General features: G+C 46.7%; 3 protein-coding genes, 1 long non-coding RNA gene and 2 pseudogenes across 8 annotated transcripts; 5 read left to right on the forward strand and 1 right to left on the reverse strand.

Moving 5' to 3' along the window:
* Positions 1-4,333: 4,333 nt before the first annotated feature.
* On the reverse strand, positions 4,334-6,685 carry LOC148003175 (ADP/ATP translocase 2 pseudogene; annotated as a pseudogene). Its single transcript, XR_015632252.1, has one exon. The product of XR_015632252.1 is annotated as an ADP/ATP translocase 2 pseudogene (transcript).
* Positions 6,686-7,552: 867 nt separating this feature from the next.
* On the forward strand, positions 7,553-13,093 carry LOC148003176 (uncharacterized). The gene is made up of 2 exons (XR_015632254.1): positions 7,553-7,810; positions 13,064-13,093. It is a non-coding gene; the product is annotated as an uncharacterized LOC148003176 (long non-coding RNA).
* Positions 13,094-15,879: 2,786 nt separating this feature from the next.
* On the forward strand, positions 15,880-20,660 carry Igsf7l1 (immunoglobulin superfamily, member 7 like 1). 3 transcript variants are annotated; one of them, XM_087573769.1, is made up of 4 exons: positions 15,880-16,027; positions 16,393-16,737; positions 18,527-18,647; positions 20,431-20,660. In XM_087573769.1, exons 1-4 carry the CDS (start codon positions 15,967-15,969, stop codon positions 20,543-20,545), a joined length of 642 nt encoding a protein of 213 aa, XP_087429895.1. In that variant the 5' UTR covers positions 15,880-15,966; the 3' UTR covers positions 20,546-20,660.
* A 5,507-nt stretch (positions 20,661-26,167) lies between these two features.
* On the forward strand, positions 26,168-29,486 carry LOC148003177 (CMRF35-like molecule 3). Its single transcript, XM_087575060.1, has 2 exons — positions 26,168-26,283; positions 29,056-29,486. The coding sequence occupies exons 1-2, from the start codon at positions 26,244-26,246 to the stop codon at positions 29,463-29,465; spliced, it is 450 nt and encodes a 149-aa protein (XP_087431186.1). The 5' UTR covers positions 26,168-26,243; the 3' UTR covers positions 29,466-29,486.
* A 7,293-nt stretch (positions 29,487-36,779) lies between these two features.
* Positions 36,780-41,264, forward strand: CD300c-ps2 (CD300c molecule, pseudogene 2; annotated as a pseudogene). The gene is made up of 3 exons (XR_015632253.1): positions 36,780-36,936; positions 37,389-37,733; positions 41,088-41,264. The product of XR_015632253.1 is annotated as a CD300c molecule, pseudogene 2, transcript variant X2 (transcript).
* A 13,324-nt stretch (positions 41,265-54,588) lies between these two features.
* Cd300c (CD300c molecule) lies at positions 54,589-59,437 on the forward strand. The gene is made up of 4 exons (XM_087575058.1): positions 54,589-54,736; positions 55,203-55,547; positions 57,531-57,645; positions 58,938-59,437. The coding sequence occupies exons 1-4, from the start codon at positions 54,676-54,678 to the stop codon at positions 59,035-59,037; spliced, it is 621 nt and encodes a 206-aa protein (XP_087431184.1). The 5' UTR covers positions 54,589-54,675; the 3' UTR covers positions 59,038-59,437.
* The last annotated feature ends 11,484 nt before the right edge of the window (positions 59,438-70,921 follow it).

Below are 70,921 nucleotides of genomic sequence, written 5' to 3' on the forward strand. Positions count from 1 at the left end.
TTGATTAAACCCTCTGGGCCTATGTAGTTACCTTATTTTCATGGAGACCTCCAGGTTTTTACCCTACCTGACTGCTTGTTGTGGTTCTCTTAGTGGGGTGTCATGGTCACATGCTCCAGGACAGGAAACTGATCGGGTCTAGTTGGAACCCCCCCAGTGTTCTCAATTATGAGATTTATTGCGGTTCTGAACTTGCTACAGCCTGATCAGTTCTTCTTTCTGGTGACACTGTCTACTGCCCCATATTCTGTCTCGAAAAACTAAATTCAAAATTAAATTAAAAATTAATTTTAAATAGAGCATGCAATGAGAAGTTTGTGCCTGCATTTTAAAGGCAAAACATAGTGAGCAGTGAAGAGGATGTGGGGGAGGGACCGAGATACAGGCTGAGGCTGGATCATGAGGTCAAGAGGCTGGGTGGGTCACAGATAGTGATAAGCTAATCTTTGTTTGAGTCTAGGGATGAGATAAGCTGGTCTCTCTATCTGTCTGTCTGCCTGTCTGTCTGTCTGTCTGGTTCATTTACCCTTCTTTCTGTCTGTCCTAGTCTGTATTTTTGTTGCTGTGATAAAGCCCTGACCAAAGCCAATGTCCTGGGAGGAGAGGTTTTATTTGGCTGATGCTTCTATGGCACAGTCCATTTTGAAGGAAGTGCTCAGGAGCTCAGCAGGAACCTGGGGCAGGAACTGAAGCAGAGCCCATGGAGGGACGCTGATCACTGACTTGCTCTCCCTGGTTTGTTCAGCCTGCTTTCTTATAGAAGCCAGGACCACCTGTCCAGGGATGGCATCACAGCCATCCATCAATTAACAATCAAGAACAGATCCTTAAGAATGTGCCCACCATGTCAGCCTGATAGAAGAAAGTGCTCAATAAGGGTTCTTCCATGGTTCTCTAGTTTGTACTTAGTTGACAAAGTTACAGGTGCGCTATAACCTATCAGCCCACTGACAACCTGTGTGTCTGTTTATTATTTTTCTTTTCCTTTTTGTTTTTGTTGTTTTTTTTTCTTTTCAACATAGGGTATCTTTCATAACTTGCAGTCTAGACCAGGCTGGCCTCAAACTCACAGAGATTTGCCTCTGCCTCCACAGTGTTTTGTAAAATCGGGAACCAGCAATCCCAGCTTTCCTTCCTCTTTCCAGAGACTGCCGGTCAGCTTTTTTTCTCATCACTCTGATTAATATCAAGACAAAAGCCGCTTAAGGAGGGAGAGGTTTATCAAAATAAACCTCATGGTAATAAAGCTCATGGTTAGAAGGGATTCAGTCCACTGTGGTGGAAAGGCAGGAAATGGGCTGTGAGGTGACTGCCCACATGGCCTCCACGGTAGAAAGCAGAGAGGGATAAGAGCTGGTGTTCCCTTCCTTCCTCCCTTCCTTCCCTTTACCCAGTCCTCCATTCAGCCCAAAGTAGGCATCTGCTTTCTGCACTCCCTCCTCTCTCTAAGAGGGACCTTCCTCCATCTTGCTCCTGAGAGAGGCCCTGATGGCAACAGAAGACCATGAGAGACACAAGGAGGTGCCCCATGACAGAGAAGTCCTACTAGGCACCTCCCAGATGCGTCTGTCCCTGTGGAGTTGCAGCAATCAGCACTGGATATGTGTAGAAACTTCTGGTAACTGAGGGCTGTTCCTCTTTTTGGATTTCTTGCTTCTCATCCCAGGGCAGAGCTTGGCAAGAGACTCCAGAAGACCATTGTCCTCGGAGTTTCCTCTTTTCCCCATAGCAACTGCACGTGTTTCTGGGGTTCTGTTTGTTTCTGTGGCCTGACAGGGGTGGGTGAGTGTGAAGTGGCCCCACCCCTGGGGAGAGTTCTTGTTGGCAACTTCCTACTCTCCTCTCTCACTCTTGCAGTAATGACTGTCTTAGATGTGCAGGAAAAGTCAGCTCTTGGGAGTGCACAGAACAGGAAGACAGCAGAAGCCTGGAACCCCGACTTTGTGGAGTATGTACCTCAGCAGACACTGGTGACACAGAAATAAGTTGCTAATTTTTACAGTCTCTGGCGCATTTCTAGGAACATCAGCACCCATGTCTCCCCACCTTCCCACTCCTCTTCGCCTTCCAAGAGAGGCATATGGAGCAACTCTCAATTCAGTCCTGCACCCTAACAAGAAAGAGAGAGATTCCCAGACCTAAGGCCCCTGGAGCACACCCTCCCAGAACTCACTTGGAGCAGGCTGGCCTACACTGGCTTATAGATACACAAATAGGCACGGCTCCCCATGCAAATATATCATTACAATTCCAACCTTTCAGGATCAAGTGTAGTCATTGACATGTGTGTGCACTACCATATACATGTGAATACTCCTAACATGTGCTAAATATGCCACACATGTGTATGCACCACACAGCATACATGTAACACAGGCAAGTGCTGCATAGTGAACATACCACATGTGATACATACATCTATATGCATCATTTGTGTGTATACCATATCTCATATACCTAACATAGGATACATACTGTACATGCTACAGACATAGTACATATATACTGTACACATCAGATGTAATTATGAACTCCACACTATACACAGCTGTACATGCCACATGAAATACGTCAGCCATCGTTATGCTTCAGAGACACAGTCAGGGTTCAATAATAAGGGTGGAAGTGGCAGTCCTGGCTGTAACAACATTATGTCTTGGTCACACACACACACACACACACACACACACACACACACACACTTAGGTACACACCTCACCCAAAGACACACATACATGAAGATACACAAATCACATATACTGCATTTAGTCACCCAGCCCCAGGTCCCCTGTTTCCATGGACACCTCGCTCCCTGTCCCCTCACTCACTTACCCTTCAAGCTCAAGTCCTGGGTCTGACAAAGGCAGTGTCCCTGCTCAGCCTCCTGTAACACACAGGTCTCTTTAGTTCCTGACTCCAGGGAGCCTCTTCAAGCCTGGCCCTCCTGTGAGGCTAGAACTGGGGACTCCTGGTCTGCAAGGTCCTTCTGTCTGCTCTGTCATGGCCCTGTGCAAGGCCCCATGGAAATTCCTGGGCACATAGTGTCAGTATGAAGAGGAACACAAGACATGACCAATTCTGCTGTGTTCGCCATCTTGGGAGGTCCCTGGAGGTTTAGCACACGCCAAGGTAGGAAGAGGACCCTGACCAAGCATCCATCAGGATTGTCTCAAAAACCTCTCATTCACAGGAAACTCAGGCAGATTTCACTCCAGATGACACAGGCACAAGTGCTGTGGGATTCATTAAAATGGACTTAGAAGAGACCAAAAAGACCTCTGTACAATCCCGCCTTGTCCTGTCCGTCCCATCACAAGTCTGTGATTCCAGCAGACAGAGAACTGTCAAAACATGGGACTCTTATTCACAGCCCTGGGCAAAGACATGAAATAAACCAGCCTAGCAAGAATACAGGGGCAGCCAATGGCAATGACCAGTGTGTGTTGTGCAGTGTGTGCCTGAATGTGACGGTGTGTGCAGATGAACAGAGACAACTCTGTCCTTCAGGAGCTGTGAGTGTACCCCGACTGTGCCAGGACCAGACACTTCTAGCCGAGGGGTAGAATCCAGGCCTGAGCTCCTTATCCCTCCATGTCCTGATGAAGGCCATGTCCTCTCTGAAGGGGCCTGAGTCCTGCTGGGACCTCTTGCCATCCTCTTTGAGGGAAGAGGACTAAGAGCATCTGCTTCCTTCCATGAAGGACTTCCCAGGCCTGGACCTGAGTGCTCACCTTCTTGCCATGAAGGGTTTGGGGATTTTTGTTGTTGTCCTGTTCTGTGTTCTTCTTTCTGTTCTTCTGTCATATCTTTGCGTGTTTGAGGGGGCAAAGAGAACCCTCCTGGGGGCACACATGTGCCATGAGACATGTGCATGCCATGGACACACAGAGAGAAGCCTTCAATGCCCCTCCTCACCTCTCACCTTATTTGAAACTGAGTCTCTCTTGTTCTCTACTGCAGACATCAGGCTAAAGGTCTCAGGAGCTTCCCCAATCCCCTCATCTCTGAGTCCTGTCTCACCTAAGAGTGCAGAGATTACAGATGAGTGGGAGCATTCAGCTTTCTGTGACTTCTGGGGATCTGAACCCAAGTCATCACTTTGCACTGCAAGCACCTTACCTACTGAGCCATCTCCCCACACCCATGGAACTCCATGGAATTCCAAGTCACTAAGGGGTCTTGGGGTTCTAGATGGCATTGTGGGACATAAAAAGTAGCCCTGATGCAATAGGACTTTCTGTTAAAATGCTGTGTTTATAAATCTCTTACTGACTTTATATAACTTTTTTGTATATTTTTATTTCTTCAATTTTTCATTATCAGGAGTGGCTGAAATAAAACATATAATTGAGTCCCATCATTATTGTCATTATGGAAATGGCCATAAGAGAAAACTGGTCAGATGAATATTATTGCTTCCCACTTTTCAACTGGTAAATAGTTGCCATTGATAAAACAGACAAGCCCAGAGAATCTGTCCAGAATGTTCAAGAATATGGTCTGTTATACAACATGCCTGTTCTCGGGGAGAACACTTAGGACATACTTATGTGTCCTTCTTGATCTCATCATACAAGACAAGCACAAAGGCACCACCCATGCCTCTGAGAACGTTGGACCATGCACCCTTGAAAAAGGCCTTGCCTCCTTCGTCTGGAGCAATCTTCCGCCAGCAGTCAAGCGTGCCTGTATGCACGATATCAGTTCCTTTGTGTCCAGACTGCATCATCATATGACGAGGAACCGTGTCAAAAGGATAGGAAGTCAGGCCAGCAACAGAAGTGACAGACTGTGCAATCATCCAGCTGATGAAGATGTGAGTATTCTTGGGATCTGGGAGCATTCCCTTTGCGGTGTCTTAGATACCGAAATAGGCAGCTTGGTAGATGATAATGCCCTGTATTGACACATTAAAGCCTTGGTACAGGCCCTTAATCCCATCAGATTTGTACATCTTAACCAGGTAGTCACCAAGGCCTTTGAATTCCCTTTCAGCTCCAGCTTTGCCCACATCAGCTGCTAGACGGGAACGGGCAAAATCAAGAGGGTACACAAAGCGTAAGGATGTGGCCCCAGCAGCACCACCTGATGCCAGGTTCCCTGCAAAGTACCTCCAAAACTGGGTCCTCTTGTCCACACCACCCAAAAAGATCTGCTTGTATTTATCTTTGAAGACAAAGTTGAGAGCCTGGGTGGGAAAGTATCTGATGACATTGGCCAGGTTGCCACGCCAGAAGGACAGGACTCCCTGTTCCTTGGGGATACGAACCACACAGTCCATGATGCCCTTGTATCGCTTATCTGCCGTGATTTGCTTGCTGGCATGCTGTACCTGCAGCAGCAGCTTGACCCGCTCGATGGGTGCTACCACCATCTTGAAGATGGCTGCGGCCACTCCACCAGCCAAGAAGACCTTGGCGAAGGACACAGCGGCATCTGTCATGTTGAAAGCACAAAAGAAGAGGCAGGCGAGTGCAGGATAGGACTGGGTTGACAACCGGCTTTGACTCCCTGACTCTGGGCGACTTTATATAACTTTTAATGCATGTTTCTGGTCTTCCCAAAGCTTATCTGACCAGGACAGCTCCTGGCAGAGTGACCTAACATGAGCATGAGGTACAATGGGAGCACAGCTACCGACCATCACCAATAATTCTGAGTCCCTTGTCCTTATTGATGTGTTCGTCCAAAGGGACTGTGGCATTGTGCTGTGTCGGGTATGTTGATGTGGCACCTGGAGCAGGTTCTGTGACATTGTCTGGAAAGTGACTCTCCATTCCCACGTCCCTCAAGTCTGGACCAGAGGGTACGGACTGATCTCTCGGCTGAGTTAGTTATGAGTCATGTGCTCTGCTATGAGTCAAGTCCTGTTCTGAGGAAATCCCAGAGGTCATCTGTAAGACAGACCTGTGTCTGAACCCCACATTCTCTGATCTCCATTAGCCGCTGTTGAGCCAGGGGATGTAGTGCACTTGTGCCCCTCAGTTCAGATCAGTATTGAGAATTCTCCCAATGTCGGACTGTTCCTTTCCTCAGACAGAGATACCCTCGAACAGAGGATGCCTCTTCTGGGGGAAGCAAGAAGTTGGGGTTAATTATGACTGATGCTTCTTCCTCCTCAGGCCCTGACACACTCTATCCAGGCCCATGACATTTTGACCTGGTTCAAATATGAAAACAATTACAAGTCCAGAACAACCCATTTGGTCCTTTTGTTCAGCCTTGTGTTTCCTAGAGCTAGATCTCACCTGCTGGTAGAAAGGGAGCCTTCAGCCCAGTGCCCATCTTCTTTGAGGCTCCAGGGCATCATGATGAATTTGCATTCTGTGTTAGTAGGAAGAACATCTTTGTTCGGTGTTGATAGGGACTAGAAGTGAGTGGGATAAGAGTGGATACACAGAGTAGAGTCTCAACCCAGGGCCCTGTAAGTGTAAATGTCCCCCACAAATGTCACCACAGCCTGCACATATTTCTATAGATCAGAGGGGTATAAGTGCCTGTGTGGTCAGGTGGGTGAGTGGACTTCAGTACTCACTCTTGTTCCTTCTTCCCCAAAAAGAAAGAGAAGTAGACGGCCAGCACTGGGAAACTTAGTCATCAGAAAGTAGACATCTTGGGGTTGGGGATTTAGCTCAGTGGTAGAGCGCTTGCCTAGGAAGCGCAAGGCCCTGGGTTCGATCCCCAGCTCCGGAAAAAAAAGAACCAAAAAAAAAAAAAAAAGAAAGTAGACATCTGAGGTCATCCTTACATTCTTCCACACAACACCTACCTGAAATCATGTCCATGTCTAGACATGGGGCCAGGAGACACAGGAAGAGCGAGCTGTCATGCATAGTGACACCCATCTACTTCCGGTACTGAAGGGAAGGGAGATTTCTGCGAGTTCAAGGTTAGCTTGAGCTAAATAGTGCATTGCAGCCCAGGTGGGTGGCCGTGTGAGACACTTTCTCAAATCATCAGGGCCAAAGATGTGTCTTAGTCGGCACAGTGCTTGCCTAGCATGTGTGTAGCCCTGAGCTCCATCTTGAGCACACCATGATTGGGCTGTGGTGACACACACCTAAAATTTCTGGACTCAGGATGTGGGGGAAGGAAGATGAGTTCAAGGACATCCTTAGCTAAATAGAGTCTAGCCTGGGCTAGAGATGCTGCCACAGACAAACAACAAACCAAACAGAATCAGAAGGAAGAGATGATGGGAGGGGAGAAAGCTGTGACCTACAGGTCCGTACCCTTTGTGGGGACTCAGACACACAGATAAACTCTCAGGGATCAGCTCATAGCATGAGCTTGACTGTAGGGAGCGGTGCGACAGCTGTATGATAATGAGGTGAATCTGGCGCCCTCCTAACAACAGTACTGAGCATGCGTGGAGTTTTGCACCTGACGTCAGTCTGGCTGGGGCGGTACTATGCTAAATGGGAGTTCATGCCTCGCCAATCTCTGGAGGACAAGTAGCTGGGATGCAGTGGGGTGACTCGTGCCCCACCAATCCCTGAAAGAAGATTAGCATACTGTTGTGTATATAAGCCGAGCGGCTTTGCCGCTCGGCGCGGTAACACTTAAAGCTGTAACACTTGGAGCTGTAACACTTGGAGCTGTAACACTTAGGGCTGGCTGCCGCCGCCTCCCTGTATCAACAAAGAAGGTCTCCTGCAGTAAAGGCTGTTGAGAAGAATCCAACCGTGTTGCGTCTTCCTTGCCGGACGAGGTGGGCGCGACAAAGTGGTGGCCCGTACGGGGACGAGGACATCCTCGTGGATCTCAGAACTCTTCAGCTTCAGGAGGAGCGACGTCGGAAAAGTTCCCGGTAAGGGACCATAAAGTTCTCTGGAGGTGAGCAGAGACGATGGAAGCCTTGGGTTAGAGGCTAAAAGGTCTGCGGTCTGCAGCGATGTTGTTTCAAGTTGATCCTTTGTGGGCAGGTTTTATAATTTTGTTTCTTTTCGTCTTTGTGTTGTGTGTTTGCTTTCTTTTGAATTGCCACCGTCCCGGACGGGAGTGCACTTGCTTGGAGTAGCCAACAGGTGCCAGGCTACGGAGTTGGGTATAAACAAACAGGCCAGCTTGCTAAAAAACCGCTTGCAAATAAGTTCATTGAGTATGGGAAGCTCACATTCCAGCCCACTCCTGACAGCTCTCCAGGAGCTCCTTAATCGGCGTAAGCTCAAAGTTGAAAGGAAAATCCTGTCAAGTTTTCTTGATGAATGCGATCGTTGTGCTCCGTGGTTTATAGTGTCAGGATCTCTTACCTTGCGAGCATGGGACAAATTGGGAAGGGATCTAGATAAAGAAGCCACAGAGGGCAAGCTTAGACCCGGATCAAAGCCTCTTTGGCGAATAGTCCGTGCTTGTTTAGAGGATAAGCGATGTGAGGAAGTCGTTAGAACAGGTCAGAGAATCCTTGCAGAGCATCAAGAAAGTATGTCAGAGGGAGAAAAGGTCCCAAAGAAAGAAAGGAAAAGAAAAGGAGACAAAAGGAACAGAGAAAAGGCAGAGATAAAAAAAGGAGATAATCAGGACCAGGAAATAGATAAGATATATCCCTCCTTAAAAGCCTTGACTTTAGAAATGTCAGATGAGTCAGAGCTTAGTGAGGATGGTGAGGCTGACCTTGAAGAAGAGGCTGCTCAGTATGAGGGGGAGAGATGTGATCCGGACTGGCCACACGCTAACACCACGTGGCAAGGAGGCAGACAATTAGGCAAAAAGGTAGTTATACCAACCGCACCTCCGTACAACCCTCAACATAAAAGCATGGCGAGGCCTGCAAAAGGTACTTCCTTTTGCCCAGAGGTATGGAGAGAAATGGGATTAAGTTTCCCAGTATTTTTGGACGCCAATGGGCAACGATATCATGAACCCGTTGACTTTAAGACTATAAAGCAATTGGCAGAATCGGTTAGAACTTATGGGGTCAGTGCAGCTTTTGTTGTGGCTCAAGTTGAGGCTCTTGCTAGGTATTGCCTCACCCCTGGGGATTGGGGGAGTCTGGCTAAGGCCTGCCTCTCCTCAGGTCAATACTTGGATTGGAAATCTTATCTTTTTGAACATGCTAATGCTCAGGCCGCCATTAATCTGGCCTCAGGAGCAGACCCTCAGAGACATTGGGATGCTGACATGCTATTGGGTCTAGGGAGATTCGCTCTGGACCAGACCGGTTATCCAGAGCAAGTTTATAGCCAAATTAATGGGGTAGCCATCAAGGCATGGAAAGCACTGCCTAATAGGGGCGCAGTCTCCGGGAACCTTACCAAGGTTCTGCAAGGACCTACAGAGCCGTTTTCAGACTTTGTGGCCCGCATGGTAGAGGCCGCTACCAAGATCTTTGGAGACCCTGATACAGCCATGCCACTCATTAAACAGCTGGTATATGAGCAATGTACAAAAGAATGTAGGAATGCCATAACACCATACAAACATAAAGGTTTAGAGATTTGGATGAAAGTCTGCAGGGAACTGGGAGGACCATTGACTAATGCTGGTCTAGCGGCAGCTGTGGTACAATTAGGGAAAACCACTACCACGGATACCTGTTTCCAATGTGGCCGTAAAGGGCATTATCGAAAACAGTGCCCTGAAAGGAGTAAGGGGAAAATTAGCAATAGATCCAAGCAGCCTGGACTATGTCCACGATGTAAGAAGGGAAACCATTGGGCAAATGAGTGTCGATCTGTGAAAGACTTGGATGGCCGACCCCTAGTGACAGGATATGGTGGTACACAGCCAAAAAACGGACAACGGGGCCCACGTCCCCAGGGCCCTCAAATATATGGGGCTCTGCAGGGCGACAGACAAGGACAGGACAATCAGAGGCCTTGGCCTTTCCTTCGCCACCCGAAGGACCGAGGAGAGCCGTTAAAGGCTCCGCAGGACTGGACCTCCACTCCACCACCAGACTCGTACTGACCCCCCAAATGGGAGTGCAGCCTGTAGATACAGATTTTAGAGGACCCCTCCCTAAAGATACAGTTGGGCTTTTGTTGGGATGCTCCTCCTCTGCCCTGGACGGTTTGCAGATTGTGCCCGGAGTAATTGATCCTGATTATTTAGGTACAGTAAAAGTGCTGGTAGCCTCCCCCCAGGGTGTCACTGCCATTTCCCCTGGAGACAGAATCGCTCAAATGCTGCTTCTGCCCAGCTTACATAAGCGCTTTCCTGCTGAAAATAGGATTAGAAGGGATAGGGGCTTGGGATCTACAGGTTCCCGATTTGCCTTTATCTCATTGGAACTGAGTGATCGTCCAATGTTAACATTGACTGTGGAGGGACGTTCATTCCTTGGTCTATTGGATACTGGAGCAGATCGTAGTATTATCTCTGCTCATGACTGGCCACCCAGATGGCCTACACAAACATCGTCTCAGGCCCTACGTGGTTTAGGGTACGAAATGGCTCCTTTAATGAGCTCAAAAGAATTGACGTGGAGAGATACAGAAGGGAGATCAGGAAAGATCACTCCTTATGTTATAGACATTCCAGTAACGCTGTGGGGCAGAGATGTTTTGGTAGAGCTGGACATGAGACTGACAAATGATTACTCCCCACAAGTCCAGGATATGATGGCAAAAATGGGTTATGTGCCTAGAAAGGGTCTGGGAAAGAACTTACAAGGACGAGTTGACCCAGTACTGTCAGAACAAAAACATGACAGGACGGGTCTGGGTTTTTCCTAGGGGCCGTTGAGGGGGGAATACCCATTACATGGAAAACAGAGGAGCCTTTATGGGTTCCTCAATGGCCTCTATCCTCTGAAAAATTAATTGCTGCTGCCGAATTAGTATTCGAACAATTACAATTAGGACATATTCAACCATCCAGATCACCTTGGAATACGCCCATATTTGTTATTAAGAAAAAGTCAGGAAAATGGCGGTTATTACATGATCTAAGAGCTATTAATTCTCAAATGCAAATAATGGGTCCCCTACAGAAAGGTATACCATTACTCTCCAGCATTCCTGCTGAATGGCCTATTATTATTATTGATATTAAAGACTGCTTTTTTTCTATCCCTCTTGCTCCGCAAGATAGCGTGCGATTTGCATTTACTTTGCCATCTATGAATAATGAGGAACCTGATAAGCGCTATCAGTGGGTGGTCTTACCTCAAGGTATGGCAAATAGTCCTACTATGTGTCAACTTTATGTAGGACAGGCCCTACGGCCTGTACGTGACCAATTCCCAAAATTAAGAATGATTCATTTCATGGATGATATCTTGCTTTCTGCTAAAGATCATGGCACCCTGGAAGTAGCTTATGCGAAAGTGGTTAAGGCGCTTGAAAGCAACCAATTGTGCATAGCACCTGAAAAGGTTCAAATGGGCCAAATGGGAGAATACTTAGGAACAAAAATCACTCCTCATAGTATTTCTCCTCAAAAAATTGAATTACGAAAAGACCATTTAAAAACATTGAATGACTTTCAAAAATTACTAGGAAGCATAAATTGGATTCGACCCTATATTAAAATGCCCAATGTAGATTTACAACCACTTTATGAGGTCCTGAAAGGGGATTCTCAGCTTACTTCACCCCGTGTTTTAACCAAGGAAGCACGATTATCCTTGAGGAAAGTAGAAGAAAGACTAGAAAAGGCAATACTAAAAAGGTATAAGGAAGAGGAAGATCTGCTTTTGTGTATACTGAGAACTTTTCGTCAACCTACAGGAGTATTATGGCAACAAGGTCCACTTCTTTGGATTTATCCCCATATTTCTCCTAATAAAACCCTTGAATATTACCCTTCTGCTGTTGCACAGCTAGCTATATTAGGCGTTAAATCTTGCATTCAGCATTTTGGTATTTCACCAAAGAAAATTATTATACCATATACAACTGCTCAGGTAGAAACATTGTGTGCATTGATAGATCCAGTGATCTTTCCAAAGGTCACTGCCTCAGAGCCTTTGTCTGGAGCGTTAGATATTTATACAGATGGCTCCAAAACCGGTGTAGGTGCCTATATGGTTGATTCTCAAGAACCAGTATTAATTCAATATAGTCCAGGTACCCCCCAAATTACAGAATGTAAAATTGTATTGGAAGTTTTCAAAAGATTTCATGATTCTTTTAATTTAATTTCTGACTCTGCTTATGTGGTTAATGCGGTGCGCTCACTTGAAATTGCAGGGCCAATTCGGTCGACTAGTACTGTATGTCAAATTCTTTTAGAATTACAAAATTTGATTTGGGCCAGAAAAAATAAATTTTTCATACAACATATTCGAGCCCATACTACTTTGCCTGGTCCCATGACCAGTAATAACGCCCTGGTGGATGCTAGTACTCGTAGAGAGTTTATTTTTCATGCTGCTCCGGTTGACCTTGCTAGAGAATTTCATCAAAAGTTTCATGTACCTGCCTTTACTCTTCAACAAAAATTTAAAATCTCTAGAGCTGCAGCTCGTGATGTGGTGTTAAGTTGCCAGAATTGTGTTCAATTTCACCACCCTCCTCATGTAGGGATTAACCCTCGTGGTCTGATCCCGCTAAAACTTTGGCAGATGGATGTCACACACATATCTCAATTTGGAAATTTAAAATATGCTCATGTTTCTGTTGATACATGTTCTGGTATTATACATGCTACTCTGATGACTGGTGAAAAGGCTCGTAATGCCATTAGCCATTGCTTAGAGGCATGGGCAGCCTGGGGAAAGCCTGATAGTCTCAAGACGGACAACGGGCCTGCCTACACTGCAAAGTCCTTTCAGGCATTTTGCCAGACAATGCAGGTCAAACATACTACAGGATTGCCATACAATCCCCAAGGTCAAGGAATTGTGGAAAGAGTACATCGTACCTTAAAAGAGCTGATAAAAAAACAAAAAGAGGGAATTGCCAGCAGCCGAACACCAAAAGAACAACTTTCTTTAGCTCTTTTTACTCTAAATTTCTTAGTTTTGGATGCGCATGGCCGCTGTGCTGCGGATCGCCATGCTGCTACTACACCTATAACTAATGCAGAAGTAAAGTGGAAGGATGTCTTAACTGATAAATGGTGTGGCCCAGATCCCGTGATCTCGAGATCTAGGGGAGCTGTTTGTGTTTTTCCGCAGAATCAAGAAAATCCAATTTGGGTACCTGAGCGCTTGACTCGAAAATTGCCTTCTGCTCTTCCTGAAGATGAGACTACGAACCCTACTATTGCTACTGGGAATGATAATACAGGTTAATTCGATCACCCTGTGGGCTATTGCCAGATCCTGGCCAGTACCCATGCCAGTCCATAGCAATTCTACTGTTTTACCAACCTTTTTCTCTACCTCCTGTTTGCGTGATGTTCCTTGTATAGTGCCAACTGGAGAAATGCCCCAACGGTATGCCGCCACTAACGTTTCTCTGTTGCATACCTTATGTTTTACCATTAAAGACTCTTCCCTGCCCTGTATTTGGTTACGTAGAGCCACGTTAGCTAATTGGTTGAATCCTATAAGTGACAGCACAATGAACACCGGGATCATCCTGGCTGCCTTGAGTCAAATTGCCCAGGGAGTCTCTTCACCCAGCGAGGACATGTCAGTCGATAGTTCTGCTGATCTGAACATTACAACACTAATTGTGATGCATAATTGTAGTGTTCCATCACGCCCAGGGCAAGGTAACTATGCACAGAATAGCTCTACCCGTCGTAGAGTCTTACCCGCTTGCCCCCCGAATCAAGAGTTTCCACCTAATTTTACCCCATGTCAGAGTCCATTCCATAGAACAAAACAATTCCTACCGGGATTTGAATTTTCCCCTCCTCTTGGCCATGTACAGTATGACTGGGGGGAGAATAAGACTGGCAAGCATAATCTCTGGCCTTGGTTTCAATGGGTGCTGTCCAATGAGCAAGGGGCATATACATCCCTGACCCCTTTTGCTAGGTTGATGGGTGAGAACTTCACGCTGTATAATGTTTCGGCTACAAGAAAAAAGGATACCAGGTTGACCCATATTCAATATAATAACCTCTTGGAACATAATACTGCCACTAGTACTTCAGTATGTGTTAGATCACCCTTTTTCTTTCTGATAAGCTCTAATGTCAGCAATGGTGTTTTAAATTGTAATAGCTCTGATGTAGTCTGCTATTTAGCTGAATGCTGGGATGGCAACAATGACACCGCAGTGATGGTCAAGATTCCCTCCTTTGTGCCAATCCCAGTAGAGGCAAACCCAGATAGTTTTCCTATTCTCAATTTGCTGAGAACCAAAAGAGATTTTGGAATTACGGCAGCCATAATTTCAGCCATCGTGCTGTCTGCTGCCGCAGCTACCACAGCTGCAATTGCTATGACCAATCAAATACAGACGGCTGAGACTGTCAATCAGATTGTAGAAAGAACTGCAATGGCGCTAGAGATACAAGAAGAATTTAATACTCATTTGGCATCTGGCCTTCTATTAGCCAATCAAAGGATAGATTTAGTTCAAGAACAAATTGAAGCACTGTATCATATGACACAGCTGTCTTGCGTTTCCTCCCTAAGAGGTTTATGCATTACTCCTTTGCAAGCCAACTTTTCTCAGCATTCTCAACAGAGCAAAGAAATCTCAAATTATCTGAAAGGAAACTGGTCCATGAAAGCAGAGCAACTATCCAGACAATTGCTGATGCAGATTGCTGTCCTCAACAGCACTAGGCTGGACCCCATCACAATTGAAGACTTTACCTCATGGATTACCAATGCTTTCTCCTTTTTTAAGGAGTGGGCGGGCATGTTTGCCTGGGGAGCTATTGTCCTCCTGGGATGCGGAGTATGTCTCTGGCTTATTGGCCGTTTAAAAAGAGAACATGCCAGACACAAAGCGGTTGTTTACCAGGCTATGACCGCCATTGACAATGGTGCTTCTCCCAATGTATGGCTGGCCTCTTTGAAAGATTAAGAGTTCGCCCTAGATCATTTTTGTCACAGTCATGTGGGGTCATTGTATCCAGGGACGGGCAACTTTCCTCGAGCTCGGACCAACCTAAGACACGGGGCCCGGTGGCGATAGGGTGACCCAACGACGGGTAAGGCCGAGTCATCGTCAGGAACGACCTAAGACAGGAGCAATGACAAGATTGACGTGACACCCAGATCTAGACCAGTCATTTTATTAAACAAAAAAGGGGGAGATGTAGGGAGCGGTGCGACAGCTGTATGATAATGAGGTGAATCTGGCGCCCTCCTAACAACAGTACTGAGCATGCGTGGAGTTTTGCACCTGACGTCAGTCTGGCTGGGGCGGTACTATGCTAAATGGGAGTTCATGCCTCGCCAATCTCTGGAGGACAAGTAGCTGGGATGCAGTGGGGTGACTCGTGCCCCACCAATCCCTGAAAGAAGATTAGCATACTGTTGTGTATATAAGCCGAGCGGCTTTGCCGCTCGGCGCGGTAACACTTAAAGCTGTAACACTTGGAGCTGTAACACTTGGAGCTGTAACACTTAGGGCTGGCTGCCGCCGCCTCCCTGTATCAACAAAGAAGGTCTCCTGCAGTAAAGGCTGTTGAGAAGAATCCAACCGTGTTGCGTCTTCCTTGCCGGACGAGGTGGGCGCGACACTTGACCAGCAGTGTGAACCTGGAAATAGTGCTAAAGACCTCATAAACTAAGAGCACCCTATAATCTGAATATTGAAAGGAGGTGGTTCCTCTGTGAAGTGGTTTGTCAGAGAGGGTGGGCCAACTGACTGAAAAAGGAAATGTTCCCCAGGCCTCTTGGGCAGTAGGTAGAAGCCCTCAGGGACAGAGGGCATCCTCAAACCACATCCATGGGTGTCCCTACTTGCTGGGCGTGGTAGGAACCCCAGACTCTGAGGACTAGAGCCCTCCCTATAACTTTCATCTAGAGCCTCACATGGGAGCAAGGAACCAGGAAGCTGAGGAGAAAAAGGAGAACTAGGCAAGAGGACATTCTACTGTGTAGAAGGAGACTGCTCCTTTGTCCCTCTAGGCTCTGGCATGGGTGCAGGTGACAAATGAGCTGAAGAAATGATCCCCAGAGGAATAGGATTGTGGCTGCCTTCAGCTCTGCTCCTCTCTCGGGTCCCAGGTGAGCACGAGGCGGGTGTGTCAGGTCCATCGTTGAAAATGGAAGCTCCTGCTGTTAGCCTGAGAGGGCCATGGGAAGTGCATGGAGCAGACAACACAGGCAGACTGGCCTAGAGAGAAGGCAGGAGGGTGAGACAGAATCAGGAACCACACAGAGGGCTACCTGTGACCGTCACTGCCATAACCATGTAATCTCTACTTATCTTACAATCTCTGTGTAACCTCAGTGCTGACTCCTGCTCTGACAAAGCCTCTCTCCTTTCTCACTGTTGCCTCAAGATCTGAGGGTTTTCTAAGAGCTGACTCAGGGGAGGCCGTCCTCCTCATCCAGCTATGAGATGCAGAATGGAGATTTGTGTTTTCCAGGCTGTTTCCTTCTGCGTGGCCCCAGCAGTGTGACAGGCACTGTGGGGGAGTCCCTGAGCGTGACTTGTCAGTATGAGGAGAGATTCAAGATGAATAAGAAATACTGGTGCAGAGGGTCACATGTTCTACTTTGCAAAGATATTGTCAAGACCGGAGGCTCAGAAGAAGCTAGAAATGGCCGAGTGTCCATCAGGGATGATCCAGACAACCTGACCTTCACAGTGACCTTGGAGAGCCTCACCCTGGAGGATGCAGGCACCTACATGTGTGGGGTGGATATACCATTTACTAATCACCCCTTGGGGATTGATGAGTTCTTCAAGGTTGAATTGTCTGTGGTCCCAGGTAAGCCTCCTTCATGCCAGGGCAGCCTGAGTCCAGGCCTGTCATTTCCTCATAGAAGAAGGAAGCCATGATCCTTAGCATGATGAACTGGGAGAGTGAGGGATCCAGGATAGGGAGAGTGTGTCCACACATGCTTCTGTTAGAATATGTTTGGTACGAGTGACAGTGAGTGTGTGTATACCAGTACATGTGTGTGCATGCACACAGACAGAAACAATGGGGAACCTGTGTTCTACAAGATATTTTATTATTTTATTTATTTATTTCCTTTTTTATATATTGTTTATTTGTCTGTGTATAGGAGCTGGTCCATGGTGTGTGTGAGTTAAAGGAGAACTTCTGGGTGTTAGTTCTCTATTTCCACCTTGTGGGTCAAACTCATTCATCAAGCTTGGCAAGCAAGGGCCTTTACCCAGTGAACCATCTCATCAACCCGTGTTGGGGATTCTCTGTGTCCACTGTGGGACAGTTTCAGGTGTAAATGTTTCTAGAGACAGGCTCTGAATCGTTGGCTCTTTGTGACTTCCAGTTCTGTTAAGAGAGGAGTCCTCTGTCCCAGATCTCATACGATCCTGTCCCTAATCTCCATGAGGGAACAGTACCTCTGCACATCAGCTCCCTTCTCTCAAAGGTGGATCTAACCTGGGACTGAGTGGATACTTCCTTTCCATGGAGGTTCTTGGGGTACCAGCTCCATCACTGGTTCTGGGACTTCTGGGACATTTCTCAGCGTCCTGAGATACTCCCCAAACAACCCCAAGCTCCCCCTTGTCTCCATTTCCCGGCAACAATTTACTGCTGGGAGAACTCAGAGGATTCCTCCAGGTTCCCCTTGCAGGATGGAAAACGCTTTCAGCTACTTTGGTGGCCAATATTCTCCATGTCTATAGTTCATTCTCAGATTATGGGACCTCCCTTGTACTTAGAACCCTTAAGAGCAGGGGTGGTGAGGGACTGAAGTAGGGGTCAAATGCCTCTGATAAGCCCAGTTTTTATCATCACATCTTCTTCTTCCTGTTCTTGTTGTTCTTCATCTTTCTCCTTCTTTTCTCCTTCTTCTCCTTCCCCATCTTCATCATCATCATAGTTTTTTGAGAGAGGATCTTGAGTATCCAGGTAAACCCCAATCTCACTGTGTTCTCAGGACTCATCTTGAATGCCTGCTGTCCTTGTCTCTGCCGCTCCTGCGCTCAGATTGCAAGCAGACATCACCACACCCAGCTCCTGGTTCTCAATTTTGATTTTCCCCCTTATGTTTCCCTGCAACCTCCTCTGTGGATCCACACTGAAGTCTGGGAAGGCAAATCCCAATGACACAGCTGTCTCTCTGCAGTAGAGGCCACTCTCCCCAGGGCCCTGCAAGCACCTGCCTCTCTAGAACTTTCCATCTGCTCATTCCTCAGAGAACACTGCCCAGTGGCCTTTCTGGCTGACACAGAGAATGAGTGGGCCAGGCAGACAAGGAGATTCACTACCCTGTTTGTCCCCAGAAGGATGGCAGACAAGGAGGCAAACACTGTGGTTGAGATTGAATGGAACCTGACACACTCTCCTCTGTAAGAAGACTGTCTCCATGTTTACAAGTGCAGGCCAGACACTGTGCACCCTGAGATGGGCTGGGAAGGGAATCCCTGACCAGGCATTGGTGTGGCCATGGGGCTGATAGCCTGTCAGACGGCTGTCCACATGCCCCAGGAAGCCATGTGAAGCAGAGTGACAGAGCTTCCTGTGGGTAGGAGACAGTGTGGAGGTCATAGGAATTGTCTTGTGTTCTCATCCTTTGCTCCAGTCACAGGTTCAAGCCTTTGGAGCATTACAACAGTCCCTGAGACCATCAGATCCTCACTGGTGCATACTCAGCCCAGTGTGACCACAGAAGACACAATTCCTGCTCCTAGCCCACAGCCTCGGTGAGGAACCTACATCCATGAGATTTTTGGATTGGGGAGGAGGGGTCATACTGAGAGAGCAGAGGTAGAAGGGTTTGGATCTCCCTCTTGTATACCTCTCCTGCATTCCCAATCTCAGGCTAACTTGGAGGGTCTTGTGAGTACAAGTTGCTCATCTAAAAATAAGGACACAGAAGTGACACTCAGATACAGACCCACTTGTTGGCGGTAAATATTTAAAAACTTGCTAAACCTTTTATCCCACGGTAGCCCCGGCACCTGTGGGGCCGAATGGAACTAACCCTAATTTACCTCTGGTTAGTATCTCTCCTGGCAGCTCTCTGCTGGCTGATAACTTTCTGGTAAAATCAGGGTTCTAGAAGTCCAGCATGGACTGGCCTGTCATGGTTCCCTGCCATTGACCCTGCTCAGACTCCCAACAACCCAGTGAAATCACGACTCAGTAAAGTGTATTTTATCAATCTGATTTATATGTTATACTCTCAATCCACAATCCGTCAACACAATAAACTCACAAGCCGATAATCGATTACCTCTGATAAGGCTATAAACCGCTTACCTACATAGGATAAATTTTCCTACAGAAATCCATCCCAGCTACTTTAACAATTCAAGATCACCCATATCTGGCTCACCCTTTTCCGCCTCCATCATGATTCTCCTCCTTCCCCTTCTCTCTCACCTTACAAAATCTTTGTCACCACCTTAGTTTTTTACTGTCCAATCATGGCTTTGACCTAATTTGTTCCAGCCCTCACCTGCATACAGACATCAACCTACACCCACTGAACTGGAGTTACTTTCCTGCCAAGCGGGTCCTACCTAAACACATCCAGAGCCTGGAGAAATGGCTCGGGGGAGATGGTTCTGCCCCTCTGAGTACATCTGAGTTTAAGCCATATCACCTACAGGGAAAGTCAGGCATTTCATTTCATACCTGAAGGACCAGAGCTGCTGAGGTAGAGACAGAAGGATGCCTGAGACTCACTGGCAAGACACCCTACTTGGCGAGATTCAGGCTAGTGAGAGATCCTGTCAGAAAACAAGACAGATGGGCCAGGTGAGGTGGCTCCCACCTTTAATCCCAGCACTTGGGAGGCAGAGGCAGGTCAAGCTCTATGACTTTAGGACCAGCCTGGATTACACAGTGGATTCCATTCTAGCCTGGACTACGTAGTGAGACCTGTCTCAGGACCAACGCAGAGTAGTGGTTCATGAGGAATGACCAAGTTTATTCTCTGACCTCTGCATTTATGCACATGCATGTTTACCTGCATATATACACACGAACACACACTTACACACACACACACACACACACACACACACACACACACACACAAGTATCTATGTAAAATGAATAAGCAGGGGATGTGGAAGCAAAGTCACCCAATACTTGTGAGGCAAAAACAGGTGGATGTCTATGAGTTGAAGGACATCTTCGTTCAGCTAGGACTACATAGTATGAATGAATGAATGAATGAATGAATGAATGACACCCAGGAGAAAGTGGGAGAAGTCCAGTTAGAAGAGATCTGGGTGTGGGTTGGGGAGGAGGTGTCTGCATGGTTAAAGGCCCTGAGGTTAGAGGCCCATGGGTTTGGTCTGGAGTTCACAGCTACTTCTTGGGCTATGGATTAATCACACTGGCCTTTCAGGCAGTCCTGTCCTTGTCCCTGCATAGATCTCTGCAGACACAGACCTAGGGTGGACACAGGCACTAGCACAGGGCAGCAGTGTCGCCTTCTGGGAAGGGAGCTCATTGTGACTTTGTCCCTTCCAGGTCTCTTCTGGGCAGCCTCTACCTCTGCATCCTGGTGTTTCTGGAGTTGCCCCTGTTCCTGTGCATGCTCTGTGCTGTCCTGTGGGTGAACAGGCCTCAGAGGTGCTGTGGGTGACATAGCATTGGGCCCTGTCATGAGTACCAGTGAAGTCTGTTGATATGGAGGCCCTGTCCCTGGATGCATCACCTCTGGTGGCCAAGGACAACCAATAAAGCTGTGTTCTTGAGAATGCTCTGAGACTTTTTGAAGATTCTCTGCACATGTCAAACACATAAAAGAATGTGTCCAATAAATACCAGCTGGGGAATTGGCTCAGCAGGTAACAACACTGGCTGCTTTTCCAGAGGTCCTGAGTTCAATTCCAATAACTACATCGGTGGCTCACAACCATCTCTAATGAGTTCAGATGCCCTCTTCTGCTGTGCAGGTGCACATTCACATAGAATATTCATACATTGAGTAAATTTATTAAAAGTAATTGCAGAATTAAAACACAGCACCTTTACTTGTTCTTTGGTGTGCTCACACTTGTGTACAACATGACTCTATCATGTCTACCTGCGTCCCCACCCTCCCACTCCCTCAGGCCTGTGTTCCCTCCTGCCCTTCATGTCCTCTCCCCCTTCTCCCATTTCTCTTTTTCATTTTGTATCTCACCGAGAACAGTTAGCGCCTCCTGACTGGATGCTAGCTGACCTTGCTGACTTGGTCTTGGGCATGTGACCATGGCGGCAGTGACCTCAGGATCAGGAGACAGAGCCACATTCAGAACTCAGCATTTCAGGGCACTCTCCTCCTCTACCTCTGCCTATGGAACTCAGGGCTGAGCACTCGATGGTCACTTACACCACAGCAGAAGGAACCATCGCCAACCCAAGGCCAGGGCAGCGCTCATTCAAGGATAGAGACGTAGACACTTAGAGGACAATGTGACAGCTTGTCAAATAGATACGTACACCTTCCATGAGAAATACCCAATGCACTGTGTCCTCCAGATTCACTAATAGAATGTGGTCTATACAGATGACCTTACTGTCTGATGTCACATCCCTGCTTCCCAGCCACCCTGCTGACATCCTGAATCTAACACTTATATCTGCTTGGCTTAAGGCTTTGCTGCATACATGCTCATGGGCTGCCAAGGGTGTATTGTTTAGCTTCTCTGTCATCTCTGTGTCTGATTGTTATGTAAATGAAGCTATACTTCTTCTTTTTTTTTTTACATAGAATCTTTCTATGGATGCCTGGTCCAGAATTCACTATATAGACCATTTGGCCTTAAACTCAGAAATTCACCAGCACTGTTATACCAGGACCAATGTTATATTTTCCCCCCAGTTTTCTGAAGTAAACCCAAAGCCTGACTCACAGAACAAGCACTTTACCACAGAGATGCACCCCATCCACCCCTCCTGTCTGTTTGTCTCTCTGTCTGCCTCTTGTTTTTCCTCCATCCTTTCTCCTTCCTTTTTTGGCATTTACAGGGTTTCACTATATAGCCCAGTCTACTTTCCAAACCCTGATCCTCCTGCCTCTGCCTCCCTAGTTCTGGGGTTACAGCCATGTGCTACCATGCCCAGTCACCTGGTTCATTTCTAAGTCTTGTGGCTTTAGCAGTTTACATTGTGTCTTTAAGGTTTCTACATCTGATATGTGGATGCTCTAACATGCACCCTGCCTGTGCTGCCCTGTGGTTGGCTATGTAGGCACTCAAGACATCATTTTTCCCTTCTGTGGTTAAACACTTTATAGCCTCCTTTGCTTCTCTCTCCTTCCCTCCTTGTCATCATCTTCTCCTCCCTCCCCCTTCCTGCTGTTGTTATGAAATAAAACACAAGCACTCATCACCAAGACCTGCTTTTTCTGTGAGTTCTGCTGATCTGCCTCAGGTCCTCATGCTGGTTCATTGAGCCCTTTATTGACTGAATTACCTCCACTGTCAGATATAGATATAGATATAGATATAGATATGGATATAGGTATGGATATGGACAGGATATGGATATGGATATAGATAGAAGGATATATATTTTGATGAATAGCTTTTAATTGCAATGTAGCAAATTAGTCAATATTTTCTTTGTGGCTTAGGCCTCTGGCTCTGAATTAACAAATTGTCATACTAAGATAAGCACATGCTTGCAATCCCAGCACACTTGACATAGAGCCAGGAGAATCTGGAGTTTCATCCTCAGCTACATGGTAAATTCTTGGTCACCTTAGACAACATACGACTGTGGAGAGATGGTTTGGCAGTCACAAGCACTGGCTGTTCCTCCAGGTTTGCACCCCAGTAGCCTCTAACTCCATTTCTAAGGGATCCAACTTCCTCTTCGGCCCTGTCTGAGCACTGCCAGGTACAGTGATATGGACAGGGGCACAAACCCTCATGCAAATAAAAAGAAACAAAAATATTTTCAACAAAATAACCTAAGAAGATGAAGAGGAGGGGAAGACTAGTAATAACAGGGAGAGGAGAAGGTGACACCCTAAAATTTAAATTGCTTTCCTGTATTTTAAACGTGTTTGTGTCTAACTCCTTACATTTTATTTTTCATGATTATTGAGTGCATGTGTGATGTGTGTGCGTGTGCATGCCACAGCCATGGCAGACCTTCGTGGAATCAATTCCCTCCTTCCATAGTCACATGAGGTCCCAGCGCTGAATTCAGGTCACCAGACTTGCGGAGCGTCGTCACCTACTGAGCCAGCGTGGGTCACACTGAACACCGTGGTCTTGTAGGTAGAGCTCTACTCTTAAGTCTTGGTGTCTCTGCTCTTTTCTTAGGTGAGGATGAGTCTTCATCAACACTGGTCAGGTCCTCTGCTGCTCCCATCTTGGGAAAGACAATCGAGTTCCTAAAAGGAAAATCAAATTTGGGCTAGAGAGATGGCTCCACTGAGAGCAGCGGCTGCTCTGTCAGAGATGCTGAGTTCACTGCTTAGCACCCAGCCTGGGTGTCTCACAGCCCAGCTCAAGGGATTAATGCCTCCTTCTGGCCACTGTAAGTCCTGATCTTATAAGGTGCACAGACAGACAGCAGGCAGGCATACAGACACACACACACGCACGCATGCACGCACGCACACACATGAAAAACAGCACAAAGTTTTATAAAAGGAAAGGTATATTGAAAAGCCCATGTTGGGACTTTGAGTGCGAGCCCATGTCTCAGGCAGGGATTCTGTTGCTGTGAAGAATCACCAACCACAACCAAAAGCAACTTGGGGAAGAAAAGGTTTATTCTGTTGTCTCTTCCATATCTCAGTCCAGCATCAAAAGCAGTCAAATCAGAAGACACACAGGGCAGGAACCCCGAGACAGGAGCTGATGCAGAGGCCATGGAGGGCAGCCACTTACTGTTCTGCTCCTCATGGCTTGCTCAGCCTGCTTTCTTATAGAACCCAGTGCCACCAGCCCAGAAATGAAACAGGAAGTCTGTCTCTGTGTGGAGTCCTGGTGGCTTGCTGTCCTGGAACTCACAAGATCCCCCTGCCTCTGCCTCCCTAGTGTGGGCATCAAATGTCTGTACCACTCTGCCTGCATGGAGCTGTTTCTCAGCTGAGGTTTCCTTCCCTCAGGTGACTCTAGCTCGGGCCAATTGGACATTAAACCCAGGCAGCACAGAGCGTCCAATGCACCGTTAGGATAATTTCCTTATCTAGGAGCATGGTCTGTAAGCACAATGACTTGGGACTTTGAAAATATCTTCTAAGGGTCAGTGGGATGGATCAGCCTGGTGGTGAAAGCATGGTCACCTGATGTCAGTGCCCAGGACTTAGGATGGAAGGAGAGAACCAACTCCCATGAGTTGTCCTCTGACTCCCATGTGCACGCTGCACTGCACCCCACACTCACAAACACATCCCACATCACACGCACAATAAATAATATTTAAAGTAAAGAATAAAATGTTCTTCAATAAATGATTTCCTCTTTGAAACTTGTTTGTATGTTTGTTAAAGATGATTTTGAATACAATATACATTTATTTTTATTTTTTAAAACATTAATTTTATTTTAATTGTGTTTGTGGGGGGGTGTCTGTGTGTGTGTGTGTGTGTGTGTGTGTGTGTGTGTGTGTGTGTGTCACACATACACATGCAGGGGTGAGTGCAGTGCCCAGGTAACCAAATGAGGTGATGGAGCTCCCAGAGCTGAAGTCACAGATGATGCTGAGCCATCTCCTGTGGTTATTTGGAGCCAAACTTGGGTCCTCTGAAAGAGCAGAAAGCACTCAGTCACTGAGCTGTCTCTCCAGTCCTTGTCCTTTATTTTAGTTAGTGTGTGTGTGTGTGTGTGTGTGTGTGTGTGTGTGTGTGTATGTATGTATGTATGTGACTGTATGTGAGTATGTGCATGTAAATGCAGTTCTTCATGAGGTCAGAGGTGACTCTTACCCATAAACCACCTCTCTACCTCCTTATGCTTATTTAACTATGATATAAGACTTAAGCCTGCATTTTTTTTCTTTTAGTGGTATGTGTGTGTGAGATCAGAGCTTCTGAAATCCCTAGATCTACAGGTGATTTCTGTGCTACCTCGTGTGTGTGCTGGGACTAGAACTTGGGTCTTCTGGAAGAAGAAGCAAACGCTCTTAACCACTGAACTGTCCCTCCAGCCCCTTATATGTACTTTAAATGGCGTCCTTAGACTGGAGTTGTGGCTCAATGGCATCATGCTTGTCTACCATGCACAGAACCCTGGGTTTGACGCCAGTACCACACAAAAAGGAAAAGATTATCAGTAAATGGAATTTTGTGTGGTGGGAATTTGTACATGTATGAGGATGGAGGTTTTGTGTGTGTGTTAATGTGTGTGTGTGTGTGTGTGTGTGTGTGTGTGTGTGTGTCTAAACTTCCTCCCATAAAAACCTTGATACCAGAGACACACCATACCTACATCTATCCACACTTGCAACTCTTCCTCTGGATTTAAGCCAACTGCAGATTCCCACAACTTGGGAGGCTGACAAGGGACGGGGAGAGCTTGAAGCCAGTCTGGGCTGCACAGCAAACCTCTGCCTTCCAGGAACAGAGCAAGGGTTTGTGGATTCAGCTTGGTGGGTAGAGGACTTGCCTAGCTTTGTGGTGCTTTCACTCTCCAGATTCTCATAAAACCGAGCATGCTGGGGAATGCCTTTAACCACAGCATTTGATGTTGGAAAAAGGAAGATCAGAAGTTCAAGGCCAGCTTGAACTACAGGAAACCTCAACTTAAAGCCATATCCTCCCTCTTGCTCTGAGCAAATGCCTGTGGCCCGAGTAGCCACTGTACTAGATGCCCCTGGCCAGAGAGATCCCTGCTCTGAGGTCTCTAGCAGTGCTGCCCCAGGCTGAGCCTTAGCAACATCCTTTGCCATCCTGGGCTTCACCTAGGCTACTGCCATGGGCTTATCCTAGGCTGCCTTGTGCTCCCTTGCTACTGCAGCCACCCTGTCTTTGGTTGCTCTCCTCTCCCATAATCCCCTGCAACTTAGTAACCTCCTGGGTGAGGGGTTTGCTGGATTCCATCTTTTGTCTCTCTGCATCTCTCCTTGTGAACCCTACCTGCCTTTCACGCTGAGGTCCAGCATTGCGTCCATTCAGTAGAGGAAGTCCCTGTTCACCTGGCTGGACCTCCCATGCCGTGACTTGGTCTTCTCAAAGACTGACATCATCTTTCTTCCTGTGTGCAAATTTGAGACGTTCTGTGAAGGAAGTTGATGAGAGAAGTGGACGAGAGAGACCTAAAGGAAACTCAAGCTGAGCTTCAAGTCCTTGCAGGCTGCTGGCATCTGTCACCTCCAAGGACAGGAGAGGGGACCACACCATGTGGCAGTTCTCTGCTCTGATCTTCCTCTTCCTCCCAGGTAAGTAGCAGGGGCTATAGAAGCTCCCATGTCTGTGGTGAGGGTGACACACATGTTGTGCCCGGGTTTAGGGAAAACCGGCTGATTCACTCACCAGCTGCTAACTCCCAGGGATTCTGTGGGTATTGAAGAAAAACCAAAATCAAATTAAAAAAAAAAACAAAAAAACAAAAACAAAAATCACACCTGCCATAGTGTGTTTCTCAACCCTAGCTCCTCCATAAAACCCGATGAATGAGTGGACGAACTAATTCTCTTAGAAAGTTATGTGTAGTTTTATGTTTGGCATAAGCAGCTTAGGATGACCCTGAACTTGTGACCTTCCAGGTTCCACCCTCAGAGCCTTGGGATTTCACGGGTGCAGCTCCATCTCCAGTTACATTGTGATTTATAATTGACACAGTAATCAATACGTACAGGGGCTGGCTGGGGTGGTGAATGCCTTTCATGCCAGCACTCAGAAAGCAGAGGTACACGGACATCGGAGTTCAAGGCCAGCCTGGTCCACAATTTGAGGAAAATACCTGATGGGGTGCAGTGGGCATTTGCACATTGGTACAGGATGTAAGGATCAGAGCAGGGGCTGGGCTTTCATCAAAGCCACTTGTCACTTCTGTGAAATCTTCTCTAGGAGGTAATTTGAAATATTCAATTGTCAACCATAGTTTTTATCTGTTTCATACAACTCTAGAAGTTGTCATTCTCATTAAATGGCAGACACCTCTGTCCCAACACCTCTCCCTCTATGCAGTCAGCCCTCTCCCTTCTTCCCTAATACCCTGCCCAGGCTGATAACCACTGTTCTGTTCTCTGCTTCTTTGAGGTTAACTTTTGTTTCTTTGAGGAAAAAATGTGTCTGTGTGGTGTATGGATGTGTAAATGTTTGTGTGTCTGCCTTTCTGTGTGTGCATACATGTGCTTTCAGGTGCACACATGGGTGCACACACACATGTGGAGGCCACAGATTGGTTCTTAGCAACTTCATCACTCTCCACCTTGTTTGTTTAGACATGGCGTCCCAGTGTGCCTGGACCTCACAGGTTCAGTCTGTCTGGCCAGTGATCTGCACAACCCTCCTGCCTTTAGGGTTACAAATACCCCCAACCCACCTCACCTGGCTATCCAACTGTCAGACACAATGTCTGACAAGATTTTCTCCCACACTGCAGACTGACTCTCCATGCTGTTGGTGGAGTCCTTTTGGTGTAAAATAAGTACATTCAGCAATTTTTGTTTTCTTACCTGTAGCACTAGGGCCATACTTGGTTCTTGGTGGTGTTGGTGTTCAAGTCAATAGCCTAAAGAACTTCCTTTATAGTTTTCCTTCTTGTTTAATTATATATATATATGCATATATATTACATCTACAGTATATTTATGTAGTGTAGCTGTCTTCATACACAAGAGAAGAGGGTTTCAGATCCCATAACAGAGGGTTGTGAGCCACCATGTGGTTTATGGGAATTGAACTCATTATCCCTGAAAGAGCAGTCAGTGCTCTTCACAACTAGGCCATCTTTCCAACCTCTACAGTTTTCCTTAAAGATTTATTTATTTACTTATGTATTTTATATATGTGAGTTCTTTGTTTTGATGAATAGCAGAAGAAGGCATCAGATAGTATTTCAGATGGTTGTGACAATGTCAGTGCTGGGAATTGAACTCAGGACCCCTGGAAGAACAGGCAGTGCTCTGACCACTGAACCATCTGTCCAGAGACTCCTGTATCATTTTGTTTACAGCGGGTATTTGATAGATGCTGCTTGTGCACGCTGTGTCAGCACCGCACCAATGGTGCTTCATCCTCAGTCCTTACCAGCAGCTCTGGACTCAGATTCCATGGATCTGAAGGACAGCAGAGGGTCTGTGTGCTGTGGACTCTGCACCGTAGGGAAATCTGAATGGTTGGTGTCATTGTGGTCAACCTCCAAGGCTTCATCCCAGTGACTGCCAAGACTACCAAAAGTAGCTTCTGTGTGGCCATGGGATGTGGCTTCTTCAGATGACCCTCCTGAGGGTGATGGGTACAAAAAGGAAGATAGAATCCTGTACAATGGACATGGCCTTCTGATACTTCCTCCACTCCAGCCATAAATGGTTATTGTCACCATTTTATCTTCTGAGAGCTATATTTGGGGTCTTCAGCCATTTATCCCTTTTCTTTTCTTCCTTTCTTTCTTTTATTTTGAACCTTCAGCCAGTAGGAAAATCATGGTGATCTGTTTTGGGAAAAGGAAGTCCTTCACAAGTTATTACTCAGCTCATGAACTCTACTTGGCAGAGTAGAGTTCCACTGAAGGACTCTAGGGGCTTTCACCAGCCTCACACCCACGGTGCTCAGGTCAAGGCCAGGCCAATTTCCTTTCTCCATCCACAATTCTTGGAATGTACTGGCTGATACTCACCTAACCTCCTATAAAGTTCCAGATAAATTTAAATGCATGTGATGATCTACCCATGTTTGCTAGCCAAGAGATTTAAAGATCAATAGGCTTTGCCAATAAGTTTAAACTTTAACCTTGCTGATGTAACCTAAACCCCTAAAAGCATAAAAAATGCTTGCTATAGCCATTGGGGTTCACCTTCTAGTCACTTGCCTTGAGGGACTAATTGAGGGTCGATCCCAGTGCACCAGAAAATAAACCTCTTGCTTTGGCATCAATTTGCATCTCAGTGTCCTACTCAGGGGCATCTTGAAACTGACTGAGGGTCGGGGGTCTTAACCCACACAGGGAGTAGGAGATCAGTGATCTGTGATTTTGTGTTTTCCAGGCTGCTCCACTGCTCAGGATCCAGTCACTGGTCCAAAGGAGGTGAGAAGTCATGAACAGGGCTCCCTGACAGTGCAGTGCCAATATGCCTCATGCTGGAAGGATTACAGGAAGTACTGGTGCCGAGGATCTGGTTGGAGAACCTGTGTGATTCTTATTGAAACCGATGCATCAGAGTGGTTGGTGAAGAAGAACCATGTGTCCATCAGGGACAACCAGACACACTTCATCTTCACCGTGACCATGGAGGACCTGAGGATGAGCGATGCTGACATTTACTGGTGTGGAATTATGAGAGTTGGATATGATCACTTGTTTAAAGTTTGGGTGAGCATTGACCCAGGTAAGAACAAAATTCCAGAAAATCTTGGGGGAAGGATCAGGGAGTCCTTTAAAACTAACTTTTACTAGAAAGAAATAATCTGAGTCAGCTCTATGTGTCCTGTTATCTACTGAGAGAGGGACAGAGCTGGGGAAGCCTTGTCTCTTTGTATGTGCATCTCAGATATTCTGACTCCTGCAGATCTGAGAATTGAACTCAGAATCTCACATGTGCCAGCCAAGTACTCAATCATGAGGCTAGAGTCTCATCCTGAGGCCTCCCCTAGTTAAAATAAAATAAAGGAAGCTGCAGAACCTTTAGTTCTGGACAAGATTCAGTAATAAGGCTCAGGTCTATGGTCTATGTCCTGCTTTAAACAATTACGACAAAGGAAATAGACAAAATTGGAGCTGGAGAGATGGCTCAGTGATTAAGAGCACTGGCTGCTCTTCCAGAGGAACTGCATTTTGTTCCCTGCATCTACATGGTAGCTCGTCAACCATCTGCAACTCCAGTTCCAGGGAATCTGAGGCACTCTTTGGGTCACAATGGGCACTGCAAATACATGGTGTGCATAGCTACAAGAGACCACCCATACACGTATACATAAATGCCTCTTAAAAATTAAACTAGACAAAATATGCAAAGCCAAAGTTTTTCAGCATACTGCACACCAGGCAGTAGTGAGTACACTCTGAAGGATGCACATTCTAAAGGGGAGCTGTTTCTTTCCTGTGCACATCACCTTTCCTTAGAAAAGAATTAATGTGTTAGGCATGGTGCTGCACATGTTAAACCCAGGGAGGCAGAGGCAGGCAGATCTCTGAGTTTGAGGCTGGTCTACAAATTGAGTCCCAAATGATCCTGTCTCAAGGAAGGGAATCTCATTGGCTAAATGCTCTGGGTCTATGTAGATACCTTGTTTCCATGGAGACCTTCAGGTTTTTACCCTACCTGACTGCTTGTTGTGGTTGTCTTAGTGGGATGTCATGGTCACATGCTCCAGGACAGGAAACTGATCAGGTCTAGTTCAAACCCCCCAGTGTTCTCAATTATGAGATTTATTTTGATTCTGAACTTGCTACAGCCTTTCCAGTTCTTTCCGGTGACACCGTCCACTGCCCCATATTCTGTCTCGAAAAACTAAAGCCAAAATTAAATTAAAAATTAATTTTAAATGGAGCATGCAATGAGAAGTTGGTGCTTGCATGTTTGAGGCTAAACACAGTGAGCAGTGAAGAGTATGTGGGGGAGAGACCGAGATACAGGCCGAGGCTGGATCATGAGGTCAAGAGGCTGGGTGGGTCACAAACAGTGATAAGCCAGTGTTTTAATCCAAGTTTGAGACAAGCTGATCTGTCTGAATGTCTGGTCCATGTACCCATCTGGCTGGCTGTCCTAGTCTGTATTTTTGTTGCTGGGATAAAACCCTGACCAAAGTCAGCATGCTGGGAGGAGAGGTTTTATTTGGCTGATGCTTCTATGGCACAGTCCATTTTGAAGGAAGTGCTCAGGAGCTCAGCAGGAACCTGGGGGCAGGAGCTGAAGCAGAGCCCATGGAGGGGTTCTGCTCACTGGCTTGCTCTCCCTGGTTTGTTCAGCCTGCTTTCTTATAGAAGCCAGGACCACCTGTCCAGGGATGGCATCACACCCTTCCATCAATTCACAATCAGGAAATGGTCCTTATGAACGTGCCTGCCATGTCAACTTCAGAGAAGAAAGTGCTCAATAAAGGTTCTTCCAAGGTTCTCTAGTTTGTTACCAGTTGACAGACCTTACAAGTGCAGTACAACCTATGAAATCACCGACAGCCTGTGTGTCTGTTTATGTTTTTTTTCTCTCTTTTTTCTATTTTTTGTGTGTGTTCTGGTGGGTTTTATTGTTGTTTTTATTGTTGTTTGTTTTGCTTTATTTTGCTTTTCAATATAAGGTAACTGTGTGTATTCTCGGCCATTTCGGAACTTACTTTGTAGATCAGGTTGGCCTCAAACCCACAGAGATCCACGTGCCTCTGCCTCCAACAGCATTAAGATTAAAGCCTGTACCATCAATGCCAGAATTCCCTCCTCTTTCCAGAGACTGCCTGTTAGTTCTTTTTTTCTCATTACTGTGATAAATAATAAGAGAAAGGCCACTTAAGGAGGGACAGTTTTATTTTGGCTCATGGTTTGAAGGGATTCAGTGCACCGTGCTGGAAAGGCAAGGTGGGGGCTGTGAGGTGTCTATTCACATTGCCTCCACTGTAGAGGGCAGAGATGGATAAGAGCTGGTGTTCCCATCCTTGCTCCCTTCCTTCCGTTTATCTAGTCTGACATTGAGCCCAGATTAGGCATCTGCTCCCGACACTCTCTCCTCTCCCTAAAAGGGACCTACCTCCATCTTGTTCCTTAGAGACCCTGATTACAACAGAGTCCCTGAGGAGACACAAGGAGACGCCACATGTCCAGAAAAGTCCTATTAGGCACCTCCCAGATGTTTCTCTCCCTGTGGAATTGCAGGGATCAGTACTGGATGTGTCTACAAATTTCCTCTTCAGGTAGCTGAAGGTTATTCTCTTTTTGGATCTCTTACTTCTCACCTCAGGGCAGAGCTTGGCAAGAGGCATAAGAAGACCATTGTCTTCTGAGTTTCCTCTCTTCCCATAGCAACTGGACGTGTTTCTGTGGCTGTTTCTTTCTGTGGCCTGACAGGACGTGTTTCTGTGGCTGTTTCTTTCTGTGGCCTGACAGGTGTGGGTGAGTGTGAAGTGACCCTACGTTTGCAGAGACCTCTTGTTGTCCACTTCCTACCCCACTCTCTCTCACTCTTCAGTAATGACTGTCTTAGATGTGCAGAGGAAGTCAGTTCTTGGGAGTTCACAGAACAAGAAGACAGCAGAAGCCTGGAACCCCAACTTTGTGGAGTATGTACCTCAGCAGACTTTTGCTGGCCACAGAAATAAGTTGCTAATTTTTACAGTCTCTGGTGCATTTCTCAGAGGATCAGTACCCATGCCTCCCATCCTTCCCACTCCTCTCCACTTTCCAAGAGAGGCATATGGATAAAGGATCAGTTCAATCCTGCACTCTATCAGGAGGGAGAGGCTCCCAGACCCAGGACCAGTCACTGGAGTCCACCCTCCCAGAACTCACTTGAAGCAGGCTGGCCTACACTGTCTTATAGATACACAGAATAGGTATGTCTGCCCAAGGTACAGCATTACAATTGTAACCTCATCAGGAACAAGGAGATCATTGGCATGTGTGTGCACTACCATATAAATGTGAACATTCCTCACATGTGCTAAACATGCCACATACCTGTATATATCACACAACATACATGTAACACATGTATGTGTTGCATAGTGCACACACTACATGTGATACTTATATACTACACACATCATTTCTATGTATACCATACCTCATATACCTATCACAGGACACATACTGTACATGCTACAGATATAATGCATATACACTGTGCACTTCATAAGTAATTATGAACTCGACACTGTACACACTGTACATACCACATGAAATACCTCAGAAATCTTTATGCTTCAAAGGCCGGACCAATTCTGCTGTGTTCCCCATATTGCTTAGCCCTGGAGGATTAGCATGCGCCGAGGTGGGAAGAGGACCTTGTCCACGAATCAGTCAGGATTGTTTCTTGAACCTCCCATTCACAGGAAACTCAGGCAGATTTCACTCCAGATGACACAGGCACAAGTGCTGTGGGATTCATGAAAATGGACTTAGAAGGGACCACAAGGACCTCAGTACAATCCCACCTTCCCGATTGTCCTGTCTGTCCCATCATGAGTCCATGATCCCAGCAGACACAGAACTGTCAAAACACAGGACTGTCCTTCACAGCCCTGGAAAAAGACATGAAACAAACCAGCCTAGCAAGAATTCAGGGTACAGTGCATGACAATGACCAGTGTGTTGTACAATATGTGTCTGAATGTGAAGGTCTGTGCAAATGAACAGAGACAAATCTGTCCTTCAGGAGCTGTGTGTCCTACCTTACAGTGCCAGAACCAGACATTTCCAGCCGAGGGGTGGGAAGAATCTAGGCCTGAGGTCTTTATACCTCCATGTCCTGATAAAGGCCATGTCCTATCTGAATGGGCCTGAGTCCTTCTGGGACCTCTTGCCATCCTCTTTGAGAGAAGAGGACCCAGAACATCTGCTTCCTGCTGTGAAGGACTTCCCAGGCCGGGGACTGAGTGTTCACCTTCTTGCCATGAAGGGTTGGAGGATTTTTGTGTTTGTTCTGTTCTGTTTTGTTCTTTCTGTTGTTCTGTTTAGTTACATCTTTGTGTGTTTGAGGATGCAAGGAGAACACTCCTGGGGGCACACATGTGTCATGAGACATGCGTATGCCACAGACTCACAGAGGAAAGTCTCGAATGCCCCTCCTCACCTCTCATCTTATTTGAAACTGGGCCTCTCTTGTTCTCTACTACAGGCATCAGGCTAAATGTCTCAGGAGCATCCCTGATTCCCCCATTTCTGAGTCTTGTCTTACCTAGGAGGGCAGAGATCACATATATGTGGCAGCCTCCACCTTTACGTGGATCTGAACTCAAGTCATCACTTTGCACCGGAATCACCTTACCTACTGAGTCATTCCCCACCCCCTTGGAGCTCCCTGAGATGTCACCTCCCTGCACGGGTCTTGGGGCTCGAGATGGCAGAGTAGGTCACAGGAAGTAGCCCAGATGCTATAGGACGTTCCATTACAACGGTGTGTTTATAACTCTCTTCATGACTCTATATAACTTTTAATGGTCTGCCTTAAAGCTTATGTGACCAGGCGGCTCCTGGCAGAGTGACCTAACATGAGCATGAGGTACAATGGGAGCACAGCTAACGATCATCACCAATACTTCTGAGCCCCTTGTCCTCACTGAAGTGTTTGCCCAAAGGGATAAATGCCACACTGCCCCTAGCCCCATTCATGTATCCAAATGCTTTGCTACCAGGGACTGGAACTGTTCGACAGGGTTTGAAGGACTAGGGTTGTGAGTTTGTTGGAGGAAGTGCATTAGTAGTAGTGGGCTTAGAGCTTTCAAAAAGCTCACACCAGGCCCTGTATCACTTGTGAGCGCTCTCTCTCTCTCTCTCTCTCTCTCTCTCTCTCTCTCTCTCTCTCTGTGTGTGTGTGTGTGTGTGTGTGTGTGTGTGTGTCTGTCTGTCTGTCTGTCTGTCTGTCTGTCTCTCTCTCTCTCTGTCTGTCTCCCCCGGTCCTCTTTCCCCTCCCACTCTCTCCAGCTCCTCTCTCCTCTGTCCCCTCCCCCTCTCTTCTCTCTCTTCTCTCCTCTCTCCTTCTTTCTCTCTTTCTCCTCTCTATGCCTTTCTCTCTCTGCTTGAACATCATGAAACTCAGCTGTGTATCCTGGACCACACCTGCCTTCCTGGCCACCATGCTCCCCACCGTGCTCCCCACCATGACGGAAATGGACTAAGCCTCTGAAACTGTAAGCCAGCCCTGGGTACATTCTTTCTCTGATATTAGCTGTTGTGGTCATGGTGTCTCTTCACAGGAAAAGTACAGTGTGACTAAGACAGATACGAAGCAGTGACCTTGCCTTAGAGTCCTGCAGTGAATACACGAAGCAGTTCCTTTGCGCTTGTTGATCTGATATTCTGTAGAGCATAAAGAAAGAGTGGACACAGACGAGTGCAGGCAGAAACCCTGAAGATAAATCACTGAGAGGCAGGAAAATGATATAGTGGAAGAACATCTGCATTTGGGTTACTAGGAGAACTGCATTCTGTTTTAGTAGGGAGGCCATCTGCATTCTGTGTTATTAGGGACCAGATGTGAGTGGAATAAGAGTAGATACACAGAGTTGAGTCCCAATTCAGGGAACTGAAAGTATAAATTTACCCCAAAAATGTCACCACGGCCTGGAGATATTCCTGTAGATCAGAGGTGAGCAGGTGACTCTGTGGTCAGGTGGGTCAACGGGGTTCAGTACTCACTCTCATCCCTTCTTCCCCAACAAGAAAGAGAAGTGGACGGCCAGCACTGGGAAACTGAGGCACCTGAAAGGAGAGATCTGAGGTCATTCTTCCATTCTTCCACATAAAACCTACCAGAAATCATGTCCATGTCTAGACATGGGGCCAGGAGACACAGAAAGACAGCTGTCATGCACAGTGGCTCTCATCTACTTCTGGCACCGAAAGGAACGAAGATTTCTGTGAGTTCAAGGTTAGCTCGAGCTAAATAGTGAATTGCAGTGCAGCTTGGTTGGAAGTGTGAGACACTTTCTCAAATCATCAGGGCCAAAGATGTGTCTTAGTCGGCACTCTGCCTGCCTAGCACGTTGGAAGCCCTGGGCTCCATCTCGAGCACACCATGATTGGGCTGTGGTGACACACACCTATAATTTCTGGACTCAGGAAGTGGGGGCAGGACATCCTTAGCTAAATAGAGGCCAGCCTGGGCTAGAGATGCTGCCACAGACAAATAGCAAACCAAACAGAATAAGATGGCAACCTGATAGGAGAATAAAAAGCTGTGACCTACAGGTGTGTCGATGCCCGCACTGACAGGCCACCGAGATCCAGGCATAAGCCTGCGTGATTGAAAAACACACATAACCGGGTCATTCCTGTTAAGAAAGAATGCCAATTCTGTAGCTTTATCCACCGAATATATACCCCAAGTTGACTACGCAGAAAAATCTAGGAAGCACAGTGGGAAAACCCAGTTTAAGGCTACAGTAACAAAAGAATGAATATGTGCCCCAAACTTCCTGAGGAGAAATACAGCAAGACCAGCCTAAATCCCAGGAACAAAGACAGAGAGCAAAAGACAGGAATGAATGGACCAGCGCCTAGGTGTATATCCAGGTGTGTTCCTACCCGGCCAGGGCGTTCCTTTGTTAGGATCAAAAGGCTTCCACATGCATCAGCAGGGCTCAGAAGGGGTCAAACACTGCAGGGGACACACGAGGGTCTGACAAGGGGTGAAACACTGCAGGGGACCCAGGATTCACATCATAGCATGAGCTTGACCAGCAGGGTGAACGCAGAGATAGTGTTGAAGACCCCGTAGACTCAGATACCCTGAAATCTGAATTTTGAAAGGAGGAGGTTTCTCTGTGATCACAAAGCTAGAGGAAGAGAAGGGCAGCTTTCTAAACCACTCAGGAAGTGGCTACTCAGAGAGGGTGGACCACCTGACCGAAAAAGGAAATGTTCCCCCAGGCCTTCAGGCAGGAGGTTGAAGCCCTCAGGGACAGAGGGCATCCTCAAACCACAGCCATGGGAGTCTCTACTTGCTGGGCTTGGCAGGAACCACAGCCTCTGAGGACTGGAACATCTATAGAGCCCTCCATATACCTTTCATCTGGAGCTTCTCATGGGAGCCAGGGCCGAGGAAGCTCAGGACAGAAAGGAGATCTAGGCAAGAAGACATTCTACTGTGTAGAAGGAGACTGCCCCTTTGTCCCTCTAGGCTCTGGCGAGGGTGCAGGTGACAACTGAGCTGAAGAAATGATCCCCAGAGGAATAGGATTGTGGCTGCCTTCAGCTCTGCTCCTCTCTCGGGTCCCAGGTGAGCACGGGGCAGGTGTGTCAGGTCCATCGTTGAAAATGGAAGCTCCTGCTGTAAGCCTGACAGGGCCTTTCCAGGTCAAGGGAGCAGCCACCACAAGCAGACTGACCTAGAGAAAAGGCAGGAGGGTGGGTTGGGGGATGGGGTGGAATGGGGCTGGGGGCAGTCAGCATCTGATTCAACAGTGCTGCCAGGATTCTGTGCACCATATGGTCATGTCTACCACACGTGAGACAGAATCAGGACCCACAGAGAGGGTTACCTGTGACTGTCAGGGCCATAACCACATAATCTCTATTTATCTTACAATCTCTCCATAACCTCCGTGCTGACTCCTGTTCTGACAAAGCCTCTCTCCTTTCTCACTGTTGCGTCAAGACCTGAGGGTTTTCTATGACCTGACTCAAGGGAGGCCTTCCTCCTCATCCAGCTATGAGGTTTGTGTCTTCCAGGCTGTGTCCCTCTGCGCGGCCCCAGCAGTGTGACACGCACTGTGGGGGAGTCCCTGGTCGTGTGGTGTCAGTATGAGGAGAAATACAAGATGAATGAAAAATACTGGTGCAAACGGTCACTTGTTCTACTGTGCAAAAATATTATCAAGACTGGAGTTTCAGAATAAGCTAGGAATGGCCGAGTGTCCATCAGGGACCATCCAGACAGCCTCATCTTCACAGTGATCTTTCAGAAACTCACCCTGGAGGATACAGGGACCTACATGTGTGGGGTGGATACACCATTTACCGATGACTCCTTGGGGATTGATAAGTTCTTCAAGGTTGAGTTGTCTGTGGTCCCAAGTAAGCCTCCTTCATGCCAGGGCAGCCTGAGTCCAGGGCTGTCAATCCCTCATGGAAGAAGGAAGCCATGATGCTTAGCATGACGACTTGGGAGAGTTAGTGATCCAGTACAGGGAGTGTGTGTCCACACTTGCTTCTGTGAGAACATGTGTGGTATGTTTGACAGTGTGTGTGTATACCAGTACATGATTGTCTGTGCACACAGACACAGTGGCGAACCTGTGTTCTTAGATGGCATTTTACTATTTTATTTATTTGTTTGCTTGTTTGTGTATTTATCTGTCTATTTGTCTGTGAGTAAGGCCTGGTCCATGCTGTGTGAGAGTCAAAGGAGAACTTCGGGGTGTTAGTTTTTTATTACCACCTTGTGGGTCAAACTCAAGTCATCAGGCTTGGCAAACAAGGACCTACTGAGTCCTCTTATCAGTCCCTGTTGGGGATTCTCTGTGTCCACTGTGGGACAGTTTCAGGTGTGAAACTTTCTAGAGACAGGCTCTGAATTGCCTGCTCTTTGTGATTTCCTGCCTGATAAGACACAAGTCCTCCTTCTCAGGTCTCATATGATCCTGTCCCCAATCTCCATATGGGAACAGAACCCCTGCACATCAACTCCCCTCTCTCAAAGTGCCTGTGATCTGCGACTGAGTGGATAGTTCCCTTCCATCGGGATTCTTGGGGTACCAGCTTCATCACTGGTTCTGTGACTTCCGAGACACCGCCAGACAGAGAAGGAGGAGCCTAGACAGTGTATAGGGCATCTCAGCACCCTGAGGAACCCCCTCAACACCTCAAAGCTCCCCCGTGTCCGCCTTTCCCAGCTACAATTTCCTGCTGGGAGAAACTCAGAGGATTCCTCCAGGTTCCCCTTGCTGGATGGAAGACAGGCTTTCAGCTACTTTAGTCGCCAATATTCTCCATGTCTATAGTTCATTCTCAGATTATGGGGCTTTCCTTGATCTTAGACCCAAATTAGACCATCTGTTAAGGGCAGGTGTGGTTAGAGGGACTGAAGGAAGGGGTCAAATGCCCCTGATAATCCCAGTTTTTATCATCACATCTTCTTGTTCGTCCTATTCTTGTTGTTCTTCATCTTTCTCCTTTTTTCCTTCTTCTCCTTCTCCATCTTCATCATCATCATAGTTATTTGAGAGAGGATCTCAAGTAGACCAGGTTAACCACAATCTCACTCTGTTCATCTTGAATGCCTGCTCTCCTTGTCTCTGCCACTCCAGAACTAGGATTGCAAGCATACATCACCACACCCAGCTCCTAGTTCTCAATTTTTATTTCATCCTTATGTTTCCCTGCAACTTCCTCTGTGGATTCATGCTGAAGCCTGGGAATGAAAATCCCACTGAATTGCTAGCTCTCTGCAGTAGAGGCCACTCTCCCCAGGGCCTTGCAAGCATGTGCCTTTCTAGAACTTTCCATCTGTTCATTCCTCAGAGAACCCTGCCTAGTCACCTTTCTCGATTACACTGGGAATGAGTGGGCCAGGCAGACAAGGAGTCCCACTACCCTATTTGTCCCCAGAAGGATGGCAGACATGGAGGCAAATGGTGTGGTTGAGGTTGAATGGGATGTGGCACTTACCAAATATCTTGTCACTGACACTTATGCTCTCCTCTATAAGAAGACTGTCTCCATGTTTACAAGTGCAGGCCAGACACTGTGCACCCTGAAATGGGGTGGGAAGGGAATCCCTGACCAGGCATTGGTGTGACCATGGGGCCGATAGGCTATAAGACAGCTGTTCACATGGCCCAGGGTGCTGTGTGAAGCAAGTGACAGAGCTTCCTGTGGGTAGGAGACAGTGTGGAGGTCACTGGAATAGCCTTGTGTTCCCATTCTTTGCTCCAATCACAGGTTCGAGCCCTGGGAGCAGTACAAAGATTCTGGAGCCTATCACATCCTCACCGGTTGACCCTCAGCCCAGCATGACCACAAATGACACAATTACTGCTCCCAGCCCACAGCCTAGGTGAGAAAACAATATCCCTGAGGCCTTTGGATTGGGGAGGAGGGGTCATACTGAGAGCAGATGTAGAAGGGTTTGGCTCTCCCTCTTGTATGCCCCTCCTGCATTCCCAAGCTCAGGCTAACCTGGAGGGTCTTGTGAGTACCAGTTGCTCATCTAAAAATAAGGACACAAAATAACACTCAGATACAGACCCACTTGTTGGTCATAAATATTTAAAAACTTGCTAAACCTTTTATCCCCCAGTAGCCCCAGCACCTGTAGGGCCAAATGGAGCTAACCATAATTTACCTCTTGTTAGTTTCTCTCCTGGCAGTTGTGAATTTTCTGGCAAAACCTGGGCTCTAGAATTCCAAAATGTGCTGGCCTCTCATGGCTACCTGCTGTGGACTCTGCGCACACTCACAAGAACCTAGAGAAACCATGCCAAACACACCCAGAGCCTGTAGAAATGGCTGTGCGGAGATGGTTCTGCCCCTCTGAGTACATCTGAGTTTGAGCCATATCACCTACAGGGAAAGTCAGGCATGGCGGCACATACTTGAAGGACCAGAGTTGTCCAGGTAGAGACAGGAGGATGCCTGAGACTCACTGGCTACACAGCCTACTTGGCAAGCTTCAGGCTAGTGAGGGATCCTGTCAGAAAACAAGACAGATGGGCCAGGTGTGGTAGCTCACACCTTTAAACCCAGCACGTGGGAGGCAGAGGCAGGTCAAGCTCTATGACTTTAGGACCAGACTGGACTACACAGTGAATTCCATTCTAGCCTGGACTACATAGTGAGACCTGTCTCAGGACCAACGCAGAGTAGTAGCTCTTGAGGAATGACCGAGGTTGTCCTCTGACCTCTACATTGACGCACACGCATGTGCACCTCCATACATTCACGTGTGCAAACACACACACACACACACACTCACACACACACAATTATCTATGTAAAATAAATAAGCAGCAGGTGTGGAAGCACAAGACACTCAGTACTTGGGAGACAAAGACAGGTGGATGTCTGTGAGTTGAAGGCCATCTTGGTTCAGCTAGGCCTACATAGAATGAATGAATGAATGACTCCCAGAAGAAAGTGGGAGAAGTCCAGTTAGAAGAGATCTGGGTGTGGGTTGGGGAGGAGGTGCCTGCCTGGTTAGAGTCCCTGAGGTTAGAGGCCCATGGGTTTGGTCTGGAGAGAGCAGGCCCGGCCTGATGTCACTGCTAATTATTGGCCTATGTATTAATCATACTGGCCTTTCAGGCAGTCCTGTCCTTGTCCCTGCATAGATCTCTGTGTACACAGACCTGGTGTGGACACAGGCACATAGCACAGGGCAGCAGCATTGCCTTCTGGGAAGGGAGCTCATTGTGACTATGTCCCTTCCAGGTCTCTTCTGAGCAGCCCCTACTTCTGCATCCTGGTGTTTCTGGAGTTGCCCCTGTTCCTGTGCATGCTCAGTGCCGTCCTGTGGGTGAACAGGCCTCAGAGGTGCTGTTGGTGACACAGCATTGGGCCCTGTCATGAGAACCAGTGAAGTCTGTTGACATGGAGACCCTGTCCCTGGATGCATCACTCTGGTGGCCAAGGACAACCAGTAAACCTGTGTTCTTGACAATGCTCTGAGACTTTTAGAAGATTCTCTGCACGTGTCAAACACATAATGAATGTGCCCTACATATACTGGCTGGATAGATGGCTCCGAGGTTAAGAGCACCGACTGCTCTTCCAGAGGTTCTGAGTTCAAATCCCTGGAAAAACATGGTGGCTCCCACCCACCTACAATAGGAACTGATGCCCTCTTCTGGTGCGCAGGTGCACATGCAGACAACACTCATATTAAATAAATTAATTATAATTAATTAAATGGAATTATAACACAGCACCTTTACTTGTTTTTTGGTAAGTTCACATTTGTGTACAACATGACTCTATCCTGTCCACCTGCGTCCCCATCCTCCCACTCCCTCAGGCCTGTGTCCCCTCCTCCCCTCCATGTCTCCTCCCCCTTCTCCCATTTCTCTTTTTCATTTTGTATCTCACCGAGAACAGTTAGCGCCTCCTGACTGATTGCTAGCTGACCTTGCTGACTTGGTCTTGGGCATGTGACCATGGCTGCAGTGACCTCAGGATCAGGAGACAATGCCACATTCAGAACACAGCATTTCAGGGCACTCTCCTCCCCTACCTCTGCCTGTGGAACTCTTTCCTCTCCCTCTCTGCCTTGGGGTGGGATGGCGGTGTCATATAGGGCTGAGCACTTAATGGTCACCTACACCACAACAGAAGGAAGAATCACCAACCAAGGCCAAGGTGGCACTCATTAAAGGGTAGAAACATAGATTTAGAGGACAATTTGACAGCTCTTCCAATAAATACGAACACCTTCCATGAGAAATACTCAATGCACTGTGTCCTCCATATACTGTATTAGAATGTGGTCTATACTGACGGTCTCCCTGTCTGGTGTCACATCCCCGCTTCCCAGCCACCCCGGTGACAACCTGAATCTAACACTTATATCTGCTTGGCTTAAGGCTTTGCCACATACATGCTCATGTGCTTGCCAAAGCTGTATTTTTTAGCTTCTCTGGGTCTGATTGTTATATAAACAAAGTTATACTTTTTTTGTTTCACATAGAATCTCACTATGGATATCTGGTCCAGAATTCACTATGTAGACCCGATTGGCCTTGAACTCAGAAATTCACCAGCATCGTCATACCAGGACCTATTTAGATTTTCCCCCAGTGTTTGGGAATAAACCCAAAGCATGATTCATAGAACAAGCACTTTGCCACAGAGATGCACCTCACACTCCCAGCCTGTCTGTCTGTCTGTCTCTCATTTTTCTCTGTTCTTCCTTCTTCCTTCTTTGTCATTAATAGGGTCTCCCTATACAGCCTAGGCTAGTTTGCAACCCCCAATCCTGATCCTCCTGCCTCTGCCTCCCTGGTTCTGGGATTACAGCCATGTGCTACCATACCCAGTAACCTGCTTCATTTCTATGTCTTGTGGCTTTACCAGTTAACATTGTGCCTTTGAGGTTCCCACAACTGATATGTGGATGTTCTAACATGCACCCAGCCTGTGCTGCCCTCTGGTTGGCTATGTAAGCACCCAAGACATCATTTTTCCCTTCTGTGGTTAAACACTTTAGAAGGTCTTTTCCCTTCACCTTCCTTCCCCATTCTTGTCTTCTTCCTCCCTCCCCCTTCCTGCTGTTGTTATGAAATACAACACAAGCACACATCACCAAGACCTGCTATTTATGTGAGTCCTGCTGATCCTCCTCAGGTCCTCATGCTGGTTCAATGGGCCCTTTATTGACTGAACTACCTCCATTGGCTGAGTATATATATATATATATATATATATATATATATACATTCATACAGATAGACATATACACAGAGATATATAGAAGGAGATATACCTTTTGATGAAAAGCTTTTAATTGCAATGTAGCAAATTAGGCACTATTTCCTTTCTGGCTTAGGCCTTTGGCTCTGACTTAAGAAATTTTCATACAAGCACATGCTTGCAATCCCAACACACTTGATGTAGAGGCAAGAGAATCTGGAGTTTCATCCTCAACTACATGGTAAATTCTAGGTGATCTTATATGACATACGACTGTATCTCAAAAATCAAGTAAGAGCTGGAGAGATGATTTGACAGTCACAAGCACTGGCTTCTCATCCAGGTTTGTACCACATAGAAGCTCCCAGTGGCCTCTATCTCCATCTCTAGGGGATCCAACTTCCTCTCTGGCCCTGTCTGAGCACTGCCAGGTACAGTAACATGCACGAGGGCACAAACCCTCATGCAAATAAAGATAAACAAATATACTTTCAAAAAAAATAAACAACCTAAGAAGATGAAGAGGAGGGGAGGCTAGTCATAACAGGGAGAAGAGAAGGTGACGCCCTAAAATTTAAATTGTTTTCCTGAATTGTAAACGTGCTTATGTTCAACTCCAATATGCCTCATGGTGGCTGGATTTCAGGAAGTACTGGTGCCGAGGAGCTGAGAGGAGTTCCTGTGAGATTCTTATTGAAACCAATGCATAAAAGCAGTTGGTGAAGAAGAACCGTGTGTCCATCAGGGACGACCAGACAAACTTCATCTTCACAGTGACCATGGAGGACCTGAGGATGAGCGATGCTGGCATTTATTGGTGTGGAATTACGAAAGCTGGACATGATCTCATGTTTAAAGTTCATGTGAGCATTGACCCAGGTAAGAAATAAATTCCAGAAAATCCTGGGGAAGGATCACAGAGCCTTGTAAATCTAACTCTTACTAGGAAAATGAGCTGAGTCAGCTCTATGTGTCCTGTCATCTACTGAGATAGAGACAGAGCTGGGGAACCCTGGTCTCCTTGTATGTGCGTCTCAGAGATTCCGACTCCTGCAGATCTGAGAATTGAACTCAGAATCTCACATGTGCCAGCCAAGTACTCAGTCACGGAGCTAAAGGCTCATCCTGAGACCTCCACCCGTTAAAATAAAATAAAGGAAGCTGAGAACCTTTAATTCTGGGCAAGATTCAGTAATGGGGCTCAGGTCTATGTCCTACTTTACACAACTACGACAAAGGAAATAGACACAATTGGAGCTGCAGAGATGGCTCAGTGATTAAGAGCACTGGCTGCTCTTCCAGAGGAACTGCATGTTGTTCCCAGCTTCTACATGGTAGCTCGCAACCATCTGCAACTGCAGTTTCAGAGAATCTAAGGCCTTCTTCAGGCCTCAATGGGTACTGCCAGCACATGGTGTGCATAGCTACAAGAGACCACCAACACACATACACATACACATAAATGTCTTTTAAAAATTAAACTAACAAAATATGCAAAAACCAATATTTTTCAGCTTATTGCACACCAGGCAGTAATGAGTACACTCTGAAGGAAGCACGTTTTAAAGGGGAGCTGTTTATTTTCTTACCATATCATTTTTCCGTAGAAAAGAATTAATGTGTTAGGCATGGTGCTACACATATTTAAACCAGCACCGGGGAGGCAGAGGCAGGCAGATCTCTGAGTTTGAGGGCATGATGGCCTACAGAGTGAGTCCCAAATGATCCAGTGCTACACAGGAAAAGCTTGTCTCAAGGAAGGATGCCCAGGAAGGGAATCTCATTTTCTAAACACTCTTGGCCTATCTAGATACCTCATTATCATGGAGACCTCTAGATTTTTATCCAACCTGACTAGTGGCTGTGGTCCTCTAACTGGGGAGTTATGGTCAAATGCTCCAGAACAGGAAACTTATGAGCTTTTTTGGGTTCTGAACTTGCTACAGCCTTACCAGTTCTTCCAATTCGTGGCACTGACCACTGCCCCACACTTTGTCTCAAAAAAAAAACTAAAGCCAAAATTAAATTAAAAATTAATTTTAAACAGAGCACTTAATGAGAAGTTGGTGCTAGCATTTTTGAGGCTAAACACAGTGAGCAGTAAAGAGGGTATGGGGGAGGGGGACCGAGATACAGGCTGAGGCTGGATCATGAGGTCATGAGGCTGGGTGGGTCACAAACAGTGATAAGCCAATCTGTATTTGAGTCTAGGAGTGAGATAAGCTGGTCTCTCTATCTGTTTGTCTGTCTGTCTGTCTGGTCCATTCGCCCATCTGTCTGTCTGTCCTCATCTGTATTTTTGTTGCCATGATAAAGCCCTGACCAAAGCCAATGTGCTGGGAGGAGAGGTTTTATTTGGCTGACGCTTCTATGGCACAGTCCATTTGGAAGGAAGTGCTCAGGAGCTCAGCAGGAACCTGGGGGCAGGAACTGAAGCAGAGGCCATGGAGGGGCGCTCCTCACTGGCTTGCTCTCCCTGGTTTGTTCAGCCTGCTTTCTTATAGAAGCCAGGACCACCTGTCCAGGGATGGCATCACAGCCATCCATCAATTAACAATCAAGACATGGTTCTTACAAACGTGCCCACCATGTCAACCTGATAGAAGAAAATGCTCAATAAAGGTTCTCTCGTTTGTTACAAGTTCACAAACCTCACAGGAGCTGGTGTTCTCTTCCTTCCTCCCTTCCTTCTGTTTATCCAGTCCTCCATTCAGCCCAGAGTAGGCATCTGCTCCCGACACTCTCCTCTCCCTAAGAGGGACCTACCTCCATCTTGTTCCTTAGAGACCCTGATTACAACAGAAGGCCCTGAGGAGACACAAGGAGGTGCCACATGTCCAGAAAAGCCCTACTAGGCACCTCTCAGATGTCTCTCTCTCTGTGGAGTTGCAGTGATCAGCACTGGATGTGTCTACAAACTTCCTCTTCTGGTAGCTGAAGGTTATTCCTCTTCTCAGATTTCTTGCTTCTCACCTCAGGGCAGACCTTGGCAAGAGGCATAAGAAGACCATTGTTTGCTGAGTTTCCTCTTTTCCCCAGAGCAACTGCATGTGTTTTTATGGCTCTATTTCTTTCTGTGGCTTGACAGGTGTGGGTGAGTGTGAAGTGGCCGCACGCCCGGGGAGACCTCTTGCTGCCCACTTCCTACCCCCCTCTCTCACTCTTGCAGTAATGACTATCTTAGATGTGCAGGTAAAGTCAGTTCTTGGGAGTTCACAGAACAAGAAGACAGCAGAACCCTGGAACCCCACATTTGTGGAGTATGTTCCTCAGCAGAATTTTCTGGCCACAGAAATAAGTTGCTAATTTACAGTCTCTGGTGCATTTCTGGGAGCATCAGCACCTGTGCCTCCCCTCCTTCCCACTCCTCTCCACCTTCCAAGAGAGGCGTATGGAGCAACGATCAGTCCCGTCCTGCACCCCATCAAGAGCGAGAGGTTCCCAGACCCAGGGCCAGCCCCTGGAGTCCACCCTCCCAGAACTCACTTGAAGCCGGATAGCCTGCACTGGCTTATAGCTACACAGAATATGCATGGCTGCCCCAGGTTCAGCATTAAAATTGTAACCTCATCAGATCAAGGGGGACATTGGCATGTGTGTGCCCTACCATATACATGTGAACATTCCTCACATGTGCTAAACATGACACACATGGGTGTGTACCACACAGCATACATGTAACATAGGCATGTGCTGCAAAGTGCACACACAACATGTGATACATACATACTACATGCATCATTTGTATGTATACCATACCTCATGTACCTAACACAGGACACGTACTGTACATGCTACAGATATAATGCATATATACTGCACACATCATATGTAATTATGAACTAAACACTATACACAGGTGTACATACTGAAAGATCCCCGAAGAGAGACCCTTTCTAAAGTTGCGGGAAATCACGGACCCCAGACACAGAGAGACCATTTTGGATGTAATAAGCAAAGGCGAGGTTTATTACGGAGATCTATTACGGGGATCTCCGGGTCGACACGTATCCTGCGCAGGAGCAAGAGGTGTCGACCCCAAAGCTCAAAAGTCAGGGATTTATATAGGGAAGGCTAGGGGGTTTGGCGTGGTTACACACAATTGGCTAATTTCTGGCGCGGCTATAAGTGATTGGCTCATTTAAACATGACAGTGAGATTACAGCACAGCAGGAGAGTACGTATTGACTGGAGCATACAGGATTTTAGAAGCTAGGGGCGTATCAGGGTTTGAAGGACATCTGGTTAAGGTGTGACTCTGAGTAAGCTGGGGGAGGTGCCCTTCTGCCAGATGGTTTGGGTCAGTCCTGATAACTCGGGCTGGTTCCTGCATTCCTTTTCTTTATCTTTGTGGTCTGTTAGTCCTAGCGGCAGGGCGGGGCTGCCTGGACTTGCTTTTCACAGTGTTTAGCCCTGAGTTTGTGAATTTTGAAACTTACTCTTTTAACTTCATATTTTTAAACCTTAAATCTGTATAATTTTCCTTTCATTACCACATGAAATACCTCAGCAATCGTTATGCTTCAGAGACACAGTCAGGGTTCAATAAGAGGGGCAGATGTGGCAGGCCTGGCTGTAACAACATTATGTCTTGGTTACACACACACACACACACACACACACACACACATACACACACACACACACACAAACGTAGGTGCTTACCTCTCCCAAAGACACAGGTGCATGAAGATACACACAATCACATATACGGCACTTAGTCACCCTGCCCCAGGTCCCGTGTTTCAGGGACACACCTATCCCTGTCCCCTCACTCACTTACCCCTCAGGCTCAAGTCTTGGGTCTGACAAAGGCAGTGTTCCTGCTCAGCCTCCGCTAAAACAGAGGTCTCTTTAGGCCCTGACTCCAAGGAGCCTCTTCAAGCCTGGCCCTCCTGTGAGGCTAGAACTGGGGACTCCTGGACTGGGGACTTCCTCTGGCTCTGTCCTGGTCTTATGTAAGACCCCATGGGGGAATTCCTGAGCACATAGTGTCAGTATAAGAGGAACACACGACATGACCAATTCTGCTGTGTGCACCATCTTGCTTAGCCCCTGGAGGATTAGCATGTGCCAACGTGGGAAGAGGACCCTGGCCAAGCATCCATCAAGATTGTCTCATGAACCTCCCATTCACAGGTAACTCAGGAAGATTTCACTCTAGATGACACAGGAACACGTGCTGTGTCATTCATTAAAATGGACTTAGAAGGGACCACAAGGACCGCTGTATAATCCCGCCTTCCCAGTTGTCCTGTCTTACCCATCACAAGTCCATGATTCCAGCAGACACAGAACTGCCCAAACATGGGACTCTCCTTCGCAGACCTGGGAAAAGACACGAAACAAACCAGCCTAGCAAGAACTCAGGGTCAGCACATGGCAATGGCCAGTGTGTGTTGTGCGGTGTGTGTCTGAATGTGAAGGTGTGTTCAAATGAACAGAGGCAATTTTGTCCTTTAGGCGCTGTGTGTCCTACCCTGACAGTGCCAGGGCCACACATTTCTAGCCGAGGGGTGGGAAAAATCTAGGCCTGAGCTCTTTTTACCTCCATGTGCTGATGAAAGTCATGTCCTATGTGAAGGGGCCCTGAGTTCCGCTGGGACCTCTTACCATCTTCTTTGAGAGAAGATGACCCCAAGCATTTGCTTCCCTCCGTGAATGAATTCCCAGGCCTGGAACTGAGTGTTCACCTTCCTGTCATGAAGGGTTGGGGAATTTTTGTTGTCCTTTTATGTTCTTTCTGTTGTTTAGTTTTGCTACATCTTTGTGCGTTTGAGGGGGCTTGGAGAACCCTCCTGGGGCACACATGTGCCATGAGACATGTACATCCCAGGGACATACATAGAGGGACGTCTTCCATGCCCCTCCTCACCTCTCAACCTTATTTGAAACTGGGTCTCTCTTGTTCTCTACTGCAGACATCAGGCTAAATGTCTCAGGAGCTTCACCGATTCCCCCATCTCTGCATCCCATCTCACCTAGGAAGGCAGAGATTACAGACGTGTGTGGCAGCCTCCACCTTTACATGGCTTCTGGGGATCTGAACTCATTTCATCACTTTGCACTGCATCTTACATACTGACCCATTGCCCCAACCCTTTGAAGCTCCCTGGGATGCCAACTCCCTGAAGGTATCTTATGGCTCTAGATGGCATAGTGGGTCAGAGGAAGTAGCACAGATGCTATAGTAATTTCTGTTACAACGCTGTGTTTATAAATCTCTTTACGACTCTATATAACTTTTAATTCATGTTCCTTGTCAGCCCAAAGCTTATCTGACCAGGCAGCTCCTGGCAGAGTGACTTAACATGTGCATGAGGTACAATTGGGAGCACAGCTACCAACCATCACCAATACTTCTAAGCCCCTTGTCCTCACCGAAGTGTTCAGCCCAAAGGGAATGTGGCATTGTGTTGTGTCAGGTATGTTGATGTGGCACCTGGAGGAGGTCCTGTGACATTGTCTGGAATGTGACTCTCCATTACCAAGTCCCTCAAGTCAGAACCAGAGGGTACGGACTGATCTCTTGGCTGAGTTAGTTACGAGTCATGTGCTGCGTTATGAGTAAATTCCAGGTCTGAGGAAATGCCAGAGGTCAGAGGTCATTTGTAAGACAGACCTGACTCTGAACCCCACATTCTCTGATCTTCATTAGCCACTGTTCACCCAGGAGATGAAGTGCCCTTATGCCCCTCATTCAGAGCAGTATTAAGAATTCTCCCAATGTCTGACTGTTCCCTTCCTCAGGCAGAGATACCCTAGGAATGAGGGGGCCACTTCCTGGGAAACATGGAGAAGTTGGGGTCAATTCTGTCCCATGCTCCTTCCTCCTCCAGCCCTGACAGACTCTTCTCAGGCCCATGACATTTCGATCTGGTTCAAATAAAAGACAATTGCAAGTCCAGAAAAATCCATTTGGTCCTTTTGCTCAGCCTTGTGCTTCCTAGAGCTAGATTTCACCTGCTTGTGCAAAGGGAGCCTTCAACCCAACGCCCATCTGCTTTGAGCCTGCAGGGCACCAGGATGAATTTGCCAGCTGCAAAACCTCTGAAAGTCTCACCATTGAGCAGATGCCTGCAGGCACATGCATGGTGTTTCTTGCCGGGGATTATCCCCAGCATTAGTCTTCCTTCTATTTGGTTCTTTTTGAGGCAGTGGAGAGGGAACAGCATCAGAGAAGGGTAAGACTTTGTCTTACTAGATATTTAGGGTTGCTGTATAATAATAAGTTTACTTATCTAAGTCTAAGTTACTATGTTACTGTAGCTGATTTACTTATCTATGGCTGAGTCACTATGCTCTGCTACTGTAACTGACCTGTCTTCTGTGTCCCTCTGAGGCCAGAAACTGAAGTCTCTGGCATTTAGCACCTCATTCTAAGAAAGCAGGAGGTAGAGGATTAATTGCTAGAGCCTTTTCCCTTTTGTCCCTCTGCCTCTTGCTTGTCAGGCTAGGGGGAAGTTTGGAGCAGTAAACTTCTATTGTACTAAGAGAAGTGAATTGTGCTTGCAGAAGGAAAAACTTTTACATAGACAAATATGCATAAACTCATATAAATTCATATACAGATTCATGAATAAGCATTTATACATTTTCTCACAGGCAGTTGGGCCCACCTTACATGCATTCTCACAATTACATTCTTACACATACACATGCATACATTCTCACAATTATATACTTACACATACATCCATATTTACCTATGCACGTGGAGCAAAAGACCAAGCACCGGTTCAGAAAGAACTCACTCATTCTGGATGAAAGATGAGCTCCAATATTTATGGCATAGAGAAAGACATAGCTTCTACCCTCTTAATGCTAAATGAATTAAACCCAAGTTTGTAAGAAAAAAGGGTTTTCCTTTTAATGAGAGTAAGATTGCCTTGCTATTAAGAAATGACCTGTTCTGTCTCATGGTAAGGAAAAGACCTGCCTGCTCCTTCTGCTTTCTACAGCTTCTTTTTTCCTCTTTTCCTCTGCATTTCTCACATTGCTCTCTTATGTTACCTGTAGTCTCTAAGTTATTCCGCTCTGCATTTGTTCTCAGCCCAGATCCTCTTAGCTCAGTTCTCCTTAGCTCAGTTCAGCTCCGTTCTCCTTCAGTCAGTCCTGACTCTTCAGCTCAGTCCTGACTCTTCTCCTTGTCCTCAGCACTTAAACATCTTTCAGAATACATGATCACGTGTCACAAAGTTCATCAGAAGTTCCTACAAAAAATCAAATCATAAGTTGAAATAGAAGTTCACAACAGAGAACGTTTGCATACATAACCATTAGGAGTAATTATCTGGCTAACCATCCATCACCTGTCACAGCTCCACAGGTTCACTGAAGGTTTAAAACCATAAATAAATTATTAGTGAAGTTTTGTATAGACAAACCCAGTCAACATTTTATCCTCTGTCCTAGAACCTATGAAAAGTCGTTAGTTCCCTTTTTATGACGTTTGGTTAATTGTTTTACAAACTCTTGGAGTGTGCTCTGAATAGGAGAAAGTCTGGTTACCATCTAACAGCAATTAACTGGTGACACTTGGGAGACTGGCAGAGTTCTCACTGCAGTTTTGACTATCACAAAAAAAAACTTAATAGCAGTCCCAGTATAAAAGAGCATAATTACTGATATAATTTTAGGAATTCTTATAGGATCATCATTAAGACTTAGGAAGTCATCTACTTGTCTATATAGCATCACTATGAGACAGTACATCATCGTAAATCTGTAGTGATCTGCTCCAAAGGGGTGTGCTATTACTTAGTGATTGTTATATGTGTTTAATAATAATAACAACAGGAAATGATTTTAATAGCAAGAATCTTTTCTAAAATGAATAAAGAACAACCTTGTGTAATAAGGACGAATCTGTAACAGATTGTATAATAATCCGAGGCTGGCCATCTCAGGGTGAACAGCTGCTAGTTATTAGCTTGTCTTGTTATGCTCCCAACAGATTGTGAATCCCCCACCCTACCTATGCTATTAGGACACAGTGAGAATTCATTGGATACTTTGGTGGTTTCCTACAGACCAGCCCTTCAAACCACCTAAGGTACCATTTAGACCAAGAACTTATCATTCAAATCTTAACAGTAATGGCAGGATTTGTCTTGATATTCTAAGATCAGAGTGACCTCCTGCTTTAACTATTTCTAAAGTCCTTTTATCCATGTGTTCACTGCTATGTGATCCAAACCCAGAGGACCCCCTCATGCCACACATTGCATGGATCTGTAAAACCGAGACAAGCACAGTAGAACATCTCAGGGATGAACTCAGAAGTGTGCCATGTGATGCTACCGTAAAGTCAGGATAATCTGAATTATAGTTGAAATAAACTTTAAATTACTGTTATAAAAAAGAATGACCCCTGATTTCCCCACTCCCACACCCCTGTAGCCACACTCATCTATCCAAATGCTTTGCTATCAGGGACTGGAACTGTTTAACAGGGTTTGAAGGACTAGGGCGGTGGGTTTATTGGAGGAAGTGCATTAGTGTGGGTAGGCTTAGAGGTTTCAAAAAGCTCACACCAGGCACTGCATCACTGTGAGCTCCCCCCCTCCATTCCCCTCTCTCTGCTCTCTTCTCTCCTCTCTTCTTTCTCCACTCTCTCTCTCTCTCTCTCTCTCTCTCTCTCTCTCTCTCTCTCTCTCTCTCTCTCTGCCTGAACGTCATGAAGTAGTGTCTACAGGACCACACCTGCCTTGCAGGCCACTGTGCTCCCCGCCATGATAGAAGTGGACTAAGCCTCTGAAAGTGTAAAACAGCTCTGGTTACATTCTTTCTCAGATACTAGCTGCTGTGTTCATGGTGTCTCTTCACAGAAATAACAGTCTGACAAAGACAGATACGAAGCAGTGACCTTGCCTTAGAGTGTTGCAGTGAATACACAAAGCAGTTCCTTTGCTCTTGTGATCTGACACTCTGTAGAGCATAAAGAAACAGTCGACACAGACAGAGTGTAGGCAGAAACCCTGAAGATGAATTAGTGAGAGGTAAGAAAATGATACAGTGGAAGAACATCTGCATTTTATCTTAATAGAAAGAACATCTGAATTCTGTGTTACTAGGGAGAACAACTGTATCCTGTATTAGTAGAGAGAATATCTGCAAACTGTGTTAGTAATGAGAACATCTGCATTCTGTGTTAGTAGAGAGAACATCTGCATTCTGTGTTAGTAGAGAGAACATCTGCATTCTGTGTTAGTAGAGAGAACATCTGCATTCTGTGTTAGTAGAGAGAACATCTGCATTATGTGTTAGTAGAGAGAATATCTGCATTATGTGTTAGTAGAGAGGCCATCTGTATTCTGTGTTGTTAGGGACTAGAAGTGAGTGGAATAAGAGTGGATACACAGAATAGAGTCCCAACCCAGGACAATGTAAGAGTAAATGTCCCCCACAAATGTCACCACAGCCTGCAGATATTTCTGTAGATCAGAGGGGTGTAAGTGCCTCTGTGATCAGGTGGGTGAGTGGGCTTCAGTACTCACTCTCATCCCTTCTTCCCCACAAGAAAGAGAAGTGAACGGCGAACACTGAGAAACTGAGTCATCAGAAAGTAGACATCTGAGTTCATTCTTCCATTCTTCCACATAACACCTACCCAAAATCATGTCCAAGTCTAGACATGAGGCCAGGAGACACAAGAAGACAGAGCTGTTATGCGTAGTGTGACGTCTACTTCTGGCACTGAAGGGAAGGGAGATTTGTGTGAATTCAAGATTAGCTTGAGCTAAATAGTGCATTGCAGCCCAGGTGGGTGGCAGTGTGACACTTTCTCAAATCATCGGGGCCGAGGATGCGTCTTAGTCGGCACAGTGCCTGCCTGGCGAGTGTGAAGCCCCGGGCTCCATCCCAAGCACACCATGATTGGGTTGTTGCAACACACAGCTAAAATGTCTGGATTCAGGATGTGGGGTAGGACGATGAGTTCAAGGACACCATTAGGTAAATAGAGGCCAGCCTGGGCTAGAGATGCTGTCACAGACAAACAGCAAACCAAACAGAATCAGAAGGAAGAGATGATGGGAGGGGAGAAAGCTGTGACCTACAGGTCCGTACCCTTTGTGGGGACTCAGACACTGAGATAAACTCTGAGGGATCAGGTCAGAGCATGAGCTTGACCAGCAGTGTAAACCTGGAAATAGTGCTAAAGACCTCATAAACTAAGAGCAAACGATAATCTGAATTTTGAAATGAGGTGGTTCCTCTGTGACCCTAGAGCTAGAGCAAGAGAAGGGTAGCTTTCAAACCCACTCAGAAACTGGCTTGTCAGAGAGTGTAGGCCACCTGACCGAAAAAGGAAATGCTCCCCAGGCCTCTTGGGCAGGAGGTAACAGGCCTTGGGGACAGAGGGCATCATCAAACCACAGTCATGCGTGTCTCTACTTGCTGGGTGTGGTAGGAACCACAGCCTCTGAGGACTGGAACATCTATAGAGCCCTCCATATACCTTTCATCTGGAGCCTCTCATGGGAGCAAGGAACCAGGAAGCTGAGAACAGAAAGGAGATCTAGGCAAGAGGACATTCTACTGTGTAGAAGGAGACTGCTCCTTTGTCCCTCTAGGCTCTGGTGTGGGTGAAGGTGACAACTGAGCTGAAGAAATGATCCGCAGAGGAATAGGATTGTGGCTGCCTTCAGTTCTGCTCCTCTCTCGGGTCCCAGGTGAGCACGGGACAAGTATGTCAGATCCATCATTGAAAATGGAAGCTCCTGCTGTAAGCCTGACAGGGCCACGGGAGGTGAATGGAGCATCCAGCACAGACAGACAGGCCTAGAGAGAAGGCCAGAGTGTGGGTTTGGGGGTGGGGAGGGATGGGACCCAGGAGCGGTCAGCATCTTCTTCACTGGTGCTGACAGGTGTCCGTGCACATTACAGTCATGTCTACCACATGTGAGACAGAATCAGGACCCACTGAGTGGGTCACCTGTGATGGTCATTGCCATAACCACATAATCTCTATTTATCTTACGACGTCTCCATAACCTCAGTGCTGACTCCTGCTCTGACAAAGCCTCTCTCCTTTCTCACTGTTGTCTCAAGACCTGAGAGTTTTCTAAGAGCTGACTCAAGGGAGGCCTTCCTCCTCATCCAGCTATAAGATGCAGAATGGAGATTTGTGTTTTCTAGGCTGTGTCCCTCTGCGTGGCCCCAGCAGTGTGACAGGCACTGTGGGGGAGTCCCTGAGCGTGACTTGTCCATATGAGGAGAGATTCAAGTCGACCATCAAATACTGGTGCAGAGGGTCACTTATTCTACTTTGCGAAGATATTGTCATGACCAGAGGCTCAGAAGAAGCTAGGAATGGCCGAGTGTCCATCAGGGATGATCCAGACAACCTGACCTTCACAGTGACCTTGCAGAGCCTCACCCTGGAGGATACAGGCACCTACATGTGTGGGGTGGGAACACCATTTCCCTATCACCCCTTTGGGAATAAAATGTCATTCAGGGTTGAGGTGTCTGTGGTCCCAGGTAAGCCTCCTTCATGTCAGGGCAGCCTGAGTCCAGGCCTGTCATTCCCTCATGGAAGAAGGAAGCCATGATCCTTAGCATGAGGAACTGTGAGAGTGAGTGATCCAGGACAGAGTGTGCATCCACACATGCTTCTGTGAGAACATGTGTGGTATGTGTGATAGTGTGTGTATATACTAGTACATGTGTGTCCATGCACAGGCACAGTGGGGAGCCTGTGTCCTTGGGTGGCCTTTTACTAATTTATTTGTTTGCTTGTTAGTGTATTTATCTGTCTATTTGTCTGTGAATAGGGGCTGGCCCATGCTGTGTAAGAGTCAAAGGAGAACTTCTGGGGGCTGGGGATTTAGCTCAGTGGTAGAGCACTTACCTAGGAAGCGCAAGGCCCTGGGTTCGGTCCCCAGCTCCGAAAAAAAGAACCAAAAAAAAAAAAAAAAAAAGGAGAACTTCTGGGTGTCAGTTCTCTATTTACAACTTGTGGGTCAAACTCAAGTCATCAGGCTTGGCAAACACGGACCCCCTGAGTCCTCTTCTCAGCCCCTGTTGTGGATTCTCTGTGTCCACTGTGGGACAGTTTCAGGTGTGAAACTTTCTAGAGACAGGCTCTGAGTCTCTGCCTCTCTGTGACTTTCTGTCCTGATAAGACACAAGTCCTCCTTCTCAGGTCTCATATGATCCTGTCCCCAATCTCCATATGGGAACAGAACCCCTGCACATCAACTCCCCTCTCTCAAGGTGCCTCTGACCTGGGACTGAGTGGATAGTTCCCTTCTATTGGGATTCTTGGGGTACCAGCTTCATCACTGGTTCTGTGACTTCTGAGACACCGCCAGAGACAGAAGGAGGAGCCTAGATAGTGTATAGGGCATCTCAGCACCCTGAGGACCCCCTTCAACTCCTCCAAACTCCCCCATGTCCCTGTTTCCCAGCAACAATTTACTGCTGGACGAAACTCAGAGGATTCCTCCAGTTTCCCCTTGCAGGATGGAAAACAGGCTTTCAGCTACTTTGGTGGCCAATGTTCTCCATGTCTATAGTTCATTCTCAGATTATGGGGCCTCTCTTGTTCTTAGAGCCCAATTAGAGCATCTCTTTAAGGGCAGGAGTAGTGAGGGGCTTAAAGAAGGAATCAAATGCCTCTGATGATCCCAGTTGGTATCATCACATCTTCTTTCTGTTCTTGTTCTTCTTGTTCTTCATCTTTCTCCTTCTTTTTCTCCTTCTCCTTCTCCATCTTCATCATCATCATCATAGTTATTTGAGAGAGGATATCAAGTAGTCCAGGTTAACCACATCTCACTGTGTTCTCAGGATTCATCTTGAATGCCTGCTTTTTTGCAGCTCCAGCACTCGAATTGCAAACATACATCAGCAAACCCAGCTCCTGGTTCTCAATTTTGATTTTCCCCTTATGTTTCCCAGCAACTTCCTCTGTGGATCCACACTGAAGTCTGGGAAGGCAAATCCCACTGACACAGCTGTCTCTCTGCAGTAGAGGCCACTCTCTCCAGGGCCCTGCAATCACCTGCCTTTCTAGAATTTTCCATCTAATCATTCCTCAGAGAACACTGCCCAGCTTCCTTTCTGGCTAACACTGGGAATGAGTGGACCAGGCAGGCAAGGAGTACCATTACCCTGTTTGTCCCCAGAAGGATGGCAGACAAGGAAGCAAACAGTGTGGTTGAGGTTGGATGGGACCTGGTACTCATTAAGTGTCTTGTCACTGACACTTCCACTCTCCTCTGTAAGAAGACTGTCTCCATGTTTACAAGTGCAGGCCAGACACTGTGCACCCTGAGATGGGCTGGGAAGGGAATCCCTGACCAGGCATTGGTGTGGCCATGGGGATGATAGGCTGTCAGACAGCTGTCCACATGCCCCAGGGAGCTGTGTAAAGCAGAGTGACAGAGCTTCCTGTGGGTAGGAAGCAATGTGGAGGTCATGGGAATTGTCTTGTGTTCCCATCATTGGTTCCAATCACAGGTTCAAGTCCTGGGAGCAGTATAAAAATCCTGGAGCCCACCAGATCCACAGCCAGTTACACTCAGCCCAGCGTGACCACAAATGAAACAATTCCTGCTCCCAGCCCACAGACTCGGTGAGGAAACCATATCCTTGAGGCCTTCGTATTGGGCAGGAGGGTTCATACTGAGAGAGCAGAGGTAGAAGGGTTTGGATCTCCCTCTTGTATGCCCCTCCTGCATTTCCCAACCTCAGGCTAACCTGGAGGGTTTTGTGAGTGCCATTTGCTTATCTAAAAATAAGGACACAGAAGTGAGACTCAGATACAGACCCACCGAGCTGGAATTATTTTCCTGCCAAGCAGGCGCTACCTAAACACATCCAGAGCCTTGAGAAATGGCTTGGTGAAGATGGTTCTGCCCATCTGAGTACATCTCAATTTGAGCCATATTACCTACAGGGAAAATCAGGCATTGTGGCACATAAAAGGCCAGAAATATTGAGGTGGAGACGGAAGGATGCCTGAGACCCCCTGGCTACACAGCGTACTTGTCAAGTGACAGAGTAGTGAGATATGCTGTCAGAAAAGAAGACAGATGGTGTGCTGTGGTGGCTCCCACCTTTAATCCCAGCACTTGGGAGGCAGAGGCAGGTCAAGCTCTGTGACTTTCGGACCAGCCTGGACTACATAGTGAACTCCATTCTAGCCTGGACTACATAGTGAGACCTGTCTCAAGACAGACACAGAAGTGTGGCTCTTGAGGAATGACCGAGGTTATTCTCTGACCTCTACATTCACGCACACCCATGTGCACCTGCATACATACACATGAGCACACACATACACACACACACACACACACACACACACACACACACACACACACAATTATCTATGTAAAATAAATAAGGCACGGGGTGTGGAAACACAAGACACCCAGTATATGGGAGGTGAAGACAGGTGGATGTCTAGGAGTTGAAGGTCATTGTGTTTCAGCTAGGCCTATATAGTATGTATAAATATATGCATACATTCATACATACATACATACACACACACACACACACACACACACACACACACACACACACACACATATATATATATATATATATATATGAATGACACCCAGGAGAAAGTGTGAGGAGAAGTCCAGTTAGAAGAGATCTGAGTGTGGGTAGGGGAGGAGGTGCCGGCCAGGTTAGAGGTTAGAGTCCCATGGGTTTGGCCTGGAGAGAGCAGGCCAGGCCCGAGTTCGCGGCTCCTTCTTGGGCTATGGATTAATCACACTGGACTGTCAGGCAGTCCTGTTCTTGTCCCTGAATAGATCTCTGCAGACACAGACCTGGGGAGGACACAGGAACATAGCACAGGGCATCAGCATCCCCTTCTCAGAAGGAGACTTATTGTGACTATGTCCCTTCCAGGTCCCTTCTGAGCAGCCTCTACTTCTGGGTTCTGGTGTTTCTGGAGTTGCCCCTGTTCCTGTGCATGATTAGTGCCGTCCTGTGGGTGAACAGGCCTTAGAGGTGCTCTGGGAGGCACGGCATTTGGCCCTGTCATGGATACCAGTGAAGACTGTTGACGTGGAGGCTCTGTCCTGGACACATCACCTATATTCGCTGAGGAGAACAAGTAAACCTGTGTCCTTGAGAATGCTCTGAGATTGTTAGAAGATTCTTTGCGCTCTATCAAACACATAGAAGAATGTGCCCAATAAATACCCGCTGGAGAATTGGCTCAGTGGTTAAGAGCAGCAGCTGCTCTTCCAGAGGCCCTGATTTCAAATCCCAGTCACCACACTGGTAGCTCACAACCTCCTGCAATAGGATCCGATTCCCTCCTCTGCTATACAGGTGCACATGCAGATAGTATACTCATATATTAAATAAATTTATTAAAATTAATTGCATAGAATTATAACACAGCACCTTTACTTGTTCTTTGGTGTGTTCACATTGTGTACAACATGGCTCTATCCTGTCCACCTGCGTCCCCACCGTCCCACTCCCTCAGGCCTGTGTCCCCTGCTCCCCTTCATGTTCCGTTTCTCTTTTTCTTTTTGAATCTCACAGAGAACAGTTAGTGCCTCCTGACTGAATGCTAGCTGACCTTGCTGACCTCGTCTTGGGCGTGTAACCAAGGCTGTAGTGACCTTGGGATCACGAGACAAAGCCACATTCAGAACTCAGCATTTCAGGGCACTCTCCTCCCCTACCTCTGCCTGTGGAACTCTTTCCTCTCCCTCCCTGCCTTGTCTGGAATTCCTGGTGTCATACAGGGCTGAGCACCTGATGGTCACTTACACCACAACAGAAGGAAACATCGCCAACCAAGGCCAGGGCATCACTCATTAACAGGTAGAGATGTAGATATTTAGAGGACAATTTGACAGCTTCTCCAATAAATATGTACACCTTCCATGAGAAATACTCAATGCACTGTGTCCTCCAGATTCTGTAATACAATGTGGTCTATACTGATGATCCCCCTGTCTCATGTCACATCCCTGCTTCCCAGCCACCCTGGTGACATCCTGAATTTAATACGTATCTGCTTGGCTTAAGGCTTTGCCACATACATGCTCATGGGCTTGTCGAAGGTGTATTTTTTAGCTTCTCTGGGTCTGATTGTTATATAAACAAGGTTATATATTTTTTTGTTTTACATACATAGAATCTCACTACAGATGTCTGGTCCAGAATTCATTGTATTGACCCGTTTGGCCTTGAACTCAGAAATTGACCAGGACTGTCATACCAGAACCAATGTTACATTTACCCCCTGTGTTCTGAAGTAACCCCAAAGCCTGACTAATAGAACAAGCACTTTGCCACAGAGATGCACCCCACACTCCCCTCCTATCTGTCTGTCTGTCTGCCTGCCTGTCTGCCTGTCTTTCAATGTTCTCCGTCCTTTCTTCTTCCTTCTTTGTCATTAATAGGGTCTCACTATACAGCCCAGGGCAGTTTCCAACCCCCGATCCTGATCCTCCTGCCTCTGCCCCCTAGTTCTGGGGTTACAGCCATGTGCTACCATGCCCAGTAACCTGCTTCATTTCTAAGTCCTGTGGCTTTACCAGTTAACATTGTGTCTTTGAGGTTCCAACAACTGATATGTGGATGCTCTAACGTGCACCCAGCCTGTGCTGCCCTCTGGTTGGTTATGTAAGCACCGAAGACATCATTTTTCCCTTCTGTGGTTAAACACTTTAGAAGGTCTTTTCCCTTCACCTTCCTTCCCCATTCTTGTTTTCTTCCTCCCTCCCCCTTCCTGCTGTTGTTATGAAATACAACACAAGCACACGTCACCAAGACCTGCTTTTTATGTGAGTTCTGCTGATCTGCCTCAGGTCCTCATGCTGGTTCAACATGCCCTTTATTGACTGAACTACCTCTATTGTCTTATATAGATATAGATATAGATATAGATATAGATATAGATATAGATATAGATATAGATATAGATATAGATATAGATATAGATATAGATATAGATATAGATATAGATATAGATATGGATATAGATATAGATATAGATATGTATAGATAGATAGTTATAGCAATAGACACTGATATATAGAGATAGACATATGCACAGAGATATAGAGAAGGAGATATACCTTTTGATGATTAGCTTTTAATTGCAATGTAGCAAATTAGTCAATATTGCCTTTCTGGCTTAGGCCTTTAACTCTGAGTTAAGAAATTTCCATACAAGCACGTGCTTGCAATCCCAGCACACTTGACTTAGAGGCAGGAGAATCTGGAGTTTCATCCTCAGCTACATGGTAAATTCTAGGTCATCTTAGACGACATACGACGGTGGAGAGATGGTTTGGCAGTCACAACACTGGCTTCTCATCCACGTTTGCACTCCATAGAAGCTCACAGTGGCCTCTAACTCCATTTCTAGGGGATCCAACTTCCTCTCTGGCCCTGTCTGAGCACTGCCAGGTACAGTAACATGCACGGGGGCACAAACTCTCATGCAAATAAAAAGAAACAAAAATATTCTCAATAAAATAAACAACCTAAGAAGATGAAGAGGAGGGGAAGACTGGTAATAACAGGGAGAAGAGAAGGTGACACCCTAAAATTTAAATTGTTTTCCTGAATTGTAAACATGTTTGTGTTTAACTCCTTACATTCTATATTTTATGATTATTGAGTATGTATCGTGTGCACGTGCATGCCAAAGTCAGGGCAGACCTTTGTGGAATCAATTCCCTCCTTCCACAGTCACGTGAGGTATGAACACTGAATTCAGGTCACCAGGCTTGCGGAGCGTTATCACCTACTGAGCCAGCGTGGGTCACACTGGTACCCAGTGGTCTTTTAGGTAGAGCTCTACTCTACCTTTTACTCTTGGTGTCTCTGCTCTCTTCTTGGGTGTGGATGAGTCTTCATCAACACTGGTCAGGTCCTCTGCTGTTCCCATCTTGGGAAAGACAATGGAGTTCCTAAAAGGAAAATCAAATTTGGGCTAGAGAGCAGCGGCTGCTCTGACAGAGACGCTGAGTTCACTTCTTAACACCGAGCCTGGGTGTCTCACAACCCAGCTCAAGGGATTAATGCCTCCTTCTAGTCTGTAAGTCCTGATCTTATAAGGTGCACAGACGGACAGACAGACAGACAGACAGACAGACAGAAAGACACACATGAAAAACAACATAGTTTTATAAAAGGAAAGGTTTTCTGAAAAGCCCATGTTGGGACTTTGAGTGCGAGCCCATGTCTCAGGCAGGGATTCTGTTGCTGTGAAGAAACACCAACCACAACCAAAAGCAACTTGGGGAAGAAAAGGTTTATTCTGTTGTCTCTTCCATATCTCAGTCCAGCATCAAAGGCAGTCAAAACAGAAGACACACAGGGCAGGAACCCCGAGGCAGGAGCTGATGCAGAGGCCATGGAGGGCGGCCACTTACTGTTCTGCTCCTCATGGCTTGCTCAGCCTGCTTTCTTATAGAACCCAGTGCCACCAGCCCAGAGCTGAAACAGGAAGTCTGTCCCTGTATGGAGTCTTGGTGACTTGCTGTCCTGGAACTCACAGAGATCCCCCTGCCTCTGCCTCCCTAGTGCAGGTATCAAATGTCTGTACCGCTCTGCCTGCGTGGAGCTGTTTCTCAGCTGAGGTTTCCTTCTCTCAGGAGACCATAGCTTGGGCCAATTGGACATTAGACCCAGGCAGCACAGAGCCTCCAATGCACCGTTAGGATAACCTCCTTATCTATGAGCATGGACTGTAAGCACAATGACTTGGGAACCTTGAAAATATCTTCTAAAGGTCAGTGGGATGGATCAGCCTTGCAGTGAAATCCTGAACACCTGATGTCAGTGCCCAGGACTTAGGGTGGAAGGAGAGAACCAACTCCCATAAGTTGTCCTCAGACTCCCATGTGCAGGCTGCACTGCACCCCCACACTCACAAACACATCCACGCCACACACCCAGGAAATAATATTTAAAGCAAAGAATAAAACGTTCTTTAATAAATGAATTCCTCTTTGAAACTTGTTCGTGAGTTTGTTAAATGCGATTTTTAATACATTACATATTTATTTTAAGATTTTTAAAGATTTATTTTATTTAAAATTGTATGTTTGTGTGTGGGTTTGTGTGTGTGTTTCTGTGTGTGTGTGTGTGTGTATCACACATATACATGCACGTGTCAGTGCAGTGCCCCTGGGTAACAGATCTGGCAGAGCTGAAGTGACAGGTGAGTCTGAGCCATCTCGTGTGGTTATTTGAAGCCAAACTTGGGTCCTCTGAAAGAGCAGTACGCTCTCAGTCCCTGTCTTTTATTTCAATTATTGTGTGTGTGTGTGTGTGTGTGTGTGTGTGTGTGTGTGTGTGTGTGCATGTGAATGCAGTTCTTCATGAAAGTCCGAGGTGACTCTTACCCATAAACCACCTCTCTACCTCCTTATATTTATTTAACTGTGATTTATTGCTTAAGCCTGCATTTTATTTTTTCTTTTAATGGTATGTGTGTGCACCGAGTTCCTGAGTCCAGAAACTTTAGGTGTGTGTCACCACAGCCTTGAGTTTGCTTGAGATGGAGCCCAGGGCTTCACACATACCAGGCAGGCACTGTGCCGACTAAGACACATCCTCGGTCCTGACCATTTGAGAAAGTGTCTCACACTGCCGCCCAAGCTGGGATATAATGCACTATGTAGTCCAAGCTAACCTTGAACTCACAGAAATCTCCCTTCCCTTCAGTGCCAGAAGTAGATGGGAGCCACTATGCATGACAGCTCTATCTTCTTGTGACTCCCGGTCCCATGTCTAGACATGGACATGATTCTGGGTAGGTGTTGTTTGGAAGAATGAAAGAATCACATCAGATGTTTCCTTTCTGATGACTCAGTTTCCCGATGCTGGCCATCCATTCTTGTTAGGGAAGAAGGGAAGAGAGTGAGTACTGAACCCCGCTGACCCACCTGACCACAGAGACACCTACACCCTTCTGATCTACAGAAATATCTGCAGAATGTAGGGTCATTTGGGGGGACATTTACACTTGCAGTGCCCTGAATTGAGACTCGACTCTGTGCATCCACTCACTTCTAGTCCCTACCAACACAGAATGCAGGTGTTCTCCCTACTAACACAGAATGCAGTTCTCCTACCAACCCAGAATGCAAACGTTCTTCCTATTAACATAAAATGCAGAAGGTCTTCCACTGTATCATTTTCTTGCCTCTCACTGGTTTATCTTCAGGGTTTCTGCCTGCACTCTGCATGTGTCCACCCTTTCTTTATGCTCTACAGAATATCAGATCAACAAGTGCAAAGGAACTGCTGTGGATTCACTGCAGGACTCTAAGACAAGGTCCCTGCTTGGTTACTGCCTTAGTCACACTGATCACTGAACTCCATGGGGAGAGACACATCTGGGAGGTGCCGTGCAGGCCTTCTCTGGTCATGGGGCACCTCCTTGGGTCTCTCAGGGCCTTCTCTTGTGATCAGGGCCTCTCTAAGGAGCAGGATGGAAGAAAGTCCCTCTTAAGGAGAGGAGGGTGTGCAGAGAGCAGATGCCTACTCTGGGATGAATGGAGGACTGGGTGAACAGAAGGAAGGGAACACCAGCTCTTATCCCTCTCTGTTTTCTACCATGGAGGCAATGTGAGCAGACGCCTCACTGCCTACTCCCTCCCCTTTCCACCATGTTGGACTGAATACCTTCAAACCAGGAGCCAAAACATTGGCTCTTGAGCGGCCCTTGTCTCATTATTAATCACATTAATGGCAAAAAGGAACTGACAGGTGGTCTCTGGAAAGAGGCAGGAATTCTGGGGTTGCTGGTGCACGGTTTTTATTGAAACACTTTGAAGGCAGTGGCAAATCTCTGTGTGTTTGAGGCCAGCCTGGCCTACACAGCAAGTTCAGAAATACACCGTATGTTGAAACGAAAAATAAAACAAAATAAACAACAACAACCACAAAAAGGAAGAGAAAAGAATAATAACAAGCAGACACACAGGTGGTCAGTGTGCTGACAGGTTATAGTGCATCTGTAAGTTTTGTCAACTAAATACAAACTAGAGAACCGTGGAAGAACCCTTATTGAGAACTTTCTTCTATCAGGTTGACATGGTGGGCAGGTTTGGAAGGATCTGTTCTTGATTGGTACTTGATGGATGGGTGTGATGCCATCCCTGGACAGGTGGTCATGGCTTCCATAAGAAAGCAGGCTGAAACTACCTAAAGAGTATACATGGACTGACCCTGGACTCTGACCTCATAGGTAGCAATGAATATCCTAGTAAGAGCACCAGTGGAAGGGGTAGCCCTGGGTCCTGCTAAGACTGAACCCCCAGTGAACTAGATTGTTGGGGGGAGGGCGGCAAGGGGAGGAAGATGGGGAGGGGAACACCCATAAAGAATGGGAGGAGGGAGGAGGATGTTTGCCCGGAAACCGGGAAAGGGAATAACACTCGAAATGTATATAAGAAATACTCAAGTTAATAAAAAAAAAAAAAAAAAGAAAGCAGGCTGAACAAAGCAGGGAGAGCAAGTCAGTGAGCAGCGCCCCTCCAAGCCCTCCATGCTTCAGTTCCTGCCTCTGCAAGGTTACAGTTCAAATTTATTGGCTAAGCATATTGACCTTTAAATCTCTTGGCTAAGAAGCATGGGTAGATCATGACATGCATCTAAATCTATCTTGAATGAATAGAAATTGGCCTGGCCTTGACTTGAGGCCCGTGGGTCTAAGGCAGCTGAAAGCCCCTAGGGTCCTTCAGTGGAACTCTACTATGCCAAGTTGAGTTCATGAGCTGAATAATAACCCATGAAGGGCTGCACTTTTCCCAAGACAGATCACCATGATTTTCCTACTGACTGAATCCTTAAAATAAAAAAAGAAAGAAAGAAAAGGGATAAATGGCTGAAGACCCCAAATATAGCTCTCAGAAGATAAAATGGTGACAGTGACCAATCATGGCTGGAGTGGAGGAAATGTCAGAAGGCCATGTCCACTGAACATGATTCTATCTTTCTTTTTGTACCCATCACCCTCAGGAGGGTCATCTGAAGAAGCCACATCCCATGGCCACACAGAAGCCACTTGTGGTGGTCTTGGCAGTCTCTGGGATGAATGCCATGGAGGCTGACCAAAATGACACCAACCATTCAGATTTCCCTATAGTGCAGAGCCCACAGCACACAGACCCTCTGCTGTCCTTCAGATCCATGGAATCTGAGTCCAGAGCTCCTGGTAAGGACTGAGGATGCAGCACCATTGGTGCGGTGCTGACACAGCATGCACTGCATCTATCAAATGCCTGCTGTAAACAAAATGATACAGGAGTCTCTGGAGAGATGATTCAGTGGTAATCGTACTGCCTGTTCTTCCAGGGGTCCTGAGCTCAATTCCCAGCACCGACATTGTCACAACCCCCTGAAATGCTATCTGAGGCCTTCTTCTGCTATTCATCAAAACAAAGAACTCACATAGATAAACTACATAAGTAAATAAATAAATCTTTAAGGAAAACTGTAGTGGCTGGAAAGACAGCCTAGTTGTGAAGAGCACTGACTGCTCTTTCAGAGATAATGAGTTCAATTCCCAGAAACCTCATGGTGGCTCACAACCCTCTGTTATGGGATCTGAAACCCTCTTTTCATGTGTATGAAGACAGCTACACTACATAAATATACTGTAGCTGTAATATATATGCATATATATATAATTAAAAAAGAAAGAAAACTATAAAGGAAGTTCTTTAGGCTATTGGCTTGAATACGAACATCACCAAGAACAAAGTATGACTCCAGTGCCACAGGTAAGAAAACAAAAATCGTTGAATGTACTTATTTTAAACCAAAGGACTCCACCAAAGGCATGGAGAGCCACTGCAGTATGTGAGAAAATCTTGTCAGACATTGTGTCTGACAAATTAAAAGCCAGGTGAGGTGTGGTGGGGTATCTGTAACCCTAAAGACAGGAGGGTTGTGGAGATCACTGACCAGACAGACTGAACCTGAGAGGTCCATGCACACTGGGACGCCATGTCTAAACAAACAAGGTGGAGAGTGATGAAGATGCTAAGTGCCAATCTGTGGCCTCCGCATGTGTGTGTACACCCATGTGTGCACCTGAAAGCACATGTATGCACACACAGAAAGGCAGACACACAAACATTTACACATACATACACCACACAGACACACATTTTTTCCCTCAAAGGAACAAAAGTTAACCTCAAAGAAGCAGAGAACAGAACAGGGGTTATCAGCCTGGGCAGGGTACTAGGGAAGAAGGGAGAGGGCTGACTGCATAGAGGGAGAGTTTTTGGGACAGCGGTGTCTGACATTTGGTGAGAATGACAACTTCTAGTGTTTTGTGAGACAGATAAGTACAACGGTTGACAATTGAATATTTCAAATTACCTCCTAGAGAAGATTTTACAGAAGTGACAAGTGGCTTTGATGAAAGCCCAGCCCCTGGTCTGATCCTTACATCCTGCACCAATGAGCAAATGCCCACTGCACCCCATCAGGTTTTTTCCTCAAATTGTGGACCAGGCTGGCCTTGAACTCAGATGTCCGTCTACCTCTGCTTTCTGAGCGCTGGCATGAAAGGCATTCACCACCCCAGCCAGCCCCTGTATGTATTGATTACTGTGTCAATTATAAATCACAATGTAACTGGAGATGGAGCTGCACCCGTGAAATCCCAAGGCTCTGAGGGTGGAACCTGGAGGGTCACAAGTTCAGGGTCGTCCTAAGCTGCTTATGCCAAACATAAAACTACACACATATTTCTAAGAGAATTAGTTCATCCACTCATTCATCGGCTTTTATGGAGGAGCTAGGGTTGAGAAACACACTATGGCAGGTGTGATTTTTGGTTTTTTTTTTTGTTTTAATTTGATTTTGATTTTTCTTCAATACCCACAGAATCCCTGGGAGTTAGCAGCTGGTGAGTGAATCAGCCAGTTTTCCCTAAACCTGGGCACAACATGTGTGTCACCGTCACCACAGACATGGGAGCTTCTATAGCCCCTGCTCCTTACCTGGGAGGAAGAGGAAGATCAGAACAGAGGACTGCCACATGGTCTGGTCCCCTCTCCTGTCCTTGGTGGTGACAGATGCCAGCACCCTGCAAGGACTTGAAGCTCAGCTTGAGTTTCCTTTAGGTCTCTCTCGTGCACTTCTCTCATCAACTTCCTTCACAGATCATCTCAAATTTGCACACAGGAAGAAAGATGATGTCAGTCTTTGAGAAGACCAAGTCACGGCATGGGAGGTCGAGCCAGGTGAACAAGGACATCCTCTACTGAATGGATGAAATGGTAGACAAAATGTGAAAAGCAGGTGGGATTCACAAGGAGAGATGCAGAGAGACAAAAGATGGAATCCAGCAAGCCCCTCACCTAGGAGGTTACTGAGATGCAGAGGATTATGGGAGAGGAGAGCAACCAAAGACAGTGTGGCTGCAGTAGCAAGGGAGCACAAGGTAAGCCCATGGCAGTAGCCTAGGTGAAGCCCAGGATTGCAAAGGGTGTTGCTAAGGCTCAGCCTGGGGCAGCACTGCTAGAGACCTCTGAGCAGGGATTTCTCTGGCCAGGGGCATCTGGTACAGTGGCTACTTGGGCCACAGGCATTTGCTCAGAGCAAGAGGGAGGATGTGGCTTTAAGTTGAGGTTTCCTGTAGTTCAAGCTGGCCTTGAACTTCTGATCTTCCTTTTTCCAGCATCAAATGCTGTGGTTAAAGGCATTCCCCAGCATGCTCGGTTTTATGAGAATCTGGAGAGTGAATGCAAGGTTTCACGAAGGCTAGGCAAGCCCTCTATCCACCGAGCTGAATCCACAAACCCTTTCTCTGTTCCTAGAAGGCAGAGTTGCTGTGCAGCCGAGGCTGGCTTCAAGCTCTTGCCCTATCTTGTCAGCCTCCCAAGTTGTGGGAATCTGCAGTTGGCTTAAATCCAGAGGAACAATTGCAAATGTGGATAGATGTAGGTACACCCTATCTCTGGTATCAAAGTTTTTATGGGAGGAAGTTTAGAAATACACACATGCACACACAGGCACACACACGTGCACACACACAAGTCCACACAAACAGACATAGAGGCACACGCAGGAATATTTGCAAGCACACACCACACACCACATGCCATACACATACACACCACATACACATATAAACACCTAACCCAGCACATATGAATATACACATATCACACACATACACACAAACCCCACACATGTAAACACACATATATCACATACACAGACACATACAGAACCTATCTCAGCCACACACACACACACACACACACACACACACACACATACACACACACACATAGTAATTAAAAATAAAAGACAGGGACTTGAGAGAGAGCTAAGTGACTGAGTGCTTTCTGCTCTTTCAGAGGACCCAAGTTTGGTTCCAAATAACCACAGGAGACTGCTCAGCATCATCTGTGACTTCAGCTCTGGGATATCTGTCACTTTATTCCGTTAGCCATGGGCACTGCACTCACCCCTGCACGTGTATGTGTGACACACCTACCCACACACACACACACACACACACACACACACACACACAATTAAAATAAAACTAATGTTTTAAAAAAGGAAAAATAAATATATATTGTATTCAAAATCAACTTTAACAAACATACAAACAAGTTTCAAAGAGGAATTCATTTATTAAAGAACATTTTATGCTTTGCTTTAAATAATATTTATTGGGTGTGTGGTATGGGATGTGTTTGTGAGTGTTGGGTGCAGTGCAGCCTGCACATGGGAGTCAGAGGACAACTCATGGGAGTTGGTTCTCTCCTTCTTCCCTAAGTCCTGGGCACTGACATCAGGTGTCCAGGATTTCACTGCAAGGCTGATCCACCCCACTGACCCTTAGAAGATATTTTCAAAGTTCCCAAGTCATTGTGCTTACAGTCCATGCTCATAGATAAGGAGGTTATCCTAACGGTGCATTGGACGCTCTGTGCTGCCTGGATTTAATGTCCAATTGGCCCGAGCTAGAGTCACCTGAGGGAAGGAAACCTCAGCTGAGAAACAGCTCCATGCAGGCAGAGTGGTACAGACATTTGATGCCCACAGTGGGGAGGTGGAGGCAGGGAGATCTCTATGAGTTCCAGGACAGCAAGTCACCATGACTACATAGAGACAGACTTCTTGTTTCAGCTCTGGGCTGGTGGCACTGGGTTCTATAAGAAAGCAGGCTGAGCAAGCCATGAGGAGCAGAACAGTAAGTGGCTGCCCTCCATGGCCTCTGCATCAGCTCCTGCCTTGGGGTTCCTGCCCTGTGTGTCTTCTGCTTTGACTGCTTTGATGCTGGACTGAGATATGGAAGAGACAACAGAATAAACCTTTTCTTCCCCAAGTTGCTTTTGGTTGTGGTTGGTGTTTCTTCACAGCAACAGAATCCCTGCCTGAGACATGGGCTTTCACTTGAAGTCCCAACACAGGCTTTTCAAAAAACCTTTCCTTTTATAAACTTTGTGTTGTTTTTCGTGTCTGTCTGTCTGTCTGTCTGTCTCTGCACCTTATAAGAGCAGGACTTACAGTGGCCAGAAGGAGGCATTAATCCCTTGAGCTGGGCTGTGAGACACCCAGGCTGGGTGCTAAGAAGTGAACTCAGCGTCTCTGACAGAGCAGCTGCTGCTCTCAGTGGAGCCATCTCTCTAGCCCAAATTTGATTTTCCTTTTAGGAACTTGATTCCCTCGTCCCAAATGGGAACAGCAGAAGATCTGACCAGTGTTGATGAAGATTCATCCACACCTAAGAAGAGAGCAGAGACACCAAGACTTAAGAGTAGAGCTCTACCTACAAGACCACGGTGTACCAGTGTGACCCACGCTGGCTCAGTGGGTGATGACGCTCCGCAAGCCTGGTTACCTGAATTCAGCGCTGGTACCTCACGTGA

This window comes from Rattus norvegicus, chromosome 10, assembly GCF_021556685.1.
Source record: "Rattus norvegicus strain SHRSP/BbbUtx chromosome 10, alternate assembly SHRSP_T2T, whole genome shotgun sequence".
In the NCBI taxonomy this organism is placed as follows: domain Eukaryota; kingdom Metazoa; phylum Chordata; class Mammalia; order Rodentia; family Muridae; genus Rattus; species Rattus norvegicus.

Bases quoted from the DNA above. Each gene is read 5' to 3' on its own strand.
- Igsf7l1 (XM_087573769.1), top strand. From the start codon at position 15,967: ATGATCCCCAGAGGAATAGGATTGTGGCTGCCTTCAGCTCTGCTCCTC. The intron at 16,738-18,526 runs GTAAGCCTCCTT...CCTTTGCTCCAG, and splicing joins TGAATTGTCTGTGGTCCCAG to TCACAGGTTCAAGCCTTTGG. The intron at 18,648-20,430 runs GTGAGGAACCTA...TGTCCCTTCCAG, and splicing joins GCTCCTAGCCCACAGCCTCG to GTCTCTTCTGGGCAGCCTCT.
- LOC148003177 (XM_087575060.1), top strand. From the start codon at position 26,244: ATGTGGCAGTTCTCTGCTCTGATCTTCCTCTTCCTCCCAG. The intron at 26,284-29,055 runs GTAAGTAGCAGG...TGTGTTTTCCAG, and splicing joins GATCTTCCTCTTCCTCCCAG to GCTGCTCCACTGCTCAGGAT.
- Cd300c (XM_087575058.1), top strand. From the start codon at position 54,676: ATGATCCGCAGAGGAATAGGATTGTGGCTGCCTTCAGTTCTGCTCCTC. The intron at 54,737-55,202 runs GTGAGCACGGGA...TGTGTTTTCTAG, and splicing joins GCTCCTCTCTCGGGTCCCAG to GCTGTGTCCCTCTGCGTGGC. The intron at 55,548-57,530 runs GTAAGCCTCCTT...TTCCAATCACAG, and splicing joins TGAGGTGTCTGTGGTCCCAG to GTTCAAGTCCTGGGAGCAGT.